This window comes from Peromyscus californicus, unplaced genomic scaffold, assembly GCF_007827085.1.
Source record: "Peromyscus californicus insignis strain IS unplaced genomic scaffold, ASM782708v3 Scaffold_23__1_contigs__length_62951481, whole genome shotgun sequence".
In the NCBI taxonomy this organism is placed as follows: domain Eukaryota; kingdom Metazoa; phylum Chordata; class Mammalia; order Rodentia; family Cricetidae; genus Peromyscus; species Peromyscus californicus.
The window spans coordinates 45,750,656-45,821,666 of record NW_026294534.1 but is presented as its reverse complement, the minus strand read 5'-3'; the positions used below and the strand labels follow the sequence as shown (position 1 = coordinate 45,821,666).

General features: G+C 44.7%; 4 protein-coding genes across 4 annotated transcripts; all 4 read left to right on the top strand.

Annotated features, from left to right (window-relative positions):
* Positions 1–34,614: 34,614 nt before the first annotated feature.
* LOC128119495 (elongin-A3-like) lies at positions 34,615–38,665 on the top strand. Its single transcript, XM_052752873.1, has 3 exons — positions 34,615–34,833; positions 37,047–37,267; positions 37,522–38,665. The coding sequence occupies exons 1-3, from the start codon at positions 34,615–34,617 to the stop codon at positions 38,663–38,665; spliced, it is 1,584 nt and encodes a 527-aa protein (XP_052608833.1).
* A 2,291-nt stretch (positions 38,666–40,956) lies between these two features.
* Positions 40,957–42,564, top strand: LOC128119494 (elongin-A3-like). Its single transcript, XM_052752872.1, has 2 exons — positions 40,957–41,331; positions 41,494–42,564. The coding sequence occupies exons 1-2, from the start codon at positions 40,957–40,959 to the stop codon at positions 42,562–42,564; spliced, it is 1,446 nt and encodes a 481-aa protein (XP_052608832.1).
* A 2,313-nt stretch (positions 42,565–44,877) lies between these two features.
* LOC128119493 (elongin-A3-like) lies at positions 44,878–46,485 on the top strand. The gene is made up of 2 exons (XM_052752871.1): positions 44,878–45,252; positions 45,415–46,485. The coding sequence occupies exons 1-2, from the start codon at positions 44,878–44,880 to the stop codon at positions 46,483–46,485; spliced, it is 1,446 nt and encodes a 481-aa protein (XP_052608831.1).
* Positions 46,486–48,797: 2,312 nt separating this feature from the next.
* Positions 48,798–50,420, top strand: LOC128119492 (elongin-A3-like). Its single transcript, XM_052752870.1, has 2 exons — positions 48,798–49,172; positions 49,350–50,420. Exons 1-2 carry the CDS (start codon positions 48,798–48,800, stop codon positions 50,418–50,420), a joined length of 1,446 nt encoding a protein of 481 aa, XP_052608830.1.
* The last annotated feature ends 20,591 nt before the right edge of the window (positions 50,421–71,011 follow it).

Genomic DNA, 71,011 nt, shown 5'->3' with positions numbered 1-71,011 from the left:
TAATGAGATCTGGCGCCCTCTTCTGGCAGGCAGGCATACTTGCAGGCAAAACACTATAAATAATAAATTTTTAAAAAATCTTTAAAAAAAAAGTTCCTTCAAAAAAAATCTTTATTTTTAAGAAGGAAGAGGAGGAGGAGGAGGAGGAGGAGGAGGAGGAGGAGGAGGAGGAGGAGGAGGAGGAGAAGGAGAAGGAGAAGGAGAAGGAGAAGGAGGAAGAAGAAGAAGGAGAAGGAGAAGGAGGAGAAGAAGAAGAAGGGTGGGCGGTGGCGCATGCCTTTAATCCTAGCACTTGGGAGGCAGAGCCAGGCAGATCTCTGAGTTCGAGGCCAGCCTGGTAGGCAGAGCCAGGCAGATCTCTGAGTTCGAGGCCAGCCTGGTCTACAGAGCGAGATCCAGAACAGGCACCAAAACTACACAGAGAAACCCTGTCTCGAAAAACTGTATATGTGTATTATATATGTGTATGTATATGTATATATATATATATATAAATGTATATATGTGTGTATATATATGTATATATTGCTTGATATTTTAAAGAATGTTAGGCCAGATATAGAGGCAGACAATAAATGGCTATTAAAAGGATTAAAGAAAGCCAGAGGTAATTTTTCCTGAATCTGCAACATGCCAACGCTCCACAATCACAAAGTTCTGTTCAGTCAATCAGGCTTTTGGAGAAGTCATCATAAGTGTGCTTTCAGTTTCTAAAGAATTTAGAATTTATCTTTTCACATGCTACAAAATAAGGATCTAATTCAACTTTTTTGCATGTAGATACCCAATTTTCTCATACTTTATGTTGAAAAATGTATATTATTATGTTTTTGAATGGCTTTATTAAAAACTAATTGGCAGAACCTTATTGGTTTTGTTTCTGAATTCTCTGTTGTGTCTCGCTGGTCTCAGTTTATATTTTCCTGTTCTTTCATAGCAGTTGAAATGGGAAAGATAACAGTTCAGTTTTCTCCTGAATATTGCTTTGACTGAGATTTTTTATGATCTAAAATTATTAAAGAAAAAATTTAAAAACTAACACAAAGTACTTGTTACCTATTATTCTCTAGCCAAATTTAGTTGAAATGATGTGTGAGGATTTTGATTATTTTCAGGAAATTTTAACTTTAGACTGTTAGCATGTCCAATCTCCTTTCAATTGAAATTACCAAGAGTTCTCATTTCCTGACATTCTTTGGTTCGAAAGCCATTCTGACTTTTAATTTTGTCCATATTCTGTAATCTACTGCAAGTATGGGAAGAGATTATACGTGAGAAGTCGTAGGAAGTCAGAGAAGAGGTGAGAGTCAGATTAAAGCGGCTCTGCAATTCTCCTGCAGGACCTCTTTAATGGACTCTGAAGCCCATTTTAAATTACCAAGCAAGCCACTACACCTACATTTGCTACTTCCTAGGAGTTCAGTCAGAGGCAAACTTTTCACTACCACGGGAGCTATAATCTGTCTTCACTCTTTTTTTTTTTTTACATCTCTCTGAGTCTTTAACAATTTTTTTTTCTAGACACAACTAAAAGTAACAAACCAAGCTCATTCTTTCGCAATCTCATGCTACAAAATGCTGGTCTGAACGGTATCCTAGAAAAATTAATGTAAATTCCAGAAGGAAGGAAAGTCACGGTTGGAGAATTCTTTGTAGAACGAATTTAATGACTTTAAAGAGAGATCAAGACAAGAATACATAATTGGAATAAAATAAAGAATGGGTTCAATGTAATAGCCTTCCTATAGCAAGAGTTATGCTATGAATATTCATTCATCAATGGGAAATTTCAATAATTCGTAGAGAAATGGAAAGTGGTTAAGTGTCATGTTACAATTATAAGGTATTGGAAAGAAACAATGAGGTAAAGCAAAAAAAAAAAGGAAAGAAGGGAGGGAGATAGAAGAGGAGAGGAATTCAGGAACAAGAAAAGAAAGAGAACATCAAGTGAAAGGCGCATCTGACAGGATACATGCTTTTTATAAAAGACGAAGTGTTAGGCTAAAGAAAAGGTGTCAACTATGTCAAGCAAAGCATGAATGAAAACCGTCATTGTGCCATACTGTTGTGTGCATGCCTTCAGCTACTGTGGTAAAGCATGAATGAAAACCGTCATTGTGCCATACTGTTGTGAGCATGCCTTCAGCTACTGTGGCAAAGCATGAATGAAAACCGTCATTCTGCCATACTGCTGTGTGCATGCCTTCAGCTACTGTGGAAAAGCATGAATGAAAACCGTCATTGTGCCATACTGCTGTGTGCATGCCTTCAGCTACTGTGGCAAAGCATGAATGAAAACCGTCATTGTGCCATACTGCTGTGTGCATGCCTTCAGCTACTGTGGCAAAGCGTGAATGAAAACCGTCATTGTGTCATACTGTTGTGTGCATGCCTTCAGCTACTGTGGCAAAGCGTGAATGAAAACCGTCATTGTGCCATACTGTTCTGTTGTGTGCATGCCTTCAGCTACTGTGGCAAAGCGTGAATGAAAACCATCATTGTGCCATACTGTTCTGTTGTGTGCATGCCTTCAGCTACTGTGGCAAAGCGTGAATGAAAACCGTCATTGTGCCATACTGTTGTGTGCATGCCTTCAGCTACTGTGGCAAAGCGTGAATGAAAACCGTCATTGTGCCATACTGCTGTGTGCATGCCTTCAGCTACTGTGGCAAAGCATGAATGAAAACCGTCATTGTGCCATACTGCTGTGTGCATGCCTTCAGCTACTGTGGAAAAGCATGAATGAAAACCGTCATTGTGCCATACTGCTGTGTGCATGCCTTCAGCTACTGTGGTAAAGCATGAATGAAAACTGTCATTGTGCCATACTGTTGTGTGCATGCCTTCAGCTACTGTGGCAAAGCATGAATGAAAACAGTCATTGTGCCATACTGTTGTGTGCATGCCTTCAGCTACTGTGGTAAAGCATGAAAATTTTTATTACATGTTGGTGTGTGTGTGTGTGTGTGTGTGTGTGTTTGTGTGTGTGTGTGTATGTGTGTGTGTGTGTGTGTGTGTGTGTGTATGTGTGTGTGTGTGTGTGTGTGTGTGTGTGTGTGTGTGTGTGTGTGTGTGTGTGTTTACAATTTGCAGGACTTGGTTCCCTCCTTCCACCGTCTGTTTCCTGGGAATTGACCTCAGGTTGTGAGGCTTGGCAGCAGGTAAATGTACCCACACAGCCATATTGCTGAAAAGAGATACAAGCAATTTAGAAAAGTACTTAAAACTGTCCACATAAAGTAAGGTGTCAAGACCAGGAAGTCTAAAATGCAAGAGGAGTCACAAGCTATTTACAAACACATCAGCTAACATAAAAAGAAAAAATAAAAGGGAAAAGAAGATGAAGGAAAATGAAAGAAGAGTATGGTGATATTTTACTTGTGCTGAAATGTGATCTTATTTGTATGTTAATAAAATTTGCCTGGAGATCAGAGGTCATAGCGAGCAGGAACAGCAGTCAGGCAGTGGTAGCCCACACCCTTAATCTGATCACATGGCAGGCAGAATCTCTGTGTGGTCAAGGACACAGCCAGTGTAGTGAGATGAGCCTTTAATCCAGTACTAACTATAGAGACCTGGAGGTCTGTATAGACAGGCAGTGACGAGGAAGTCATGTGGTTAGGTTTAGAGCCAATGAGAAGGCAAAATAGAAAGGCAATAAAAGCACAAGTCAGGCAGGAAGAAACTCTCTCTGGGGAAGCGACAGCGGTGACTCTCTGATCTCTTTGGCTATTTACCTCTGTATTTGGCTCTGTGTTTCTTATTTACTAAGACTGTTTAGAATTTCATCTATAGAACAGAGAAGAAATGTGGACTTTCTTCAGCTCTCCACAACACACAGTGTGTACTCAGTCAAAACAATGCTCTTTCCACTACAATTTTTCACTTTTTTCCCTGAATGTAAACAGTCTGACACGTGAAGAAGGGTAGAAGAGTACAGAGATAAGATATATCCATCTGTGCACATTTCTGCGTTTGCATTTGGAGGCATTTGGCTTACACTGAGGACACTGGCTTTCTAAAAAAAATCCTTCCTAGCCACAGATTTTTTTTCCCTTCCACTAGATGTCAGTGTTTGATAATTCTCTGGAAAAGCCTTAGGCTAGCTCTTCCTAAAATTTACTTCTCTTAATTGAATTTGTTTTTTGTTTTGTTTTGTTTTTTGTTATTGTTTTAGCTTTGTGTGTGTGTGTGTGTTATTTTTAAGCTTTTAACAGAAACTTATATTTCTTAATATGTGCATTATAGGAAATAAAACACAAGAAGCCAAGAACAAAGTTACCCAGTCACAAGCAACTCAGTTTTATGTGTCCTTCTAGATACTGCAACTGTACATACATTTAGGGAATTGAGATTATACAGTATGTACCATGCTTTTCCCTCACATTGTGCATATTCATCAACTAAAAACCCCATGCCACATGAATATTTTGATGACCAAGAATACACCATGCCATCTAAATCTGTCAGACAAAATTATAACCTTGTCTTCCTTGGCAACAAAAATTTCATAGAAGACCTAAATGGCAACAGGCCTCTAGATAGAAATACTGGAGAAAATACAATTAAAATTCTGCATTCCCTCAATACTCAGCTTACAAGGAAACACAAAGCAACAGTCCACACTTAGTACAGCATTCCTAAGCTTATCATCAGATCTATATACTAAAATATAAGAAAGAAGAAGGCATGTTCCTGCTCAGTAAATGTATTCTTAAGGAGCAGCTGAAGTTGCATCTACAGCAGGGATTCTCAGAATGTCAATCTCAACACAACACTGCAGATCTCACCCTGTGAGCATCCCTCTGCCTGTCCATACTCAGCCACGCAACATGAATTAACTCACATTGTCTAGACATGGCTTAACAATTCTGTGTTCAAGAGGAACATTTTCTGCTGTGGAATAATCCTCCTGTACACTGTAAAGATTTTTCATTTGAATTGATTTAATAAAATACTGATTGTCCAGTAGCCAAGCAGGAAGTATAGGCAGGGCAACCAAACTAAGAATTCTGGGAAGAGGAAGGACAGAGTCAGGAGACACTATTCATCCACCAAGGAAGCAAGACATCTAGAAATGAGGTAACAAGCCACAAACCACATAGCAAAGCATAGATAAGAAATATGGGTTAGCCGGGCGGTGGTGGCGCACGCCTTTAATCCCAGCACTCGGGAGGCAGAGGCAGGCGGATCTCTGTGAGTTCGAGGCCAGCCTGGTCTACAGAGCAAGATCCAGGAAAAGGCGCAAAGCTACACAGAGAAACCCTGTCTCAAAAAACCAAAAAAAAAAAAAAAAAGAAATATGGGTTAATTTAAATGTAAAAGCTAGCTAATAATAAGCCTGAGCCATTGGACAAGCATTTATAATTAATATAAGCCTCAGAGTGATAATTTGGGAAGTGACTGCAGAATGGAGCAGGACAGAGAAAAGCCTCCATTTACAATTTTCTATCAATTCTACCATATTCACCAGCTATACTTTTAACCATGTGCTCTCCTTTAGGACATTTATAAAGTTTAGATGTTGCAGGATAAACTTTATACACAATAAACACGGGATTTCTTTTTATTTTTACCAGAAATGTACATATGGATTCCTGGGTACAATTGTATACTGTCTCCTAGATATGGTGGTACTAGCAAAGAGTCCTTCCCTCATCCATCCTCTTCTCTGCCTAATTCTAGTTCAGGATGATGCTAGTGAGAGAATTAACCGTCTACACCCAGAAGACAGCCTTTCAAAGACTAGGACATTTATAGTGATTTTTCTGCTACTTCTAACATCCTTTGGGCACTGGGACTTAGCCTCTAATACCTGGCAGCATTAATAGACTTTGTCTCAAAACAGTAAGAAAACGGGCATAACAGACGAGTAGGGTGGATCAGCAGGTCAGCAGATAAAGATGCTTGCCACCAAGTTGGTGGCCTGAGTTTGATCTCCAGGATCCACTTGATAGAAAGAGAAAACTGATTCACAAGTTGTCTTTGAGCCTCCACACAAGTGCAGTGGCACACATGTGCTCACATGCACATACTAATTCATAAATGTAAAAAAAATGCATGATATGGTAAAAATAGAAGGCTCACAACCCCTTTTAAGGCTTGTTTTGTTATTTCATAGGAATGGTGACACTGGGGGGATTGAATTGTTAAACTTGGTCTTTGAGCAGATCCTATTACCAGGGAGTGGAGGTGTAGTAGGGGAAAGAATAGTTCAGAGAATAGGGTACTGTACCTGTTGGTTGGTTCAGCTTGTATAGCCATTGTTTAGGCGTGCGATTAAATTAAAATTGTTCTTATACTGACTATTCCTTCACCCACCGTCTCCCTATCACCATCTCTATCCTCACCATAAATATCTCTCTCTCTCTCTCTCTCTCTCTCTCTCTCTCTCTCTCTCTCTCTCTCTCTCTCTCTCTTCTTTCTCATCTTTTTTGGGTGGCCCACTAATATTTTGGGGTATGTGATCTTGGAACTATCTATTGGAGACTGCTGGGTCTTTTAAACTTCTTTCTATGACTCAGGTTTCATGATGGTTTTGTGTTTTTGTGGGTGTATCTGACTTCCTTGGGTTAGAATTTTCCTTCTAGTGTGTAGATGTAACCAACGGTCTTATAAAATAAGAAACACAGAGCCAATTCAGAGAAGAAAGCCAAGAGGTCAGAGCTAAGAGCCTCACCCTTCCTGATTCAGGGATCCTCTCCAGCCAAGAGAGCTCTCCGAAAAGACCTACTTCCTGTGTGTCTGTCTTTAAAGTCTTCCTGTTCTGCCTTCTCATTGGTTGTAAACCCAAACATGTGACTGCCTTGTCACTGCCTGAATGTACCGCCCTCCAGGTCCTTAAAGGCGTGCGCCACCGCCGCCATGCACTTGCTATGACTCTAATAGCTCTGACCCCCAGACTTTATTTATTAACATACAATTAAAATCACATTTCAGTACAAGTAAAATACCACCACACTAGTGCTTTCTGTAGGGCTGGATTTGTGAATAGATATTATTTAAATCTTGTTTTGTCTTGGAATGTCTTCTTTACTCCATCTATGGTGATTGAAAGTTTTGCTAGGTATATTAGTCTAGGCTGGCATCCATGGTCTCTTAGTGTCTGCATTACATCTGTCCAGGACCTCTGGCTTTCAAAGTCTCCATTGAGAAGTCAGGTGTTATTCTCGTGGGTCTGCCTTTATAAGTCACTTGGCCTTTTTCCTTCCCTGCTCTTAATATTCTTTCTTTATTCTGTATACTTAGTGCTTTAATTATTATATGGCACAGGGACTTTTTGAGGGGGTCTAGTCTGTTTGGTGTTCTGTAGGCTTCTTGTATCTTCATAGGTATTTCCTTCTTTAAGTTGGGAAAGTTTTCTTCTATGATTTTGTTGAATATATTTTCTACGCCTTTGAGTTAGTATTCTTCTCCTTCCATCCCTGTTATTCTTAGGTTTGGCTTTTTCATAGTGTCCCAGATTTCCTGAACATTTTGTGTTATGACTTTTTTGGCTTTGCTATTTTCTTTGACTGATGAATCTATTTCCTCTATTGTATCCTCTACACCAGAGATTCTCTATTCCATCTTTTGTATTCTCTTGGTTATGCTTGCATCTTTGTTTCCTGTTCATTTACTCAGATTTTCCATTTCCAGCATTGCTGTGGATATTGCTCTGTATGCTGTGAATGTGTTGCTCTGATTTTTTTATAAATAAAATGCTGATTGGCCAGTAGCTAGGCAGGAAGTATAGTATAGGCAGGTGAGAGAGATTTGTTCTGACCACCAGCGGGTTGGGACATAGGAAAACCTCAGAAACAAATGGTACCCAACAGCTTGAGTTTCCACCTAATTTCCTACTTCATGTCTCATGTGGGCAGTGAGACACCACAATATGCAGGCTTGAGCTACTCTATGGTGGGTTCATGGCATGTGGGCTAGACCTATGCCACATTACACAAAGGTGTCTCCAAGCTGTGTACTATGCTGCGTGGTAGATATAGTTCTTTCTAGTTTTTTTAAAAAAAGGTTTCTGGGCTACACACTGCTTTGATAGAGGTGTAAACCCACTGCTTCCCAGAGTCTGGTAGTGAGCATGGTTCCTCCGAAGCTGATGGTAAATGTAGTTCTGCCATGTTGAAAAGGTGAATTGGGCAGAGCCAGCAGCCAAGGCTTCAGCTTCACTATTAGCCACTGCAGTTTAAAGCAATAAGACAGATTCAGATAGAATAGTTTACAATATGTGTAAAAATGTATGTAGGCTTGAAAAGAAAGACAAAAAATATGTACAGGTATATAAAGAAATAGATAGCTTTAAAAATAAAGTATTTAAAGAGAAAGAAAAAGTAATATAAAATAAGCCATGTAAAGATAGATATCACACAGAGAATCTTGATTGTGTTGTCTTTGGGATTTTTAACTGCAGAAAGACATTTGATTGTAAAGACTGCTCAGTTAAACCAATATGTATATTTCAAAAGTACCTTCACTTCAAAATTTGGATCTAAGAATGTGTTGCTTTGGAAAGGAGGCTCTGCTTTTGTTTCCACAGAAAGCAAGAGGCTATGGATTTGTTCCAGGTTAAGATGGATCAGATTTGACCAGCCAAGACCCCCTACAAGGTCTCCGATAACACTATGGCCCAGATGATCCAATATCCAGAATGGTTTCAAAGCAACTGGCTCAGACAATACAGCCTCACAGACTACTCCATAATCCTAAAATTTTCTTTGTGTCCCCATAAGAATACAGTGGCCTCATTCAGCAGGAAGTAGTATGAGAAGCTATGCCCAAATTCCCAAATATGCCAAGCTGGCTTTGGAGATGAAATTGGCTCACTCCTTCTCTAAACCCAAGCATACTGCTAATAGAAAAGGTTGAGAGATTCTTCTGTCCCTTATCAAAAGAGCCCTCTGGTGTGGGACAGAGAAAAACCAATACTTTTATCTAAAGCAGGTTGATTATAAATGTGATCTCTTTCTAAAGAGGAAAAGGTAATAGTATAGCTATGATAGGATGAAAGGGTCAATTAATGAACCTGCTTTTAAAGACCAACAACTTGTTTAAAAATGTTTTACATTGCTATGGATTTTAGTTTATTGATACAAGTTTAAACTTAATTTTGTTATTACATATATATATATATATACATACATTTCTACTCTCATTTGAGGTATTATGTTTATGTAACTCATTTAGATTGTAATGGATAATTAAAAATACAGATTAATAATTAGTTTTCTATGATAGTCAAACTTACAGTCATGTTAAGTTTTCTAGGTATACATAGATATATTTCAATTAGGTAGGTAATCTTCAAACACTTCAAAGACCTACAGAATATGGCATTTAAAATGTTTTAAAATTTTAGACTTTTTAGATAGTAAGACATGTCAGCTCCTGGCAGCACTGACTTACTTCAGAGAGGAGGATGGGCATCGAAGACCCTCTATATGGAGTTTATCTTCTTCTTGGCAAAAATAATCATTTGGGCAAGAAACTGTTCTTGCCTGGACTGCTTGATAAAATGATGTATTGACTGGACATGCAGGACCCATAAGAAGGTGACCACTGAACTTTGCTTGGTGAAATGGTCCTTCAGATTCCTGCTTCACAGATGAAACTGCCAGACATTCTACAGGACACAGAGAAAAGTGACTGGGAGACTCTAGGCCTGTGGGCTGATGATGGATGCCCCAACGTTACAGAGGAACTTAGGGTGACTGTCCAGGCAAGCAGCTGTCTCTGTCATTCTAGATTTTTGGAAATTGCCTATAATCCATTTCCTATTTACTTAGGTAATATTATATCTTTCTGAGGTCTTTGATGTAGTTGAAGACCAGTTAGTTATAATTTCCATAGTTATGATAAAAAATAAGTTAGATATGAAACCTTAGACTCACAAATATAGGATAGACAGGATATCTCTTTAATTTTGCCAAACACAAATAGGCTAGATATTATAAATAGACTAGGTATTGTAAGGATTATGTCCTTAATTATGTCACCAGACTGCAATGGCATCCCAGCCTAAAAAGCAGGCGTGCCCTCTCTGTGCTCTCTCTTTCCGCACTCTCTCCTTCTGTATTCTCTCCCCTCTGCATGGTCTCTCTCACCCTCTCTTTCCCTCTCTCTCCTAATAAAGCTCTAGAAAGGTGACCATGGCTCATGATTCTTCCGCTACCGCAACATCCAGCACTCTCCTTTGTCGGCATGACTGCTGCAGGGGCAGCCAGCCACAAGTGCCGCTGCTCAACCAACAGGTATTGTAACTATAATTCTTGCTTGATAATTGTTTTGTTATATGTAATTTTACTATGTTAAAGTTAAAACCTTCCTTTTTGGAAAAAAAAAAGAAAAGGGGAAGTGCTGTGGAAATCGCTCTGTATGCTGTGATTTGGTTGATAAATAAAATGATGATTGGCCAGTAGCCAGGCAGGAAGCACAGTATAAGTGGGTGAGAGAGATTTGTCCAGACCACTGGCAGGCTGGGACACAGGAAAACTTCAGCAACACAACATTTCCTCTGTTTGTGTCTTCTTTATTGTTTCTATTTCGCTTTGCAGGTCTTGAATATTTCCCTCATATGTCTAATTGCTTTTTCATGGTTTTCTTGGCTTTCTTTAAGGGATTTATTGATTTCTTCCAATTTTTTGTTTGTCTTTTCCTCAATTTATTTAACAGAATTTTTCATTTGATCTTTAAAGGACTCTAGCATCATCATGAAGTTATTTTTAAGGTCACTTTCTTCTGCTTCTACATTGTGATATTCAAGTCTTGCTGTTGTAGAAGGGTTAGGTTCAGGTGATGTCATATTGCTCTTAATTTGTATTTTTGCACTGGTGTCTACCCATCTCTTCCTCCAATAGATGCAAGAGATCTGTGTCTGAGCAAGCTGCTATTGGTCCAATCTGTGCTTGCTGTGTCTGTGTTTCAGGAGGCCCCTCTGGGTCCAGTCTTAGCTCTTGGTTTAATTGGAGCTGGCAGATTCTGTATCTCAGGGAGTTGCTTTTGATCCAATCCAAACTAGCTGATTCTGTGGCTCAGGGAGCCACTCTTGGTCTTGTCAGGGCTCTTGGTACAGTCATAGTTGACAAATTCTGTGCCTCAGGAAGGACTCTCTTGGTCCAATGACAGTCCACAGGTTCTGGGTCTCAGAAAGTCACTCTTGGTCCAATGAGATCTGGCAGATTCTGTGTCTCAGGAAGTTACTCTTGGTCCAATAAGAGCTGACAGTTTGGTTTCTGCATCTCAGGAAGTTACTGGGGTCACAGGTGGATGGGTAGTGGGATAGAGCATGGAACTTGTAGATTGCATGGTCCAATGAGGGGTTTTTTTGGGGGGGGGCTTTGCACAGGAGTTTTCCCTGCTAGCCGGCAACTGGGACAGAGTTGGGTAGGAGTTCCCAGGGACTGATTGTGTCACAGGGCATGAATCCTAGAGGCAGGACTCTCTGGGTGTGAGAAGAGTCACTCACCTCTTGGTCCAATGAGAACTGGTCATTAATATCCCTTAATATTAATGGACTTAATTCACCTATAAAAAGACATAGGCTAACAGAATGGATACAAAATCAGGACCCATCCTTCTGCTACACATAAGAAACACACCTCAACTACAAAGACAGATGCTACCTAAGAGTAAAAGGCTGGGAAAAGATATTCCAATCAAATGGACTTAAAAAACAAGCTGGTGTAACTGTCCTAATATCTAACAAAATACACTTCAAACTAAAATCAATCAAAAGAGACTGAGAAGGACATTACATACTCATCACAGCAAAGATATGCCAAGATGAAGTTTAAATTCAGAACATTTGTGCCTCAAAGACAAGGGCACCCACATATGTAAAAGGAACATTACTAAAGCTTAAATCACACATCAAACCCCACCAATAATAGTGGGAGACTTCAACACCCCACTCTCAACAATGGACAGATCTGCCAGCTCAAAACTTAACAGAAAAATAAGGAACCTAACTGATGTTATGACTCAAATGAACTTAATGGATATACACAGAACATTAAACCCTAACAAAAAAGAATATACCTTCTTCTCAGCACCCCATGGAAACTTCTCTAAAATTGACCACATACTCAGTCACAAAGCAAATCTCAACAGATACAAAAAGTTGGAATAACCTCCTATATTCTATCAGACCACCATGGCTTAGAGTTAGATTTCAACAACAACAAAAATTACAGAAAGCCTACAATCTCATAGAAACTGAATAATACTCAAGTGAATCATCAATGGGTCAAGTAAGAAATAAGAAAGAAATTAAAGACCTCCTACAATTTAATGTAAATGAATATAATACATACCCAAACTTATGGGATGCTATGAAAGCAGTGCTAAGAGGAAAATTCATAGCACTAAATGCCGACATAAAGAAGTTGGAGAAATCTCACATTAGTGACTTAATCAGCCTCCCTTGGCCCTGCCTTGTAGGCGTGACAGTTGCCAAAGCCTCAATGGGGGTTGGAACTTCCAGATCAAAGCTGGAATGGCTACCCACTACAGGCTGATCTCTAAAATATATAAAGAACTTAAAGAAATAGACATCAAAATAACAAACAATCCAATTAAAAAATGGGCTATAGAGCTAAACAGAGAATTCTCAAAGGAAGAACTTCAAATGGCCAAAAGACATTTAAGGAATTTCTCAACATCCTTAGTCATCAGGGAGATGAAAATCAAAATGACTCTGAGATACCTTCTTACACCTGTCAGAATGGCTAAGATCAAAAGCACTGCAGACAGCTTATGTGGGAGAGGATGTGGAGCAAGGGGAACACTCCTCCACTGTTGGTGGGAATGCAAACTTGTACAGCCACTTTGGAAGTCAGTGTAGTGGTGTCTCAGAAAACTAGGAATCAATCTTCCTCAATACCCAGCTATACCACTCTTGGGCATATACCCAAGGAATGCTCTATTATACCATAGTGACACATGCTCAACTATGCTCATAGCAGCATTATTTGTAATATCCAAAACCTGCAAACAACCTAGATGCCCCTCAACTGAAAAATGGATTAAGAAAATGTGGTACATATACACAATGGAGTACTACTCAGCAGAAAGAAATGACACCATGAAATTTGCAGGCAAAATAGAAAATATCATCCTGAGTGAAGTAACCCACACTCAGAAGGACAAACATGGTATGTACCCACTCATAAGTGGATACTAGAAGTAAAGCAAAAGATAACCAGACAACAACCCACAAACTGCAGAGAAGCTAGATAACAAGAAAGAACCAAAGAAGGATGCATGGGTCCCACTTGGAAAGGGGAAATAGATGAGATATCCATGAGCAAAATGGGGTTGAAGGGTGGGCAATGGAGGGTAGGGCATGGGCGATGAGAACATAAGGGAATGGTAAGGTTGAGCTGGAACATGGATGGAGTGGGAAAGCAATGAGAAAGATACCATGATGGAGGGAGATATCATGGGGATAGAGAGAAACCCAGTACCAGGGAAAATGCCGGGAATCCCCAAGGCTGACCCCAACTTATACTACTAGAAATAGTGGAGAGGGTGCCAGAACTAAACTGGCTTGCCCCAGTGATCAGATTGATGAATGCCCTCTCATCACAGAGCTTCTCTCCAATGATTGATGGAGGCAGATGAAGAGATCCACAGCCAAACACCAGGCAGAGCTCCAGGAGTCCAGTTGGAGAGAGAAGAGGGATTCTATGAGCAAGTGTATCAGGATCATGATGGGGAAACCTGCAGAGATGACCAAACCCAACTAGTGGAAACTCATGAAAGTTGGATCAATGGCTATGGAGCCTGCATGGGACTGGACTAGGCCCTCTGCATTATGAGGCAATGGTGTAGCTTGATTTGCTTGGGGGCTCCATGGCAGTAGAATCAGAATACATCCCTGGTGCCTTAGGGGGCTTTTTGGAGCCTACTACCTATGATGGGTCACCTCGTACAGCCTTGAGGCATGGGGAAGTGCTTGGACTTGCCTCTATTAGATGTGCCTCCTCCTGAGAGGGCTTGCATTCTTGTGGGAGGGAATGGGGTGTCAGTTGAGAGGGAAGGCTGGAGCAGCTGGAGGAGAGAAGAGGGGATCTCTGGTGTGTAAAATGCAAAAAAATTAATAAAAAATGAAAAAAATTAAAAGAAAAGGAATGATTGACATCTAAAATGTTTTTTGTTGTTTTTCAGTTTGTCTCAATTGTCTTTAATAATTATATACTTGTTTTTTTATTTCCACAGATTTAATTATTACAAATTATATGGAATAATCTTTGCACGATTATGATCAAGAAATAATCTGATAACCAAAACTGGGCTCCTCTTGAAGGCCTCTTTAAAGAACAAAAGTTATTTTAAAAAAATAATGTTCTCCTTGTTCAACTTATAGTTAGGTTGCATGTTATTAAGACTTTATAAACATAGCTTCTAACATTCCCAGGGGACAAACCCTCAGAGAAAACATCCTGTTCCTATCCCCACCCACCCTAGGTCCACCTACAATATTTAGTCTATTTCCCCTTCCCACAGAGATCCATACATCACCACCCCACCCCTTGAGCCCTGCTTGTTATTTAACCTCTCTGGGTTTGTAAATTTCAGCATGATTGTTCATTACTTAACAGCTAATATCCACTTATGAGTACATACCATGTTTGTCTTTCTGGGCATGGGTTATCTTACTCAAGATTATTTTTCTTAGTTCCATTCATTTGTCTGCAAATTTCATGATGTCATTGTTTTTAACATTGTACCAATGTTCCACACATTATTTATCCCGTCTTCAGTTGAGGAACATCTAGGTTGTTTCCAGGTTCTGCCTATCATGAATAAAGATGCTATGAACATAGTTAAGAAAGTGCCCTTGTGGTAGGGTGGAGCATCCTATGGGTATATGCCCAAGAATGGTATGCCTGGATTTTGAGATAGATAAATTCCCAATTTCTTGAGGAACTGAAATATTAATTTCCATAGTGACCGTACAAGTTTACATTTCCACCAACATGGACAAGTGTTCCCCTTGCTACACATCTTCTCCAATTTAAGCTTTCTTCAGTGTTTTTTATCTTAGCCATTCTGACAGCTGTAAAGATGTAATCTCAATGTAGTTTGATTTGCATTTTGCTGATGGCTAAGGATATTAAACATTTCTTTAAGTGTTTTTCAGCAATTTCAGATTCCAATGCTGAGAATTCTCTGTTTAGATCTGTACCCCATTTGCTAATTGGATTATTTTGTTTGCTCATGTCTAATTGCTTGAGTTCTTTCTATATTTTGAGATCAGCCCTCTGTCAGATGTGGGGTTGCTGAAGATCTTTTCCCATTCTGTAGGCTGCCATTTTGTCCTATTGATAGGGGTCTTTGCCTTACAGAAGCTTTTTAGTTTCATGAGATCCAATTTATTAATTGTCAGTCTTAGTGCCTGAATTATCAGTGTTATGTTCAATAAGTTGTCTCCTGTGCCAATACATTCAAGACTTTTCCCTACTTTCTCTTCTATTAGGATCAGTGTATCTGCTTTTATGTTGAGGTGTTTGATCTACTTTTAGTTGGGTTTTGTGCAGGGTGATAGATATGGAACTATTTGAATTCTTCTACCTGCTGACATCCAGTTAGACTAGCACTGTTTGTTGAAGACGTTTTGTTTGTTCTATTTTGTATTTCTGTCTTCTTTATAAAGAGTCAGGTGTCCACAGATATGTGGATTTACATCTGGATATTTGATCTGATTCCTTTCATCAAATTTTCTATTTTATGCCAATATGATGCAGTTTTTCTTACTACAGCTCTGTAGTACAGCATGATATCAGGGATGGTGATACTCTGAGTTCTTTCATTGTACAAGATTGTTTTAGTTATTTTGGGTGTTTTGTTTTTCCATGTGAAGTTGAGTGTTGTTTTTTCAAGATCTGTAAAAAGTTGTATTGGAACTTTAATGGGGACTGTAGTGAATCTGTAGACAACTTTTGGTAAGATGGCCAATTTACTGTGTTAATCCTACTGATCCGTATGCATAGGAGATTATTTCACCTTCTGATGACTTCTTCAATTTCCTTTTTAAAGAGTTGAAGTTTCTGTAATACAAGCCTTTCTCTTGCTTGCTTAGAATGACACCAAGATATTTTATATGATTTGTGGCTATTGGGATGGGTGTTGTTTCCCTGATTGCTTTCTCAGCCCATTTGCCATTTGTATATAAAAAGGCGACTGGTTGGTTTTGTTTGTTTGTGTTTTTTTGAGTATTTCTTTTATCCAGTCACTTGACTAAAGGTGTTTCTCAGTTGTAGTGGATCCCAGGTAGAATTTTGGGGGTAGCTTATTTATACTATCATATCATCTGCAAGGAACAATACTTGAACTTCTTCTTTTTCAATAAGACAATTTCTCCTTCAGTTGTCTGATTGTTCCTGCTAGAACTTCAAATACTATATTGAATAGATACGGATAAAATGGACAGCAACTTTTTGTTTTATTCCTGATTTTAGTGGAATTGTTTTAAGTTTCTCTCCACTTAATTTGGTGTTGGCTATCAGCCTTCTATAATTTCCTTTATTATGTTTAGGTATGTTCCTTGTATACCTCATGTCTCCAATGCTTTTATCATGAAGGGGTGTTGAATTTTCTCAAGGAAATTTTGACCATCTAATGAGATGATAATGTGTTTTTTTTCTTTCAGTTTGTTTATAAGGTGGATTACATTGACAGATTTTTGTATGTTGAGCCATCACTGCATCTCTGGGATGAAGTCTACATCATAATTTTGGATAATCTTTTTTATGTATTCTTAGATTCAGTGTTTGAGCATTTTATTAAGTACTTATGCATCTAGGTTCATGAGCAAAATTGATCTGTAATTATCTTCCTTTGTTGAGTGTTTGTGTGGTTTGGTTTTCAGGGTAACTATGGCAACATAAAATGAATTTGGCAATATTCCTTTTGTTTCTATTTTGGGGAATAAATTGAGGAGGTTTGGGGTTAACTCTGAAAATATGGAAGGATTCTGTGCTAAAACTGTCTGGTCCTGGGCTTCTTCCTGGTTGGGAGAATTTTAATGACAGTTTCTACTTCCTTACAGATATTAGTATATATATATATATATATATATAGTTTATCTGATCTGTATTGAACTTTGATAAGTGATATCTAATGAGAAAATAATCCATTTCTTTTAAATTTTCCAATTTTGTGGAGTAAGGGGTTTTGAAGTGTGATCTAATGATTCTTGGGATTTCCTCATTGTCTGTTGTTATGTCCCCCTTTGTTTCTGATTTTTGTTAATTTGGATATTCTCTCTGTGTCTTTTAGTTAGTTATGATAAGGTTTTGTCTATCTTCATTCTCTTAAAGAACCAGCACTTTGTTTCATTGATTCTTCGTATTGGTCTCTTTGTTTCTGTTTTATTGATTTCAGCCCTCAGGTTGATTATTTCCTGCAGTCTAGTCCTCTTGGCTGAGGTTGCTTCTTTTTGTTCTAGAGCTTTTAGGAGTGCTATTCAGTTGCTGGTATGAGATCTCTCCAATTTTTTTTATGTAGGAACTTAGTACTATGAAATTTCAGTCTGATTGCCCTTTACTTTATATCTAGTATCCACTTATGATTGAGTACATACCATGTTTGTCCTTCTGAGTCTGGGTTACCTCACTCAGGATGATATTTTCTAGTTCTATTTGCCTGTAAATTTCATGATGTCATTGTTTTTCTCTGCTGAGTAGTACTCCATTGTGTATATGTACCACATTTTCTTAATCCAGTTTGCAGTTGAGGGGCATCTAGGTTGTTTCCACATTCTGGCTATTATGAATAATGCTCCTATAAACATAGTTGAGCATGTATCTTTGTGATATGCTTGAACATTCCTTGGGTATATGCCCAAGAGTGGTATGGCTGGTTCTTGACTAGATCAATTCCCAATTATCTGAGAAACCACCATACTGATTTCCACAGTGGTTGTACAATGACTGTGGCTTAAAATAAATTTTGGATTTGCCTAATCACTGGACAAGCTTTAGTGAAACATTTCACTCTTAAGATAAGAATCTGTACGGTATCAAACTGATGGAAGAAAATGCTGGCCATACTTTCAGAAGGGGAGGCTAAAATCATTTTAGATTATGGGAATGCCTATAGAAAAATGTCTGCCATAAACCAAACAGTGAATGGGAAGATGAATAAGAATCTCACTTACACAATTTAAGTAAAACATAGCTCTCTGCATAGATGAAGATAGGTTTCTTCTGTATCCCAGAATCCAGTCAATATTTATATGTATAATTCAGCTATCATTTGGCTTAAAAGAGCTTATTGGTAAATGTTATCATTTTTACTATTTTCTACAGAGAAAATATTTTCCTGTTTAGAATAACCCTGGACTTTTGAATTATAACCTTTTTAAAAAAAAAAAAAAAGAAAAGAAATTTCCCCTTAGCATCACTTTCATTGTGGCCCATAAGTCTGGGTATGTTTTGAATCTATTTTCATTGATTTTTAAAAGGTCTTTCATTTCTTTATTTTTGCCTGGACCCAGTAGTCATTCAGTAGAGAACTGTTCAGTTTCCATGAATTATAAGCGTTCCATTTTTTCTGTTGTTGCTGATATTCAGCTTTAGTCCATTGTGGTCTGATAGGGTGAAGGAGGTTATTTCAGCTTTTTTGTATCTGTTGAGACATGCTTTGAGTCTGACACTGTGGTCAGTTTGGGAGAATGATCAGTGAGGTACAGAAAAGACGATGGATTCTTTTGTGTTTGGGTGAATACATGTTATAGATATATGTTAGGTCCTTTTAGTTCATAATGTCTGTTGACTCCAGTATTTCTCTGATTAGTTTTTTTCTGGATGACCTCTCTGTTGAGAGTGTGATGTCAAAATCTCCCACTATGAATGCATGAGAGTTGCTGTGTGATTTAAGATTTAGTACTGTTTCCTTTACAAACATGAGTGCAGAGATACATTTTAGATAGACAGATGGTCTTCAAACACTTCAGAGACCTAAAGAATATATCATTTAAGGTGTTTTACTAGCATAAGGATTTTTCATGACAGTGAGATATGTTTGCTCCTGACACCACCAATCTACTTCAAAGGAGGATGATGGGCATCAAAGAACCTGCATATGAAGTTTGCTGTCAATGTGAAAAAGCTAGCCATTTTGGAAAGAAATTGCCCTTGCCTCAACTGCTGACTGTATGCTGTCCAAATTGGACAAGCAAATTGCAAAAAGAAGGTAACTGCTGAACTTTGCCAAAACAAGGTAGGACAGTCTGCCAAAATTCCTGCTTCAGACCAACCCCCAGCTCCCATCTGGCCCAGAGCTCCCATCTGGCCCAGAGCTCCCATCCAGGTGAGTGACTGGGTCCATACCCAGGGAGGCCTGCCCCTAGGTCCCATCCCTGGGCCCCAGCTATTCCCAGGAAAGACCTGCCCACCTTGGACCCAGTTGCCAACCAGTGAGCAGGGCTCCCATGGGAAGGTTCCCCTTCTCCAAGTCCCCCAGCTGACCCTACAATCTACATGCCCTGCCCCACACCCATCTGCCCGAGACCCCCACCACTTCCTGAGACTTGGAGAACAACCCCCAGCTCTCATCAAGCCCAGAGCTCCCATCTGGCCCAGAGAGCTCCCATCCAGCCCAGAGAGAGCTCCCATCTGGCCCAGAGAGCTCCCATCTGGCCTAAAGAAAGAGAGAGCTCTCATTGGACAAAGAGCCATCATTGGACCAAGAGTAAACTCAGGAGACAAGGAATCTGCCAGCCCTCATTATACCAACAGTGGCTTTCTGAGAAGCAGAATTTGCCACCTCTCATTGGACCAAGAGAGGCTTCCTGAAATGCAGAATCTGTCAGCTCTGACTGGACCAAGAGCCCTGATAAGACCAAGAATGAATCCGTGAGTCACAGAATCAACTAGCTTGGGTTGACCCAAGAGCAGCTCGCTGAGACACAAAAGCTGCCTGCTCCAATCAGACCAAGAGCTAAGATTAGACCCAGAAGGGCCCCCTGAGACACAGACACAACAAACACAGAGTAGACCAACAGCAACTCGCTCAGATATAGGCACCTCTTATACCTATTAGACGAGGAGATGCGCAGACATCAAGGCAGAAGTACATACAACAACATAAAGAGCAAAACAGCATCACCAGAACCTAGCCCTCCTCCAACAGCAAGACCTGAATATCACAAGGCAGAAGAAGCAGGAGAAAGCAACCTTGAGAATAGCATCATGAAGATGCTGGATGCCTTTCAAGAAAAAATGAAAAATGAAATAGAGGAAAAGATAAACAAAAAAGTGGAGGAAATCAATAAAGAAAATGAGAAAAAGTCAAACAAAAAATGGGAAGAAATCTTTAGAGAACTAGAGGAAAAGACAAAAAAGTGGAAGAAAGCAATAAATCCCATAAAGAAAACCATGAAAAAGCAATGAAACAGGTGAGGGAAACAGATCAAGACCTGAAAAGGGAAATAGAAACAATGAAGAAGACACAAACAGAGGGAATGCTGGAAATAGAAAATCTGAGTAAACAAACAGGAAACACAGATTCAATCATAACCAACAGAATACAAGAGATGGAAGAGAGGATCTCTGGTGCAGAGGATACAGTAGAGGAAATGGATTCATCAGTCAAAGAAAATATCAAAGCCAAAAAAGTCATAACACAAAATGTCCCAGAATCTGGGACACCATGAAAAGACCAAACCTAAGAATAATAGGGATAGAGGAAGGAAAAGAATACTAACTCAAAGGCACAGAAAATATATTCAACAAGATCATAGAAGAAAACTTTCCCAACTTACAAAAGGAAATGCCTATGAAGATACAAGAAGCCTACAGAACACCAAACAGACTAGACCCCAAAAAAGTCCCCTCGCCACATAATAATTAAACAACTAAATGTACAGAATAAAGAAAGAATATTAAGAGCAGGAAAGGAAAAAGACCAAGTGACTTATAAAGGCAGACCCATCAGAATAACTGTAGCTAGAGTTTTCCTGCCTGGCCCACAGTCAGGACAAATCTCTCTCACCTGCCAGTCCCACAGCCACTCAGACCCGATCAAGTAAACACAGAGACTTATATTGGTTACAAACTGTATGGCCGTGGCAGGCTTCTTGCTAACTGTTCTTACAGCTTAAATTAATCCATTTCCATTAGTCTATACCTTGCCACATGGCTCGTGGCTTACCGGCATCTTTACATGCTGTTTCTCATCATGGTGGCTGGCAGTGTCTCTCTGACTCAGCCTTCCACTTCCCAGCTCTATTCTCCTCCTTGTTCCGCCTATACTTCCTGCCTGGCCATGGGCCAATCAGTGATTTATTTATTGACCAATCAGCAACACATTTGACATACAGACCATCCCACAGCACTTCCCTTTTCTTTTCTTAAAAAGGAAGGTTTTAACCTTTACACATCTCCAAAGTCAGCTTGGTATATTTGGGAATTTGGGCGTAGCTTCTCTTACTACTTCCTGCTGGAGGGGGGCGCTGTATCTTATGGGGATACAAAGAAAATTTTAGAATTATGGAATAGTCCATAAGGGTGTATTGTCTGAGCCAGTTGCCTTCAAATCATTCTGGATGTTGGACCATCTGGGCCATGGTGTCATTGGAGACCTTTCAGGGGGTCTTGGCTGGTCAAACCTGATGTATCTTAATCTTGAACAAATCCATAGCCTTTGGCTTTCTGTGGGAACAAAAGCAGAGACTCTTTTCCAAAGCAACATATCCTTATATCCAAATTTTGAAGTCAAGGTACCTTTAAAATATACATTTTGGCATAACTCGACAGCTTTTACATTCAAATGTTTTTCTGCAGTTAAAAATCCCAAAGACAACACAATCCAGATTCTCTGTGTAATATTCATTTTCACGTGGCTTATTTTTATATTAATTTTACTGTCTCTTTAAAGACTTTATTTTTTAAAACTATGTATTTGTTTATATAATTGTATATATCACCTTTTTTGTCTCTTTCAAGCCTACGTATATTTTACACACATTGTAAACTATTACACCTGAATCTGTCTTATTGTGAATCTATTGCTTTAAGCTGCAGCAGCTGTGGCTGCTGGCTCTGCCCACCTCAGCTTCCCAACATGGCAGTGGTTTACTGCCAGCTCTGGGAGCTATAATGGGTCTATGCTTTTAGCCAAGCAGCGTGTAGTCCAGAAACCTCTTTTTTTGTTTTGTACCTGCAAAGGCTAAATCCACCACACAGCTTAATGTGCCACTTGCAGAGGCCTCATTCCCGCCATACTGCAGGTCGAGCATGCACGCACACTAGGATCCCGCCAGTAGCTCAAACCGGCAGCTGCTGCTCATTTGAGAGAGACAATTAGGAAGCTGTTTTTAGCTCCGTTTTAGAATCTTTTTTCTCAGTTTTTAGGTGGAAACTCTTGCCACCACGTTGGACGCCATTTGTAGCTAGAGTTTTCCTGCCTGGCCCACAGTCAGGACAAATCTCTCTCACCTGCCAGTCCCACAGCCACTCAGACCCGATCAAGTAAACACAGAGACTTATATTGGTTACAAACTGTATGGCCGTGGCAGGCTTCTTGCTAACTGTTCTTACAGCTTAAATTAATCCATTTCCATTAATCTATACCTTGCCACATGGCTCGTGGCTTACCGGCATCTTTACATGCTGTTTCTCATCATGGTGGCTGGCAGTGTCTCTCTGACTCAGCCTTCCACTTCCCAGCTCTATTCTCCTCCTTGTTCCGCCTATACTTCCTGCCTGGCCATGGGCCAATCAGTGATTTATTTATTGACCAATCAGCAACACATTTGACATACAGACCATCCCACAGCAAATAACACCTGATTTCTCAATGGAGAATTTGAAAGCCAGAAGATGTAATGCAGATGCTAAGAGACCATGGATGCCAGCCTAGACTAATATACCAAGCAAAACTTTCAGTCAACATAGACGGAGTGAACAAGACATTCCAAGACAAAACCAGATTTAAACAATACTTATCCACAAACCCAGCCCTACAGAAAGCACTAGAAGGAAAATTCCAACCTAAGGAAGTTATATACACCCATGAAAACACAGGCAATAGATAACACCACAGCAATAAACTCCAAAGAAGAGAAGTACACACACCCTACTACCAAAAGATAACAGGAATGAACAATCACTGGTCATTAATATCTCTTAATATCAATGGACTTAATTCACCTATAAAAAGACACAGGCTTATAGAATGGATACTAAAGCAGGACCCATCTTTCTGCTGCATACAAGAAACACACCTCAAATTCAAAGATAGACACTACCTCAGAATAAAAGGCTAGGAAAAGTCTTTCCAATCAAATGGTCTTAAGAAGCAAGCTGGTGTAGCTATTCTAATATCCAGCAAAATAGACTTCAAACTAAAATCAATCAAGAGATCAGGAAGGGCATTACATACTAATCACAGGAAAGATCCACCAAGATGAAGTTTCAATTCTGAACATTTATGCCCCAACACAAGGGTATCCACATATGTAAAAGACACATTACTAAAGCTTAAACCACATATAAAATCACATTAATAGTGGGAGACTTCAACACCCCACACTCACCACTGGACAGATCAGCCAAAATGAAATAAAGAAAGAAATTAAAGACTTCCTAGAGAAAATGAAAATGAATATACCACATACCCAAACTTGTGAGACACTATGAAAGCAGTGCTAAATTCATAGCACTAAATGTCCATATAAAGGAGTTGGAGAAATCTCACACTAGTGACTTAACAGCACAACTGAAAGCTCTAGAACAAGAAGAAGCAAAGTCACCCAGCAGGAATAGATGCCAGGAAATCATCAAATTGAGAGCTGAAATCAATAAAATAGAAACAAAGAGAACAATACAAAAAATTAATGAAACAAAGAGTTGATTCTTTGAGAAAAGCAACAAGATAGACAAGCCCTTATCCAAACTAACCAAAAGACAGAGAGAGAGATCATCCAAATTAGCAAAATCAGAAATGAAAAGGGAGACATAACAACTAACACTGAGGAAATCCAGAGAATCATCAGGTCATACTTCAAAAACCTCTACTCCACAAAACTGGAAAATCTAAAAGAAATGGATAATTTTCTGGATAGGTACCCCATCCTAATTTAAATCAAGACCAGATAAACTATTTAAATATTCCAATAACCCCTTAAAAGTCTCCCAACCAAAAAAAGCCCAGGAACAGATGGTTTCAGCACAGAATTCTACCAGATCTTCAAAAGAGTTAATGCAAGCTGGGCAGTGGTGGCGCACGCCTTTAATCCCAGCACTCGGGAGGCAGAGCCAGGCAGATCTCTGTGAGTTTGAGGCCAGCCTGGGCTACAGAGCGAGATCCAGGAAAGGCACAAAGCTACACAGAGGAAACCCTGTCTCAAAAAACCAAAAAAAAAAGTTAATGCAAATACTCTTTAAATTGTTCCACACAATAGAAACAGAAGGAACATTACCCAACTCCTTCTATGAGGCTACAATTATCCTGATCTCCAAGCCAAACAAAGAAGAATCAAAGAAGGAGAACTCCAGACCAGTCTCCCTCATGAACATTGATGCAAATTAAATGGAGAGAAACTCAAAGTGATTTCACTAAAAACAGGAACAAGGCAGGGCTGTCCACTCTCCCATACTTATTCAATGTAGTACTTGAAGTTCTAGCCAGAGCAATAAGACAACATAGGGAGATCAAGGGGATGCAAATTGGAAGGGAAGAAGTCAAGCTTTTGCTATTTGCAAATGATATGATAGTATACATAAGTGACCCCAAAAATTTGGCCAAGGAACTCAAAGAGCTTATAAACATCTTCAGCAATGTAGCAGGATATAAGTTCAACTCAAAAAAATCAGTAGCCCTCCTATATACACTTGACAAACAGGCTGAGAAGGAAATCAGAGATACATCACCCTTTACAATAACCACAAATTATGCAAAATACCTTGGGGTAACTCTAACTAAGCAAGCGAAGGATCTGTATGACCAGAACTTTGAGTCCCTGAAAAAGGAAGTTGAAGAAGTTGTCGGAAAATGGAAAGATCTCCCACTCTCATGGATAGGCAGGATTAACATAGTAAACACCTAACTGTCGGATAGAACTCTCATCCAATGAGTGATGGAAGCTGATGCAGAGATCCACGGCCAGGGCCCAGGTGGAGCTCCAGGAGTCCAATTGGCAAGACAGAAGAGGGATTATATGAGCAAGAGATATTGAGACGATGATTGGAAAAAGCACAGGGACAAATAACCAAACTAGCGGAAACACATGAACTATGAACCAATAGCTGAGGAACCCCCATGGAACTGGATCAGGCCCTCTGGATAAGTGAGACAGTCCATTAGCTTGAACTATTTAGGAGGCCCCCAGGCAGTGGAACCGGGACCTGTCCTTGGTGCATGAGCCAGCTTTTTGGAACCTGGGTCCTATGCTGGGACACTTTGTTCAGCCTAGGTGAAGGGAGAAGGGGACTGGACCTGCCTCAACTGAATCTACCAGGCTGAGCTGAATCCCCAGGGGAGTCCTTGCCTTGGAAGAGGTGGAAATGGGGGATGGATTGGGGGACGGGCGGGGGTGGGTAGGAGGAGTGAAGACAGGGGAATCCGTGGCTGATACGTAAAATTAAATTAATTATAAAATTCTAAAAAATTTCTGCTTCAAAGAAAAAAATCTGTCTATATTCTAGGCCTGTAGTCCAAAGATGGTTGCCCCAATATTGGAGAAGAACCTTGGTAACTGTCCAGGCAGCCAGCTGTTTCTGTCATTTCTTTTCTTTTTTTTTTTTTTTTTTTTTTTTTTTTTTTGCTTTTTCAAGACAGGGTTTCTCTGTGTAGCTTTGTGCCTTTCCTGGAACTCACTCTGTAGCCCAGGCTGGCCTGGAACTCATAGAAATCCACCTGCCTCTGTCTCCCAAGTGCTGGGATTAAAGGCGTGCGCCACCACTGCCTGGCTGTTTCTGTCATTTCTATAATTTGTAAATTGCTTGCTCTGCATTTACTGTCTTGTCAGGTAATATTATATCCTTCTTGGGTCTTTGATGGGGTTGAAGACTATATACTTGTAGTTATAATTCTTCCCTGTTACCAGAAAAGAAACTTCCTTAAGAGATGTAAAGTTTATATAGGTTGAAAGACATAAAAGCTTAAGTTGTTTATCTAAGAAAATCATTTAAGATGTAAAAGATATTTTTAGGTTGGGAATACAGGTTATGATAAAATAATAGTTTAGGTATAAAACTTTGTATTTTTCAAGATATGATAGATGATAGAGTATTTTCTTCAAATATGCCAAATAGAAATGGAGTGCTCATTGTGAATGTAATTCTTACTTGATAATTGTCCTTCTTGTATATAGTTTTACTGTGTTAGAGCTAAAAACCTTTCCTTTTTATTTAGACAACTAGAGGAAAATGTTATGAAATAATTCTTTTGTACACTATAAAAATGTGCCTGTGCATAACACATTTTCTGACAGGTTAATAAAAATCTCAATGGCCAATAGCTAGGCAGTAGAGGTTAGTTCGGACTTCCAAGCAGAAAGAGGAACTGGGAGGAGGGATAGAGGTGCATTGCGGGGTGTTGGGGGGGTGTGGTTGTCACAGAAGCCTTCTATGTCCATCTTTTCACTGAGTCTACAACCACTGTACCACTCTAAATGTAGCTTCCTTGCCTTTTACCATTAGCAGGAGCATGGATCATGGACTACCATATTGTCTCTGTCATCAGCATGTTCAGACCTCAGCATGGTCTACAATGAAAGTACAGGCTATGGACAACATCACAGCCCTTGGCCCATGAACATCAACATAGCCTCAAGTAGCCCCGAAGGCCACTCACATCAACATGACACCCAATGTCTGCATGGCTCAAAGACATCAACATGGCTTCAGGTAGCTGCAGACCATGTACATACAAATAGCTTTTGGTGGCAAAATGGGACACAGACATCAACTATGCCTGTAGCCACAAGACCATGTTCTCCTACATGACCCACCCTCTGCAGCAGTATAAGCCACTCACATAAACACGGCTTCTGGTGGCAACCAGGACAATGGATACTAATCTGGCCTCCTTCATTAGCACAGACTACAGACCTGGCCTCCACAGTAGCAAGGGACTTGGACATCCACATGAACCTTGGGCTTCAACTGACTGGGGAAGTCAACCATGACTAGCAATGTATCTCTGGGGCACATGGATCACAGAGGTCTTTTAAATAAGTCCAATCTAGAAAATGAACAATTTCATCTTGGTCATCCTGTTATTGCTCAGAACCTGGGTGATCATGTGGCTAGGCAGCATGTTTAGGAGCTAAGTGTACAAGTGTCAGGCTTCTGCACACCACCCTGTCAGTGCGACTCAGCAACAACATGTTTCCCCATCCACTGAAGTCTTCTCTTGTAGCATGAATCTTAAAAGACCTTATTAATAAAAACAATCCAGTGCCAGTTATTGGGGTGAATGCTGGAAGATCAGAGAGACAGAACAGGGCACAGCTAAACTTACCTCCCCAACTTCTGAGTTAATCCGGTTTTCTCAAACTGGAAGCCTCTGAGTCCTCATCCAGAATGAATCTCAGCTGAACTGCTGCTAAAAGCCTAAAAGATTAACCAGGCCTAGTTCCTGGTCCTCATGCCTTATATACCTTTCTGCTTTCTGCTATCATGTCCTGGGATTAAAGGAGCGAGTCACCATGCCTGGCTATTTCCAGTGTGGCTTTGAACTCACAGAGATCCAGATGTATTTGCCTTCAGAATACTAGGATTAAAGGTGTGTGTGCCACCATTTTCTGACCTCTATATCTAGTGGCTGTTCTGTTCTCTGACCCCAGATAATTTTATTAGGGTGCATAATATATTGGGGTACACAATATCACCACATTTTCTCATGCCTATCACCATTGTTGTGTCTCTAGTTCCACCTCTCACACACACTCACTGCTCTGTTCTTCCATCTTTCTCAACTCTCCATCCCATATTCAATTGTCATAGTGGCATTGGAATCTACAGTATGTTTTTTTCCCAGAAGACTTACATGCAAATATTCATTGCAAGAAGTTGTTGATCTGGTTCAAGGTTTCTGATTTCTGAAGCACCATTGACAAGACTCATCTCAAATATCCTGCTATGTCCAGAGTCAGGGTGATGTTGGAGAAAGGCAGGGTATCTGGGGGCAGGTTTTTTAGGAGCTTCTGTATCCTGCACACCTCCTCACCCTCGAAGTTCTCTCCCCCAAAGGCTCCCAGAGCTAGATCTTTATGCTTGTAGCAGCTCCACTGCCCCATGCTATCCATTTCCAAGTAGGGAAAGCAGCCCAGGCTACAGCTGCTGTAGTTCCATGCTTGGGGACAGCTGGCCCTATTCAGTACTGACATGTTTCTATGGGAGCTCTAAATCTCTCAAACTACACTGTCCTTGGTGCCAGCAGCCCCACTGCTCATCAGGCATGGCCTTTGTGCTTGCAGCCTGCAGGCTTAGAGTCTGTGGTGAATTCTCTGCCATACATGGTCTGTTACATTTTGTAACTTCATGAGTCCACTTTTATTAACATCTTTCCATATGATTTGCCTTTTTGTTTTATTTTTATTTTCATTTTTATTATTAATCTACTTATTTTACATCCTAGCCTCAGCATCCCCACATCCGACCCTTGCAGACCCTCCTCCAAACCCACTCCCAATCTCCTCCTAATTAAGCTCCACGCAGGAGAGGGCATGGGTATCAATAAAACATAGCAAAGCGACAGAGCCTGCCAGCACCCAACTGGACTAAGAGGTGAGTCTTTATCCTCATACCCGAACACATCAGCCCCTAGGCTTTGGGCCCAGGGGCACTACCCTGTGCCCATACACCCCTACCCATTGCAGTTCCAGTTTCAGGCCAGTTGGCAGGCAGACCTCCTGCACACAGGACAGACCATCTCCATACCCCATCAGACCCTGTAACCCAAGTACTACCTCCCCCAGTCTCACCAAAGGACAGGTCTGCCAGACAGAAACTTAACAGAGAAAAAAGGAAACTTACAGAAATTATGTCTCAAATAGAGTTAATAAATATCTACAGAATATTCCACACTAACACAAAAGAATATACCTTCTTTTCAGCAACCCCATGGAACCTTCTCCAAAACTGACCACATTCTTGGTCACAAAGCAAATCTCAACAGATACAAAGAAGTTGGAATAACCTCGTGTGTCTTATTAGAAAACCATGGCTTAAAGTTAGACTTCAACGACAACAAAAAATACAGAAAGTCAACAATCTCATGGAAACTGAATAATGCCAAATTGAATCACCAATAGGTCAAGGAAGAAATAAAGAAAGAAATTAAAGATTTCTTAGAATTCAATGAAAACGAATGTACAACATACCCAAACTTATGGGACACAATGAAAGCAGTGCTAAGAGGAAAATTCATAGCTCTAACTGCCCACATAAAGAAGTTGGAGAAATCTCACACTAGTGACTTAACAGCACAACTGAAAGTTCTAGAACAAGAGGAAGCAAACTCACCCAGGAGAAACAGATGCCAGGAAATCATCAAATTGAGAGTTGAAATCAATAACATAGAAACAAAGAGAACAATACAAAGAAGCAATGAAAAAAAGAGTTGGTTCTTTGAGAAAATCAACAAGAAATATAAGCTCTTATCTAAATTAACAAAAAAGCAGAGAGAAAGCATCCAAATTAACAAAATCAGAAGCAAAAGGGGGACCTAACAATAGACAATGAGGAAATCCAGAGAATCATCAGGACATACTTCGAAAAACTGTACTCCGCAAAATTGGAAAATCTGAAAGAAATGAATGGTTTTCTGGATAGCTACCCCATACCTATGTTAAATCAGGACCAGATAAACTATTTAAATAGACCAATAACCCCTAAGGAAATAGAATCAGTCATTAAAAGTCTCTCAACCAAAAAAAAGCCCAGGACCAGAGGGTCTCAGCACAGAATTCTACGAGATTTTCAAAGAAGAGCTAATAACAACACTCTTCAAATTGTTCCACACTATATATAGAAACAGAAGGAACATTACCAAACTCTTTCATGAGGCAATATTTACCCTGACAAAAGCACACAAAGATGCAACAAACAAATAGAACTACAGACCAATATTCCTCAGGGATTACAAGAAGAAGCTCTCTCAGAGGTGACCCGAGGATGCTCCCTGCCCTGGAATTGCTGGCAATCACTCTGGACCAGACCTGATCTCTCCTTTAGCCAGAAAGGGAGCCCGCCAGGCCAACATCCCGCCAACCCGCTGCCGCCCACCTGGTTGGAGAGCCCAGACTTTGCAGAGCCTGCTCCTGGGATCTCTGCTCCTGCTCAAGCACCCAGCCACCCTCACCAGAGGAGATCCTGGGCAGGCTTCCCTACCTGCAGGCAGAGCCTGCAGCCCGAAGGGCGGCCTCCTCCGAAATGAGCAGCCACCAGGAGGCCTCTGCCCACCGCCCGCCAGGGAGGGCTCCCTGCCTTTGGCCGCCACAGGCCAGCAACAAGACCCAGCCTAAGAAGAGACGTGCCCCGCTCATGGCCAAGACCCTCAGGGATTACAAGAAGAAGCTCTCTGGGAGGTGACCCGAGGATGCTCTCTGCCCTGGAATTGCTGGCCATCAATCTGGACCAGACCTGCTCTCTCCTTTGGCCGGAAAGGGCGCCCGCCAGCCCGCCGACCCGCCAGCCCGCCAGCCCGCCAACACGCCCACCCGCTGCCGCCCGCCCGCTTGGAGAGCCCAGACTTTGCAGAGCCTGCTCCTGGGATCTCTGCTCCTGCTCAAGCTCCTGGCCGCCCTCTCCCGAGGAGACCCTGGGCAGGCTTCCCTGCCTGCTCCCCAGACCCACTGGCGGCGCTTTCTGCCCACCTGGGAGCGCCTAGATCGCCACCCTCAGGAAGACCAGGCTTCCCAGAGCAAACACTCCACTTTAGACTTTCCCTCCACCCAACCCCTTCCCAAGAACTCGAGTGCCCAACACCTTCTCGTCAAAGGAAACAAACAAATAAATAAATAAATAAATAAATAAACAAACAAATAAAGAGATAGATAGATACATAGATGGATACATAGATATGTGGATACACACATAAATAGATACATAAATAGATAAATAAACAAACAAACAAGGAAGAAAGAAAAAAGAAAGAAACAAACAAACAAAGAAGAGCACCAAGAACCCAGACCTTTGCCTTCCTCTTCCATTGGAACTCGGTGGTTGCAGAGGGACACACTCAACTTCTTGATTCACCCGTGCAGTCAATTTACAAACAGCTAGGGATGGAAGCTGATTCCAGCCCCCTCCTCATCCCCAGTCGGGACTGCACGTTTCCTTCCATCACCTAACTAATCCGTTAAAAAGATAATTGGGCACACATCCCTACAGATCAACATCTAGAGAAATGGATACCTAGACTTCTAGATTCAAAGATACAGAAAGAGCTGATACATAAATAGATCAGGAAAGTTCGGCATGCAGTCCACAAGCACCAAAAGGTAAAATTGAAACAAGAGAAGCTAAAACTGAGTAAAAAGAAAAGGCAATGAAATTGAACACCAAGACCCTAGAAAGAAAGTATGGAGGTGAAACGACGTGTCTGTTTGGCTGTGTGGGTGTGTGAAAAAAGTGGATAAGGGTGGGTTGTGGTGACACACCCATTTAATCTCAGCCCTCAGGGAGGCAGAGGCAGGTGGATCTCTGTAAGTTCCAGACCAGCCTACAGGTCTACAAAACAAGTTCCAGGACAGCCAGGGCTGTTACACAGAGAAACCCTATGTGCCAAAACCAAAAAAAAAAAAAAAAAGGAAGGATGGAAGGAAGGAAGGAAGGATAAAGAATGAAGGAGAGTTTACGAAAAAAAATGGATGAGGTGAGTGGACTAAGAGATCCCAGACATTCTAACTCACTAGAGAAGAACAAGCATTGTGGAACCTCCCCCCACACACCACCCCCACCACCCAGACAGAAAACCAAACTATGGAAAACAAAAAGCAACCACAAAGACACATACACATCACCTCAGGATTGCACCGTCAAAGGAGGCCCTGATTCAAAGTCACAGTGTTGAATCAGACAGAACCTGGAGTGAAAACCAGAGGTGTGGGTGCCAGCTTAGGAAGAAAAGTTTGAGTGTCCCAGAAAGGAAGTGATGGTGAGAGAAGTGTACCAAATTGGGGAGAGGAGCAGAAAAGGATATTGGTGTGTGTGGGTGTTGTGCACGTGCATGTGCTCGTGTGTCTGTGAGTGAAACAGAGAGAGAGAGAGACAGAGACAGAGAGAGAGAGAGAGAGAGACAGAGACAGAGAGAGAGAGAGAGAGAGAGAGGAGAGAGAGAGAGAGGAGAGAGAGAGGAGAGAGAGAGAGAGACGGAGTGGGAGAGAAACATAGAAAGGAAGAGCAAGTGAAAGAGGGAGGAGACGAGACCAAGAGAGAGACAGAGAGAGTAAGAGAGAGAGACAGGGTGGTGGGTGTGTCGGAATGGATTGCATCTTTTTCTGGCACAAGCAGTGTGACTAGTTGGCATCTAGGGGATGCACCCTAGGCTGGCATGAGCCCCTTGTGAGCGCACTGTGCCCAAAGCAGACAGAAGTTCCTACTTAGGGTCCCAAGTCGCAGGGGTCACCTGTAAGGGAGACAGTGGCCTGGAAGCCATCATCAGGGTCTCTGTGCTTGTTTTCTCCCCCCCTCCCCCGCGGTCCCCACCCCCTAGGAGATGAAGATCAGGCCAGAGATTTGGTCTGTGGGTGTGGCTTAGAGACCTGGAAGTCGGAAAGGGCATGCCCAGCAGATGCAAGCCTAGGTGTTTGATTGGGCGGTGGTGAGGGAGCTCGGCCCCACCCACACGCCCTTCAAAGCATAGGGTGGGGTCGGGCAGAGCAGCAGTGAGGCAGAGAGTGCCAGCTGACTCGCAGGCCAGCCCAGTGTCCTCTGCTCCTGAGAGCCAGTTCGCGTCCCCAGGCAGAGGGCTTGTCCAGTCAACCCTGCTTCTTCCGGGGTGCCCCCTCGGGTCTTCATCAGTGGACATGGAAGCCGCCTCCAGCGCAGAAGCCCTGCTGGAGCTGCAGCGGCACCTGTGGCACGGAGACAGAGCCAAGCAAGCTCTACCAGACCCTCCAGAAACTCTCTTCCCTGCCCAAGCTCCGTGACCCCCTGGCAGAGATGAACTTCGAGCAGACCATGAAGCTCTTGAGGAAAGAGCAGCTCCTGGTCCCCTTTGCCAAGGACTTAGCGGCCATTTGGTCAGAGAGGTCCCAGTTGGAGCCCCATCGTGAGCCGGACCGGGAGGACTTTGCCTTCGCGTTGAGCCTGATGACATTGCGGCCCAGAAACTGTCCAGAAGACAAGCCCCGTGAGTCTGCGCCAAGGGAACACACACAAGATGGGACAGAGGTCTTCCACGTTGAGCAGCAGCAGCAGGAGCAGCAGCAGCAGCAGCAGCAGCAGCAGCAGCAGCAGCAAGCAGCAGCCAGCAGCAGCAGAATCAAACACTCAAGTCCTGGCCCGAGCCCGAGCCCGAGCCCGAGCCCGGGACTTGGAGCGAGCCTGAGCCCCACACACAAGGCTCCAGCGAAAGGTGACTAGCAGCCCAAGGCTGGAGCCAAGAGCGAAGCAAGAGGCCAAGAGTGTCCTTAGGGGAGCCACAGCTAGCTGCACAGAACCGGGGGTGCCTGTGGCAAAGCCCCGAGCGAGTAGGAGAGGAGCCCTGGCGGCTCCCAGCGCCCAAGGCCATCTCCAGCGAGTCAGGTGCTGGGGGAAAAGACTCCAGGCCACAGGATGGAGGAAGGGCCCCCAGCTGATCCTTTGGAGGCCTGCCTCAACTCTGACAGCTCTCCTCCTTCCTCTGCTCTGCAGCTGCAGCTGACTGGGTGCAAGAGGAGGGCAAAAAGCACCTGGAAAGCTGAGGAGGCCCCTTAGCCCTGGAGCCAAGGTGCCCCGGGGCGAGTCCCCAAGATCCCAAGATGCCAAGGACACTGACACTGGCGTCCCTCGCTGGGCATCCCCTTGCACAAGAGGCTTCCAGTCTCCAGGCTGGCTTCCCGCTGGGTGGCCCGGAGCACACTGACCAAGACTCCCCGCCTTGGGCGCGCAGGACCCACTTGAAGACGCCAGTCTATTCGGGTCCTGCACCTGCCAGGCTCCTGCAGAACTGGCAGCGAGGGGCGCCTTGCTGAGCCCCTTGACCGCCCCCTGGAAAACTCCGCTGCCAAGACACAGCGCAAGAAAGTGAGCCCCTGGCTGCAAGGGGAGGAGTCCCGTCACCAGACACCCACGGGCAAGCCAACTCATACCAAAGACTGCCAGCGCCACAATCCTCCAGCTGCAGGAGTCTCCTGAGCTGAGGCTGCAAGCCCTGAGAGCCCGCCTCCAAGGCGCGCAAGCCAAGAAGCCTCCAGGCCGCCAAACCAAGATGATGGCCTTCCAGGCTCAAGGCTCAAGACTCTGCCCAGGCCAGCAGGCAGAGCCTGCAGCCCGAGGGGCGGCCTCCTCCGAAATGAGCAGCCGCCAGGAGGCCTCTGCCCACCGCCCGCCAGGGAGGGCTCCCTGCCTTTGGGCCGCCACAGGCCAGCAACAAGACCCAGCCTAAGAAGAGATGTGCCCCGCTCATGGCCAAGACCCTCAGGGATTTACAAGAAGAAGCTCTCTGGGAGGTGACCCGAGGATGCTCTCTGCCCTGGAATTGCTGGCCATCAATCTGGACCAGACCTGCTCTCTCCTTTGGCCGGAAAGGGCGCCCGCCAGCCCGCCGACCCCGCCAGCCCGCCAGCCCGCCAACACGCCCACCCCGCTGCCGCCCCGCCCGCTTGGAGAGCCCAGACTTTGCAGAGCCTGCTCCTGGGATCTCTGCTCCTGTCTCAAGCTCCTGGCCGCCCTCTCCCGAGTGAGACCCTGGGCAGGCTTCCCTGGCCTGCTCCCCAGACCCACCTGGCGGCGCTTTCTGCCCCACCTGGGAGCGCCGTAGATCGCCACCCTCAGGAAGACCAGGCTTCCCAGAGCAAACACTCCACTTTAGACTTTCCCTCCACCCAACCCCTTCCCAAGAACTCGAGTGCCCAACACCTTCTCGTCAAAGGAAACAAACAAATAAATAAATAAATAAATAAATAAACAAACAAATAAAGAGATAGATAGATACATAGATGGATACATAGATATGTGGATACACACATAAATAGATACATAAATAGATAAATAAACAAACAAACAAGGAAGAAAGAAAAAAGAAAGAAACAAAACAAACAAAGAAGTAGCACCAAGAACCCAGACCTTTGCCTTCCTCTTCCATTGGAACTCGGTGGTTGCAGAGGGACACACTCAACTTCTTGATTCACCCGTGCAGTCAATTTACAAACAGCTAGGGATGGAAGCTGATTCCAGCCCCTCCTCAATCCCCAGTCGGGACTGCAACGTTTCCTTCCATCACCTAACTAATCCGTTAAAAAGATAATTGGGCACACATCCCTACAGATCAACATCTAGAGAAATGGATACCTAGACTTCTAGATTCAAAGATACAGAAAGAGCTGATACATAAATAGATCAGGAAAGTTCGGCATGCAGTCCACAAGACACCAAAAGGTAAAATTGAAACAAGAGAAGCTAAAACTGAGTAAAAAGAAAAGGCAATGAAATTGAACACCAAGACCCTAGAAAGAAAGTATGGAGGTGAAACGACGTGTCTGTTTGGCTGTGTGGGTGTGTGAAAAAAGTGGATAAGGGTGGGTTGTGGTGACACACCCATTTAATCTCAGCCCTCAGGGAGGCAGAGGCAGGTGGATCTCTGTAAGTTCCAGACCAGCCTACAGGTCTACAAAACAAGTTCCAGGACAGCCAGGGCTGTTACACAGAGAAACCCTATGTGCCAAAACCAAAAAAAAAAAAAAAGGAAGGATGGAAGGAAGGAAGGAAGGATAAAGAATGAAGGAGAGTTTACGAAAAAAAAATGGATGAGGTGAGTGGACTAAGAGATCCCAGACATTCTAACTCACTAGAGAAGAACAAGCATTGTGGAACCTCCCCCCACACACCACCACCCCCACCAACCCAGACAGAAAACCAAACTATGGAAAACAAAAAGCAACCACAAAGACACATACACATCACCTCAGGATTGCACCGTCAAAGGGAGGCCCTGATTCAAAGTCACAGTGTTGAATCAGACAGAACCTGGAGTGAAAACCAGAGGTGTGGGTGCCAGCTTAGGAAGAAAAGTTTGAGTGTCCCAGGAAAGGAAGTGATGGTGAGAGAAGTGATACCAAATTGGGGAGAGGAGCAGAAAAGGATATTGGTGTGTGTGGGTGTGTGCACGTGCATGTGCTCGTGTGTCTGTGAGTGAAACAGAGAGAGAGAGAGACAGAGAGAGAGAGAGAGAGAGAGAGAGAGGACAGAGAGAGAGAGAGAGAGAGAGAGAGAGAGAGAGATGAGAGAGAGAGAGAGAGAGAGAGAGACGGAGTGGGGAGAGAAACATAGAAAGGAAGAGCAAGTGAAAAGAGGGAGCGAGACCAAGAGAGAGACAGAGAGAGTAAGAGAGAGAGACAGGGTGGTGGGTGTGGTCGGAATGGATTGCATCTTTTTCTGGCACAAGCAGTGTGACTAGTTGGCATCTAGGGGATGCACCCTAGGCTGGCATGAGCCCCTTGTGAGCGCACTGTGCCCAAAGCAGACAGAAGTTCCTACTTAGGGTCCCAAGTCGCAGGGGTCACCTGTAAGGGGAGACAGTGGCCTGGAAGCCATCATCAGGTCTCTGTGCTTGTTTTCCTCCCCCTCCCCCGCGGTCCCCACCCCCTAGGAGATGAAGATCAGGCCAGAGATTTGGTCTGTGGGTGTGGCTTAGAGACCTGGAAGTCGGAAAGGGGCATGCCCAGCAGATGCAGCCTAGGTGTTTGATTGGGCGGTGGTGAGGGAGCTCGGCCCACCCACCGCCTTCAAAGCATAGGGTTGGGGTCGGGCAGAGCAGCAGTGAGGCAGAGAGTGCCAGCTGACTCGCAGGCCAGCCCAGTGTCCTCTGCTCCTGAGAGCCAGTCGCGTCCCCAGGCAGAGGGCTTGTCCAGTCAACCCTGCTTCTTCCGGGGTGCCCCCTCGGGTCTTCATCAGTGGACATGGAAGCCGCCTCCAGCGCAGAGAGCCCTGCTGGAGCTGCAGCGGCACCTGTGCACGGAGACAGAGCCAAGCAAGCTCTACCAGACCCTCCAGAAACTCTCTTCCCTGCCCAAGCTCCGTGACCCCCTGGCAGAGATGAACTTCGAGCAGACCATGAAGCTCTTGAGGAAAGAGCAGCTCCTGGTCCCCTTTGCCAAGGACTTAGCGGCCATTTGGTCAGAGAGGGTCCCAGTTGGAGCCCCATCGTGAGCCGGACCGGGAGGACTTTGCCTTCGCGTTGAGCCTGATGACATTGCGGCCCAGAAACTGTCCAGAAGACAAGCCCCGTGAGTCTGCGCCAAGGGAACACACACAAGATGGGGACAGAGGTCTTCCACGTGAGCAGCAGCAGCAGGAGCAGCAGCAAGCAGCAGCAAGCAGCAGCAGCAGCAGCAGCAGCAGCAGCAGCAGCAGAATCAAAACACTCAAGTCCTGGCCCGAGCCCGAGCCCGAGCCCGAGCCCGGGACTTGGAGCGAGCCTGAGCCCACACACAAGGCTCCAGCGAAAGGTGACTAGCAGCCCAAGGCTGGAGCCAAGAGGAAGCAAGAGGCCAAGAGTGTCCTTAGGGGAGCCACAGCTAGCTGCACAGAACCGGGTGCCTGTGGCAAAGCCCCGAGCGAGTAGAGAGGAGCCCTGGCGGCTCCCAGCGCCCAAGGCCATCTCCAGCGAGTCAGGTGCTGGGGGAAAGACTCCAGGCCACAGGATGGAGGAAGGGGCCCCAGCTGATCCTTTGGAGGCCTGCCTCAACTCTGACAGCTCTCCTCCTTCCTCTGCTCTGCAGCTGCAGCTGACTGGGTGCAAGAGGAGGGCAAAAAGCACCTGGAAAGCTGAGGAGGCCCTTAGCCCTGGAGCCAAGGTGCCCCGGGGCGAGTCCCCAAGATCCCAAGATCCCAAGGACACTGACACTGGCGTCCTTGCTGGGCATCCCCTTGCACAAGAGGCTTCCAGTCTCCAAGCTGGCTTCCCGCTGGGTGGCCCGGAGCACACTGACCAAGACTCCCCGCCTTGGGCGCGCAGGACCCACTTGAAGACGCCAGTCTATTCGGGTCCTGCACCTGCCAGGCTCCTGCAGAACTCGCAGGGAGGGCGCCTTGCTGAGCCCCTTGACCGCCCCTGGAAAACTCGCTGCCAAGACACAGCGCAAGAAAGTGAGCCCTGGTTGCAAGGGGAGGAGTCCCGTCACCAGACACACACGGGCAAGCCAAGTCACACCAAGACTCCCAGCGCCACAATCCTCCAGCTGCAGGAGTCACCTGAGCTGAGGCTGCAAGCCCTGAGAGCCCGCCTCCAAGGCGCGCAAGCCAAGAAGCCTCCAGGCCGCCAAACCAAGATGATGGCCTTCCAGGCTCAAGGCTCAAGACTCTGCCCAGGCCAGCAGGCAGAGCCTGCAGCCCGAGGGGCGGCCTCCTCCGAAATGAGCAGCCGCCAGGAGGCCTCTGCCCACCGCCCGCCAGGGAGGGCTCCCTGCCTTTGGCCGCCACAGGCCAGCAACAAGACCCAGCCTAAGAAGAGACGTGCCCCGCTCATGGCCAAGACCCTCAGGGATTACAAGAAGAAGCTCTCTGGGAGGTGACCTGAGGATGCTCTCTGCCCTTGGAATTGCTGGCCATCAATCTGGACCAGACCTGCTCTCTCCTTTGGCCGGAAAGGGCGCCCGCCAGTCCGCTAGCCCGCCAGCCCGCCCACCCGCTGCCGCCCGCCCGCTTGGAGAGCCCAGACTTTGCAGAGCCTGCTCCTGGGATCTCTGCTCCTGCTCAAGCTCCTGGCCGCCCTCTCCCGAGGAGACCCTGGGCAGGCTTCCCTGCCTGCTCCCAAGACCCACAGGCGGCGCTTTCTGCCCACCTGGGAGCGCCTAGATCGCCACCCTCAGGAAGACCAGGCCTCCCAGAGCAAACACTCCACTTTAGACTTTCCCTCCACCCAACCTCTTCCCAAGAACTCGAGTGCCCAACACCTTCGCGTCAAAGGAAATAAATAAATAAATAAATAAATAAACAAACAAATAAAGAGATAGATAGATACATACATAGATACATAGATGGATACATAGATATATGGATACATACATAGATAGATACATAAATAGATAAATAAACAAACAAATAAGGAAGAAGAAAAAGAAAGAAACAAACAAACAAAGAAGAGCACCAAGAACCCAGACCTTTGCCTTCCTCTTCCATTGGAAACTCAGTGGTTGCAGAGGGACACACTCAACTTCTTGATTCACCAGTGCAGTCAATTTACAAACAGCTATGGATTGAAGCTGATTCCAGCCCCTCCTCATCCCCAGTCGGGACTGCACGTTTCCTTCCATCACCTAACTAATCCGTTACAAAGATAATTGGGCACACATCCCTACAGATCAACATATAGAGAAATGGATACCTAGACTTCTAGATTCAAAGATACAGAAAGAGCTGATACATAAATAGATCAGGAAAGTTCCGCATGCAGTCCACAAGCAACAAAAGGTAAAATTGAAACAAGAGAAGCTAAAACTGAGTAAAAAGAAAAGGCAATGGAATTGAACACCAAGACCCTAGAAAGAAAGTATGTAGGTGAAACGACGTGTCTGTTTGGCTGTGTGGGTGTGTCAAAAAAGTGGATAAGGGTGGGTTGTGGTGACACACCCATTTAATCTCAGCCCTCAGGGAGGCAGAGGCAGGTGGATCTCTGTAAGTTCCAGACCAGCCTACAGGTCTACAAAACAAGTTCCAGGACAGCCAGGGCTGTTACACAGAGAAACCCTATGTGCCAAAACCAAAAAAAAAAAAAAAAAAAGGAAGGATGGAAGGAAGGATAAAGAACGAAGGACAGTTTACGAAAAAAAAAAATGGATGAGGTGAGTGGACTAAGAGATCCCAGACATTCTAACTCACTAGAGAAGAACAAGCATTGTGGAACCTCCCCCCACACACCACCCCCACCACCCAGACAGAAAACCAAACTATGGAAAACAAAAAGCAACCAAAAAGACACATACACATCACCTCAGGATTGCACCGTCAAAGGAGGCCCTGATTCAAAGTCACAGTGTTGAATCAGACAGAACCTGGAGTGAAAACCAGAGGTGTGGGTGCCAGCTTAGGAAGAAAAGTTTGAGTGTCCCAGAAAGGAAGTGATGGTGAGAGAAGTGTACCAAATTGGGGAGAGGAGCAGAAAAGGATATTGGTGTGTGTGGGTGTGTGCACGTGCATGTGCTCGTGTGTCTGTGAGTGAAACAGAGAGAGAGAGACGGAGTGGGAGAGAAACATAGAAAGGAAGAGCAAGTGAAAGAGGGAGCGAGACCAAGAGAGAGACAGAGAGAGTAAGAGAGAGAGACAGGGTGGTGGGTGTGTCGGAATGGATTGCATCTTTTTCTGGCACAAGCAGTGTGACTAGTTGGCATCTAGGGGATGCACACTAGGCTGGCATGAGCCGCTTGGGAGCGCACTGTGCCCAAAGCAGACAGAAGTTCCTACTTAGGGTCCCAAGTCGCAGGGGTCACCTGTAAGGGAGACAGTGGCCTGGAAGCCATCAGGTCTCTGTGCTTGTTTTCTCCCCCTCCCCGCGGTGCCCACCCCCTAGGAGATGAAGATCAGGCCAGAGATTTGGTCTGTGGGTGTGGCTTAGAGACCTGTAAGTCGGAAAGGGGCGTGCCCAGCAGATGCAGCCTAGGTGTTTGATTGGGCGGTGGTGAGGGAGCTCGGCCCACCCACCGCCTTCAAAGCAAAGGGTGGGGTCGGGCAGAGCAGCAGTGAGGCAGAGAGTGCCAGCTGACTTGCAGGCCAGCCCAGTGTCCTCTGCTCCTGAGAGCCAGGCAGAGGGCTTGTCCAGTCAACCCTGCGGCTTCCGGGGTGCCCCCTCGGGTCTTCATCAGTGGACATGGAAGCCGCCTCCAGCGCAGAAGCCCTGCTGGAGCTGCAGCGGCACCTGTGCACGGAGACAGAGCCAAGCAAGCTCTACCAGACCCTCCAGAAACTCTCTTCCCTGCCCAAGCTCCGTGACACCCTGGCAGAGATGAACTTCGAGCAGACCCTGAAGCTCTTGAGGAAAGAGCAGCTCCTGGTCCCCTTTGCCAAGGACTTAGCGGCCATTTGGTCAGAGAGGTCCCAGTTGGAGCCCCATCCTGAGCCGGACCGGGAGGACTTTGCCTTCGCCTTGAGCCTGATGACATTGCGGCCCAGAAACTGTCCAGAAGACAAGCCCCGTGAGTCTGCGCCAAGGGAACAGACACAAGATGGGACAGAGGTCTTCCACGTGAGCAGCAGCAGCAGGAGCAGCAGCAGCAGCAGCAGCAGCAGCAGCAGCAGCAGCAGCAGAATCAAACACTCAAGTCCTGGCCGGAGCCCGAGCCCGAGCCCGAGCCCGAGCCCGAGCCCGGGACTTGGAGCGAGCCTGAGCCCACACACAAGGCTCCAGCGAAAGGTGACTAGCAGCCCAAGGCTGGAGCCAAGAGGAAGCAAGAGGCCAAGAGTGTCCTTAGGGGAGCCACAGCTAGCTGCACAGAACCGGGTGCCTGTGGCAAAGCCCCGAGCCAGTAGAGAGGAGCCCTGGCGGCTCCCAGCGCCCAAGGCCATCTCCAGCGAGTCAGGTGCTGGGGGAAAGACTCCAGGCCACAGGATGGAGGAAGGGCCCCCAGCTGATCCTTTGGAGGCCTGCCTCAACTCTGACAGCTCTCCTCCTTCCTCTGCTCTGCAGCTGCAGCTGACTGGGTGCAAGAGGAGGGCAAAAAGCACCTGGAAAGCTGAGGAGGCCCTTAGCCCTGGAGCCAAGGTGCCCCGGGGCGAGTCCCCAAGATCCCAAGATCCCAAGGACACTGACACTGGCGTCCTTGCTGGGCATCCCCTTGCACAAGAGGCTTCCAGTCTCCAAGCTGGCTTCCCGCTGGGTGGCCCGGAGCACACTGACCAAGACTCCCCGCCTTGGGCGCGCAGGACCCACTTGAAGACGCCAGTCTATTCGGGTCCTGCACCTGCCAGGCTCCTGCAGAACTCGCAGGGAGGGCGCCTTGCTGAGCCCCTTGACCGCCCCTGGAAAACTCGCTGCCAAGACACAGCGCAAGAAAGTGAGCCCTGGTTGCAAGGGGAGGAGTCCCGTCACCAGACACACACGGGCAAGCCAAGTCACACCAAGACTCCCAGCGCCACAATCCTCCAGCTGCAGGAGTCACCTGAGCTGAGGCTGCAAGCCCTGAGAGCCCGCCTCCAAGGCGCGCAAGCCAAGAAGCCTCCAGGCCGCCAAACCAAGATGATGGCCTTCCAGGCTCAAGGCTCAAGACTCTGCCCAGGCCAGCAGGCAGAGCCTGCAGCCCGAGGGGCGGCCTCCTCCGAAATGAGCAGCCGCCAGGAGGCCTCTGCCCACCGCCCGCCAGGGAGGGCTCCCTGCCTTTGGCCGCCACAGGCCAGCAACAAGACCCAGCCTAAGAAGAGACGTGCCCCGCTCATGGCCAAGACCCTCAGGGATTACAAGAAGAAGCTCTCTGGGAGGTGACCCGAGGATGCTCTCTGCCCTTGGAATTGCTGGCCATCAATCTGGACCAGACCTGCTCTCTCCTTTGGCCGGAAAGGGCGCCCGCCAGTCCGCTAGCCCGCCAGCCCGCCCACCCGCTGCCGCCCGCCCGCTTGGAGAGCCCAGACTTTGCAGAGCCTGCTCCTGGGATCTCTGCTCCTGCTCAAGCTCCTGGCCGCCCTCTCCCGAGGAGACCCTGGGCAGGCTTCCCTGCCTGCTCCCAAGACCCACAGGCGGCGCTTTCTGCCCACCTGGGAGCGCCTAGATCGCCACCCTCAGGAAGACCAGGCCTCCCAGAGCAAACACTCCACTTTAGACTTTCCCTCCACCCAACCTCTTCCCAAGAACTCGAGCGCCCAACACCTTCGCGTCAAAGGAAATAAATAAATAAATAAATAAATAAATAAATAAATAAATAAATAAATAAACAAACAAATAAAGAGATAGATAGATACATACATAGATACATAGATGGATACATAGATATATGGATACATACATAGATAGATACATAAATAGATAAATAAACAAACAAGGAAGAAAGAAAAAAGAAAGAAACAAACAAACAAAGAAGAGCACCAAGAACCCAGACCTTTGCCTTCCTCTTCCATTGGAACTCAGTGGTTGCAGAGGGACACACTCAACTTCTTGATTCACCAGTGCAGTCAATTTACAAACAGCTATGGATTGAAGCTGATTCCAGCCCCTCCTCATCCCCAGTCGGGACTGCACGTTTCCTTCCATCACCTAACTAATCCGTTACAAAGATAATTGGGCACACATCCCTACAGATCAACATATAGAGAAATGGATACCTAGACTTCTAGATTCAAAGATACAGAAAGAGCTGATACATAAATAGATCAGGAAAGTTCCGCATGCAGTCCACAAGCAACAAAAGGTAAAATTGAAACAAGAGAAGCTAAAACTGAGTAAAAAGAAAAGGCAATGGAATTGAACACCAAGACCCTAGAAAGAAAGTATGTAGGTGAAACGACGTGTCTGTTTGGCTGTGTGGGTGTGTCAAAAAAGTGGATAAGGGTGGGTTGTGGTGACACACCCATTTAATCTCAGCCCTCAGGGAGGCAGAGGCAGGTGGATCTCTGTAAGTTCCAGACCAGCCTACAGGTCTACAAAACAAGTTCCAGGACAGCCAGGGCTGTTACACAGAGAAACCCTATGTGCCAAAACCAAAAAAAAAAAAAAAAAAAAAGGAAGGATGGAAGGAAGGATAAAGAACGAAGGACAGTTTACGAAAAAAAAAAATGGATGAGGTGAGTGGACTAAGAGATCCCAGACATTCTAACTCACTAGAGAAGAACAAGCATTGTGGAACCTCCCCCCACACACCACCCCCACCACCCAGACAGAAAACCAAACTATGGAAAACAAAAAGCAACCAAAAAGACACATACACATCACCTCAGGATTGCACCGTCAAAGGAGGCCCTGATTCAAAGTCACAGTGTTGAATCAGACAGAACCTGGAGTGAAAACCAGAGGTGTGGGTGCCAGCTTAGGAAGAAAAGTTTGAGTGTCCCAGAAAGGAAGTGATGGTGAGAGAAGTGTACCAAATTGGGGAGAGGAGCAGAAAAGGATATTGGTGTGTGTGGGTGTGTGCACGTGCATGTGCTCGTGTGTCTGTGAGTGAAACAGAGAGAGAGAGACGGAGTGGGAGAGAAACATAGAAAGGAAGAGCAAGTGAAAGAGGGAGCGAGACCAAGAGAGAGACAGAGAGAGTAAGAGAGAGAGACAGGGTGGTGGGTGTGTCGGAATGGATTGCATCTTTTTCTGGCACAAGCAGTGTGACTAGTTGGCATCTAGGGGATGCACACTAGGCTGGCATGAGCCGCTTGGGAGCGCACTGTGCCCAAAGCAGACAGAAGTTCCTACTTAGGGTCCCAAGTCGCAGGGGTCACCTGTAAGGGAGACAGTGGCCTGGAAGCCATCAGGTCTCTGTGCTTGTTTTCTCCCCCTCCCCGCGGTGCCCACCCCCTAGGAGATGAAGATCAGGCCAGAGATTTGGTCTGTGGGTGTGGCTTAGAGACCTGTAAGTCGGAAAGGGCGTGCCCAGCAGATGCAGCCTAGGTGTTTGATTGGGCGGTGGTGAGGGAGCTCGGCCCACCCACCGCCTTCAAAGCAAAGGGTGGGGTCGGGCAGAGCAGCAGTGAGGCAGAGAGTGCCAGCTGACTTGCAGGCCAGCCCAGTGTCCTCTGCTCCTGAGAGCCAGGCAGAGGGCTTGTCCAGTCAACCCTGCGGCTTCCGGGGTGCCCCCTCGGGTCTTCATCAGTGGACATGGAAGCCGCCTCCAGCGCAGAAGCCCTGCTGGAGCTGCAGCGGCACCTGTGCACGGAGACAGAGCCAAGCAAGCTCTACCAGACCCTCCAGAAACTCTCTTCCCTGCCCAAGCTCCGTGACACCCTGGCAGAGATGAACTTCGAGCAGACCCTGAAGCTCTTGAGGAAAGAGCAGCTCCTGGTCCCCTTTGCCAAGGACTTAGCGGCCATTTGGTCAGAGAGGTCCCAGTTGGAGCCCCATCCTGAGCCGGACCGGGAGGACTTTGCCTTCGCCTTGAGCCTGATGACATTGCGGCCCAGAAACTGTCCAGAAGACAAGCCCCGTGAGTCTGCGCCAAGGGAACAGACACAAGATGGGACAGAGGTCTTCCACGTGAGCAGCAGCAGCAGGAGCAGCAGCAGCAGCAGCAGCAGCAGCAGCAGCAGCAGCAGCAGAATCAAACACTCAAGTCCTGGCCGGAGCCCGAGCCCGAGCCCGAGCCCGAGCCCGAGCCCGGGACTTGGAGCGAGCCTGAGCCCACACACAAGGCTCCAGCGAAAGGTGACTAGCAGCCCAAGGCTGGAGCCAAGAGGAAGCAAGAGGCCAAGAGTGTCCTTAGGGGAGCCACAGCTAGCTGCACAGAACCGGGTGCCTGTGGCAAAGCCCCGAGCCAGTAGAGAGGAGCCCTGGCGGCTCCCAGCGCCCAAGGCCATCTCCAGCGAGTCAGGTGCTGGGGGAAAGACTCCAGGCCACAGGATGGAGGAAGGGCCCCCAGCTGATCCTTTGGAGGCCTGCCTCAACTCTGACAGCTCTCCTCCTTCCTCTGCTCTGCAGCTGCAGCTGACTGGGTGCAAGAGGAGGGCAAAAAGCACCTGGAAAGCTGAGGAGGCCCTTAGCCCTGGAGCCAAGGTGCCCCGGGGCGAGTCCCCAAGATCCCAAGATCCCAAGGACACTGACACTGGCGTCCTTGCTGGGCATCCCCTTGCACAAGAGGCTTCCAGTCTCCAAGCTGGCTTCCCGCTGGGTGGCCCGGAGCACACTGACCAAGACTCCCCGCCTTGGGCGCGCAGGACCCACTTGAAGACGCCAGTCTATTCGGGTCCTGCACCTGCCAGGCTCCTGCAGAACTCGCAGGGAGGGCGCCTTGCTGAGCCCCTTGACCGCCCCTGGAAAACTCGCTGCCAAGACACAGCGCAAGAAAGTGAGCCCTGGTTGCAAGGGGAGGAGTCCCGTCACCAGACACACACGGGCAAGCCAAGTCACACCAAGACTCCCAGCGCCACAATCCTCCAGCTGCAGGAGTCACCTGAGCTGAGGCTGCAAGCCCTGAGAGCCCGCCTCCAAGGCGCGCAAGCCAAGAAGCCTCCAGGCCGCCAAACCAAGATGATGGCCTTCCAGGCTCAAGGCTCAAGACTCTGCCCAGGCCAGCAGGCAGAGCCTGCAGCCCGAGGGGCGGCCTCCTCCGAAATGAGCAGCCGCCAGGAGGCCTCTGCCCACCGCCCGCCAGGGAGGGCTCCCTGCCTTTGGCCGCCACAGGCCAGCAACAAGACCCAGCCTAAGAAGAGACGTGCCCCGCTCATGGCCAAGACCCTCAGGGATTACAAGAAGAAGCTCTCTGGGAGGTGACCCGAGGATGCTCTCTGCCCTTGGAATTGCTGGCCATCAATCTGGACCAGACCTGCTCTCTCCTTTGGCCGGAAAGGGCGCCCGCCAGTCCGCTAGCCCGCCAGCCCGCCCACCCGCTGCCGCCCGCCCGCTTGGAGAGCCCAGACTTTGCAGAGCCTGCTCCTGGGATCTCTGCTCCTGCTCAAGCTCCTGGCCGCCCTCTCCCGAGGAGACCCTGGGCAGGCTTCCCTGCCTGCTCCCAAGACCCACAGGCGGCGCTTTCTGCCCACCTGGGAGCGCCTAGATCGCCACCCTCAGGAAGACCAGGCCTCCCAGAGCAAACACTCCACTTTAGACTTTCCCTCCACCCAACCTCTTCCCAAGAACTCGAGCGCCCAACACCTTCGCGTCAAAGGAAATAAATAAATAAATAAATAAATAAATAAATAAATAAATAAATAAATAAACAAACAAATAAAGAGATAGATAGATACATACATAGATACATAGATGGATACATAGATATATGGATACATACATAGATAGATACATAAATAGATAAATAAACAAACAAGGAAGAAAGAAAAAAGAAAGAAACAAACAAACAAAGAAGAGCACCAAGAACCCAGACCTTTGCCTTCCTCTTCCATTGGAACTCAGTGGTTGCAGAGGGACACACTCAACTTCTTGATTCACCAGTGCAGTCAATTTACAAACAGCTATGGATTGAAGCTGATTCCAGCCCCTCCTCATCCCCAGTCGGGACTGCACGTTTCCTTCCATCACCTAACTAATCCGTTACAAAGATAATTGGGCACACATCCCTACAGATCAACATATAGAGAAATGGATACCTAGACTTCTAGATTCAAAGATACAGAAAGAGCTGATACATAAATAGATCAGGAAAGTTCCGCATGCAGTCCACAAGCAACAAAAGGTAAAATTGAAACAAGAGAAGCTAAAACTGAGTAAAAAGAAAAGGCAATGGAATTGAACACCAAGACCCTAGAAAGAAAGTATGTAGGTGAAACGACGTGTCTGTTTGGCTGTGTGGGTGTGTCAAAAAAGTGGATAAGGGTGGGTTGTGGTGACACACCCATTTAATCTCAGCCCTCAGGGAGGCAGAGGCAGGTGGATCTCTGTAAGTTCCAGACCAGCCTACAGGTCTACAAAACAAGTTCCAGGACAGCCAGGGCTGTTACACAGAGAAACCCTATGTGCCAAAACCAAAAAAAAAAAAAAAAAAAAGGAAGGATGGAAGGAAGGATAAAGAACGAAGGACAGTTTACGAAAAAAAAAAATGGATGAGGTGAGTGGACTAAGAGATCCCAGACATTCTAACTCACTAGAGAAGAACAAGCATTGTGGAACCTCCCCCCACACACCACCCCCACCACCCAGACAGAAAACCAAACTATGGAAAACAAAAAGCAACCAAAAAGACACATACACATCACCTCAGGATTGCACCGTCAAAGGAGGCCCTGATTCAAAGTCACAGTGTTGAATCAGACAGAACCTGGAGTGAAAACCAGAGGTGTGGGTGCCAGCTTAGGAAGAAAAGTTTGAGTGTCCCAGAAAGGAAGTGATGGTGAGAGAAGTGTACCAAATTGGGGAGAGGAGCAGAAAAGGATATTGGTGTGTGTGGGTGTGTGCACGTGCATGTGCTCGTGTGTCTGTGAGTGAAACAGAGAGAGAGAGACGGAGTGGGAGAGAAACATAGAAAGGAAGAGCAAGTGAAAGAGGGAGCGAGACCAAGAGAGAGACAGAGAGAGTAAGAGAGAGAGACAGGGTGGTGGGTGTGTCGGAATGGATTGCATCTTTTTCTGGCACAAGCAGTGTGACTAGTTGGCATCTAGGGGATGCACACTAGGCTGGCATGAGCCGCTTGGGAGCGCACTGTGCCCAAAGCAGACAGAAGTTCCTACTTAGGGTCCCAAGTCGCAGGGGTCACCTGTAAGGGAGACAGTGGCCTGGAAGCCATCAGGTCTCTGTGCTTGTTTTCTCCCCCTCCCCGCGGTGCCCACCCCCTAGGAGATGAAGATCAGGCCAGAGATTTGGTCTGTGGGTGTGGCTTAGAGACCTGTAAGTCGGAAAGGGCGTGCCCAGCAGATGCAGCCTAGGTGTTTGATTGGGCGGTGGTGAGGGAGCTCGGCCCACCCACCGCCTTCAAAGCAAAGGGTGGGGTCGGGCAGAGCAGCAGTGAGGCAGAGAGTGCCAGCTGACTTGCAGGCCAGCCCAGTGTCCTCTGCTCCTGAGAGCCAGGCAGAGGGCTTGTCCAGTCAACCCTGCGGCTTCCGGGGTGCCCCCTCGGGTCTTCATCAGTGGACATGGAAGCCGCCTCCAGCGCAGAAGCCCTGCTGGAGCTGCAGCGGCACCTGTGCACGGAGACAGAGCCAAGCAAGCTCTACCAGACCCTCCAGAAACTCTCTTCCCTGCCCAAGCTCCGTGACACCCTGGCAGAGATGAACTTCGAGCAGACCCTGAAGCTCTTGAGGAAAGAGCAGCTCCTGGTCCCCTTTGCCAAGGACTTAGCGGCCATTTGGTCAGAGAGGTCCCAGTTGGAGCCCCATCCTGAGCCGGACCGGGAGGACTTTGCCTTCGCCTTGAGCCTGATGACATTGCGGCCCAGAAACTGTCCAGAAGACAAGCCCCGTGAGTCTGCGCCAAGGGAACAGACACAAGATGGGACAGAGGTCTTCCACGTGAGCAGCAGCAGCAGGAGCAGCAGCAGCAGCAGCAGCAGCAGCAGCAGCAGCAGCAGCAGCAGAATCAAACACTCAAGTCCTGGCCGGAGCCCGAGCCCGAGCCCGAGCCCGAGCCCGAGCCCGAGCCCGAGCCCGGGACTTGGAGCGAGCCTGAGCCCACACACAAGGCTCCAGCGAAAGGTGACTAGCAGCCCAAGGCTGGAGCCAAGAGGAAGCAAGAGGCCAAGAGTGTCCTTAGGGGAGCCACAGCTAGCTGCACAGAACCGGGTGCCTGTGGCAAAGCCCCGAGCCAGTAGAGAGGAGCCCTGGCGGCTCCCAGCGCCCAAGGCCATCTCCAGCGAGTCAGGTGCTGGGGGAAAGACTCCAGGCCACAGGATGGAGGAAGGGCCCCCAGCTGATCCTTTGGAGGCCTGCCTCAACTCTGACAGCTCTCCTCCTTCCTCTGCTCTGCAGCTGCAGCTGACTGGGTGCAAGAGGAGGGCAAAAAGCACCTGGAAAGCTGAGGAGGCCCTTAGCCCTGGAGCCAAGGTGCCCCGGGGCGAGTCCCCAAGATCCCAAGATCCCAAGGACACTGACACTGGCGTCCTTGCTGGGCATCCCCTTGCACAAGAGGCTTCCAGTCTCCAAGCTGGCTTCCCGCTGGGTGGCCCGGAGCACACTGACCAAGACTCCCCGCCTTGGGCGCGCAGGACCCACTTGAAGACGCCAGTCTATTCGGGTCCTGCACCTGCCAGGCTCCTGCAGAACTCGCAGGGAGGGCGCCTTGCTGAGCCCCTTGACCGCCCCTGGAAAACTCGCTGCCAAGACACAGCGCAAGAAAGTGAGCCCTGGTTGCAAGGGGAGGAGTCCCGTCACCAGACACACACGGGCAAGCCAAGTCACACCAAGACTCCCAGCGCCACAATCCTCCAGCTGCAGGAGTCACCTGAGCTGAGGCTGCAAGCCCTGAGAGCCCGCCTCCAAGGCGCGCAAGCCAAGAAGCCTCCAGGCCGCCAAACCAAGATGATGGCCTTCCAGGCTCAAGGCTCAAGACTCTGCCCAGGCCAGCAGGCAGAGCCTGCAGCCCGAGGGGCGGCCTCCTCCGAAATGAGCAGCCGCCAGGAGGCCTCTGCCCACCGCCCGCCAGGGAGGGCTCCCTGCCTTTGGCCGCCACAGGCCAGCAACAAGACCCAGCCTAAGAAGAGACGTGCCCCGCTCATGGCCAAGACCCTCAGGGATTACAAGAAGAAGCTCTCTGGGAGGTGACCTGAGGATGCTCTCTGCCCTTGGAATTGCTGGCCATCAATCTGGACCAGACCTGCTCTCTCCTTTGGCCGGAAAGGGCGCCCGCCAGTCCACTAGCCCGCCAGCCCGCCCACCCGCTGCCGCCCGCCCGCTTGGAGAGCCCAGACTTTGCAGAGCCTGCTCCTGGGATCTCTGCTCCTGCTCAAGCTCCTGGCCGCCCTCTCCCGAGGAGACCCTGGGCAGGCTTCCCTGCCTGCTCCCAAGACCCACAGGCGGCGCTTTCTGCCCACCTGGGAGCGCCTAGATCGCCACCCTCAGGAAGACCAGGCCTCCCAGAGCAAACACTCCACTTTAGACTTTCCCTCCACCCAACCTCTTCCCAAGAACTCGAGTGCCCAACACCTTCGCGTCAAAGGAAATAAATAAATAAATAAATAAATAAACAAACAAATAAAGAGATAGATAGATACATACATAGATACATAGATGGATACATAGATATATGGATACATACATAGATAGATACATAAATAGATAAATAAACAAACAAATAAGGAAGAAAGAAAAAAGAAAGAAACAAACAAACAAAGAAGAGCACCAAGAACCCAGACCTTTGCCTTCCTCTTCCATTGGAACTCAGTGGTTGCAGAGGGACACACTCAACTTCTTGATTCACCAGTGCAGTCAATTTACAAACAGCTATGGATTGAAGCTGATTCCAGCCCCTCCTCATCCCCAGTCGGGACTGCACGTTTCCTTCCATCACCTAACTAATCCGTTAAAAAGATAATTGGGCACACATAGAAAGGAAGAGCAAGTGAAAGAGGGAGTGAGACCAAGAGAGAGACAGAGAGAGTAAGAGAGAGAGACAGGGTGGTGGGTGTGTCGGAATGGATTGCATCTTTTTCTGGCACAAGCAGGTGTATTTATTTATTTATTTATTTATTTGCTTGACCACCGTGACCTTGATTGAATCAGGGCTCCTTTGATTATGCAATCCTTTTGGTGATAACCATGATCTTCAATGAGGTCCTTTTTTGATTATGCAATCCTTTTGGTGAGATATATCTATCATTCTCAAAATTTAGCCACTGGGCAACAAAATGCCCTCAAATTAACTGCTGACAGTACACTATCCAAAATGGACAGACCAGCCACAAAACAGAGGACTACTGATCTTTTCCCAAAGAAGTGTGGTTGTGGCTTTAGCAACAGGCATCCTCTGAGGTCAGGACAATATGGCACCATCACGGAAGTGGCTTTACAATCCAGAAAAAGTCCAATTCCCTTTTCTTCAGAGACAGCTGGACCTACAGCTTCTGCTGTGCAGTGGAACAGCAGCTGAAACAGTTACTTTTAAAGGCTAACAGAATCTCACCTCTCAATGGTAGACTGGCATTTAAAAGACATGACCCAACCCACAAGTCAAGAAGAATGGGATGCATAGAAGAGTGGGATGCCAAGATGAAACCACCCACAAGCCAAGAAGAATGGGCAGCTGCCTTTGAAAACATCAGCAATTTCCAGAATTTAAAATCCTGAATCATGACAGGACACTGGTGGAATTCAGGTTTATCTGATACATGGACTATTCACATCGAATGTGAGGTTGAACTGTATGTCTTGGGTACATTCTACTTCACAAATAAGTCTGTCAGATACCGTAAGCCAATAGGCTGAAAATGATGCCCCAATATTACAGAGAAACCTCAGTGGACTGTCCAAGCAGCTGGCTGTTTCTGTCAACTCACATTTTTTGGAAGTTACTTGCTTGCACTTCCTGTTTTATTAGGCAATATTATTTTCTTCTTGGGTCTCTGAGGAAGTTGAAGATTTGATAGTTATAATTATAGTTAGTTGAAGATTACATAGTTGTAGTTACAGTTTTCCTTGTTAAGAAATTTCAGAAAAGAAAGTCACTGAGGGGGTGTAAAATGTAAAAGCCTGAAAGACATCCTGGGATAGTTTTCTGTTGATAATATAAGTTAGGATAGAAAGTGAATTAGATACATTTTGGACTTACCAAAATAGAATAGGTAATGGAATATTTTCTCTAGGTTTGTGAAATGCAAAGGAACTCGACATTGTTGATGTATTTTTTGTGTGTATATATTGTATATTCCTACTGGACTTATAACTCATGTAAGTAAGAAGACATACAACAACATTTTATTATTTTTTATTTTGTTTAGACAGAAAGGGGAAATGTGGTGATATTTTATTTGTATGTTAATAAATAAAGTTTGCCTGGAGATCAGAGGTCATAGCTAGCCATAAACAGAAGTCAGGCGATGGGGACACACGCCTTTAATCCAATCACAAGGCAGGCAGAGACTCTGTGTGTTCCAGGACACAGCCAAGCATGGTGACACACGCCTTTAATCCCAGTTCTAAACATAGAGACCTGGAGGTCTGTATAGACAGGCAGTGAGGAGGAAGTGAGGTGGCCATGGCGACTTGGTGAGCTAAGGTTTGCTGGTGGCTATCACTCAGGTTTCTATGGCTTTCACCCCTGTATTTGGCTCTGTTTCTTATTTAATAAGACTTTTTAGAAATTCATCTACATTGGCTTTCTCGCCTTTTTTTTTTTTTTTTTTTTTAGTATATATTGGTTTCTTCCAATTGATTGTCTCTATATTCCACAAATTCTTTAAGGAAAATTTTAATTCCCTCTTTAAAAGCCTCTATCATTTTCATAAAGTTATTTTGAAGGTCGTTTTCTTCTACTTATTCTACACTGTGATGTTCAGGTCTTGCTGAGGTAGAACAGCCCAGATGCAATATCCTATGCCCAAGAGAGACAGTCATGTCCCCAGGCAAGGGGCTTGACAGTCAACCCTGCTGCACTTGGGCTGCCCCTTCAGGTAGTCAATAGTGGACATGGAGGCAGCCTCGAACTTAGAAGCCCAGTAGAACCTACAGGAACACCTGTGCATTGAGATAGAGCCACACAAGCTCTTCAAATCATGTGACACCTTGGCAGAGAATGGTTTCAGGCAGACCATCAAGAACTTGAGGATAAAGCAGCACCTGGTCCCAAAGAAAGCAAGTCAGAGGCTGGGCCAGAAAAGCAGTGCCTGTCTCCCCTGCTGGGAATGACACCAGGCCACTGGATCCAGGAAGGTAGCCAGCTGGTCCTTTGAAGGCTTACCTCAACTCTTAGAACTCTCTTCCTTCCTCTGCAGACAGGGTGAAAGAGGAGGGTTAAAAGCAATTGGAAAGCCCAGGAATTTAGCCCTGAAGCAAAAGGATCTCTGGGAAAGTAAGAAACCTGCAAGAATCAGAATTGCAATGGAATCACTGAGGGTCCCCTTCCTGGGGATACTTGAAGGACAAAAACACAAAAGAAAAAAAAGGGAAAAGAGATCCAAGACATACTACCTTACTAGAGAAACAGAACAGACATTGTGGAAACAGGCTTAGACAGAGAATCAAACAATCAAAAACAAAAAGACAAACAAAGAAATGGATAGATACACCACACCAAAAGGATTGCATGATCAAAAGGACCTCATTGAAGGTCATGGATATCAACAAAAGATTGCATAATCAAAGAAGCCCTGATTTAATCAAGTTTACCTGGTCAAGCAAAACAAACACACAAACAAGCAAACAAACAAAAACCTAGAGAAAACGTCACAGGTTGGGGAGCTCCCTTATAAAACAGTGGATTTCATTTTTATCTGTCTTATGCTGAATGAGTAGGTACCATATATGGAATACACTCTAGGCTGGCATAAGTCACTTGAGTACACTATGCCAAAAATGACAAAAATTCGTATTTAGGGTGTCAAGTCACAGGGGTCACCTGTAAGAGAGATTGTGGCCTAGCACCCATCAGCTCTCAGGGCTTGGCTTTTTGTTTGTTGTCTGTTTGTTTGGTTTTATTAAGGAGATTAAGTAAAGGCAAGAGTGTTTGGATGTGGGTGTGGCTTAGAGACCTGTAAATCAGAAAGGGCTTACCCAACAGTTGCAACCCAGGTGTTTGATTGGGTAGTGTTGAGGGGGCATGGCCCACACAACCCCTTAAAAGCAAATGAAGGCAGAGCAGCAGTGACACAAAGAGCTGAGACACTCTCCAGCCCAGAAGCAGTGTCCTCTGCTCCTGAGAGTGAGTCGCATCCCCAGACAGAGGGCTTGTCCAGTCAACACAGCTGCTCTCAGGGTGCCCCTTGGGGTCTTCATCAGTGGACATGGAGGCTGCCTCCAGCCCAGGAGCCCTGCAGAAGTTGCTGCAGCGACTGCGCACTGAGACAGAGCCACGCAAGCTCTACCAAACCCTCAAGAATCTCTCTTCCCTGCCCAAGCTCTGCGACACCCTGGCAGAGATTAACTTCCAGCAGACCATCAAGCTCCTGAGGAACCAGCAGCTCCTGGTCCCCTTTGCCAAGGACTTAGCTGCCCGCTTGTCAGAGAGGCCCCATTTTGGGCCCCAGCCAGAGCCAGACCTGCAGAACTTTGCCTGTCAGTTGAACCTGATGACACAGCCACCCAGAAATTGTCCACAAGACAAGCCCCGTGAGTCCGCATCAAAAGAACACAGACAAGATGGAACAGAGGTCTTCAAAGTGAGCAGGTGCAGAAAACACTCAAGTCCGGGCCCCAGCCAGTGCCTGAGCCCGAGCCACACCCGGGTCCCAAGACCCTGCCTGAACCCCAGCCCGGAACGGCGACCCAGACCTAGACTAAGACAGAGACAAAGCCCAAGCGCTAGCCCCAGCCCAAACCGGAGCCAGAGCCAGAGCCAGAGACTGAGACCAAGCCCCAGACCGAGATCAACACCTAGACCATGTCGAAGCCCAAGCACACAAACAAGCCCAGAACGAAGGGTGAATCCCAACACAGGGCTGGAGCCAAGAGGAAGAAAGAGGCCAAGAGTGTCCTTAGGGGAACCACAGCTACCTGCACAGAACCAGGGGCAGGTTTCAAAGACCCCAGGAAGTACAGAGGAGCCCTGGCCCCTCCAAGCAGCCAAGCAGGTCACCAGCAAGTCAGATGCTGGGGGAAAGACTCCAGGCCACTGCATTCAGGAAGAGCACCAGGATGGTTCTTTGGAGACTTGCCTCAACTCGGACAGCTCTCCTCCTTCCTCTGCTCTGAGGCTGCAGCTGACTTGCTGCAAGAGTGGGGGGAAAAGCACCTGGAAAGCTGAGGCCTTTAGGCCTGGAACAAAGGTGCCCCGGGGTAAGTCACATATTTGCCAAGATCAAAATGGCCATGGAGTCGATGGGCGTCCCATTGCAGAAGATGCTTCCAGTCTCCAAGCAGGCGTCCCACTGAGTGGCCAGGAGCAGACTTCAAATGACACTGAAGAAGAAGACCCGCCTTGGGCATGCAGGACCCACTTCAAAACACCAGTCTATTCGGGTCCTGCACCTGCCAGGCTCCTGCAGAAATCCCAGAAAGGGTGCCTTCCTAAGCCCCTTGACTGCCCCTTGCCAACTGGATGCCAAGGCACAGCTGAAGAAACTGAGCCCTGGTAGCAGGAGAAGTCCAGTCCCAAGACACACATTGGCAAGCCAACTCACACCCAGACTGAGAGTGCCACAATCCTCCAGCTGCAGGAGTCCTCTGAGCTGAGGCTGCAAGCCCTGAGAGCCCGCCTCCAAGGCAAGCAAGCCATGAAGCCTCAAGGCCGCCAAACCAAGATGATTGCCTTCCAGGCTCAAGCCACAAGTCCAGGCCAGCAGGCAGAGTCTGGACCGGGAGGTGAGGCCTCCCCCAAAATGAGCAGACTCCAGGAGGCTCTGCCCACGGCTTGCCACAGAGTGCAACCTGCCCACAGTCCAGGGTCAGTAACAAGCCTAAGAAACCTGCCCCGCTCATGGCCAAGGCCATCAGGCTTTACAAGAAGAGGCTTGCTCATAGGTGACCCTAGGATGCTCTCTGCTCTGGAATTGCTGGCAATCCTCTGAACCAGACCTCCTCTTCTCTCTTCCTGGAGAGACCAGACATTGCAGCACCTGCCTGCTCCTGCTATCCTTCCCCCTGCTCCAGCTCCTGGCCGTCCTCTGCTGAGACCCTGGGCAGAGTTCCTTGCCTGCTTCCTAGGCCCACCTAGGCTTTTGGTCCACCTGGGAGCACCTAGGCCGCCACATGCAAGAAGACCTGTGTTTCAGAGGAAACACTCCACTTTGGATTTTCCCTCTACTCAACCCCTTCCCACGGACTCAAGTGCAGAACACCTTGGCATCAAATGAAATAAATAAATAAATAAATAAATAAATAAATAAACAAACAAAGAAATAAAACATAAAGATCCTATAATCAAACTCTGTGGGTGAAACTATGTGTCTTTTGGCTTTCTGTCTGTTTCTCTCTCTCTCTCTCTCTCTCTCTCTCTCTCTCTCTCTCTCTCTCTCTCTCTCTTACTGTGTGTGTGTGTGTGTGTGTGTGTGTGTGTGTGTGTGTGAGTGACAGAGAGAGAAATACAGAGAGAGAGAACATATGCTTGGGAGATAGAATGTCTGGGATCTCTTAGTGCACCAACACCCCTCCTTCATTCTTCATATTTTTTCCTTTATTTATTTTTCTTACTTTATTCTTTCTTTTCTATAATTTTGGGGGGGTTGGCGATGGGTTTTGCTATGTAATGGCCCTAGCTGTCCTGGAACTTGCTTTGTAGACCACGTTGGTCTGAATTTACATGGCTCCACCTGCCTCTGCCTCCAGATCGCTGGATTTAAATGGGTGTGTCACCACAACCCACTTTTATCCACTTTTTTACACACCCTGGACAGGGAATCACCAGGCTTCTCTCTGGACAGTTCCTGGGCCGCAATTTCATCAGGCTCAACACAAAGGCAAAGTCCCCTGGGTCTGGCTCAGGATAGGGCTCAAACTGGGACCTCTCTGATATAATGGCAGCTAAGTCCTTGGCAAAGGGGACCAGGAGCAGCTCTTTCCTCATGAGCTTCATGGTCTGCTCCAAGTCCATCATCACCAGGGTGTTGCAGAGCTTGGGCAGGGAAGTGAGTTTCTGGAGAGTTTGGTAGAGCTTGCTTGGCTCTATCTCTGTGCACAGGTGCTGCCGATGCTCCTGCAGAGCTTCTGGACCAGACGCTGCCTCAGTGTCCACTGATGAAGACCAGAGGGAGCACCCTGGGAGCAGACAGGTTGACTGGACAAGCCCTCTGACTGGGGACGTGACTAGCTCTCCAGAGCAGCAGAATTCTACCAGTTTTTCAAAGGAGATTTAAAACCAATACTCGTCTAATTGTTCCACACAATGGAAAGAGAAGGAACATTGCCAAACTCTTTCTGTGAGGCTACAGACACCCTGAAACCCAAACCACACAAAGATGCAACAAAGAAAGAGAATTACAGACCAATCTCCTTCATGAACATTAATGCAAAAATACTCAATAAAATACTGGCTAACTGAATCTAGGAACACATCAAAAAAATTATCCTCCATGGCCTAGTATGCTTCATCCCAGGGATGCAAGAATAGTTCAGCATACAAAAATGTGTCAATGTAATACATCATATAAACAAATTAAAAAAACAGCACATGATCATCTCATTAGATGCTGAAAAAGCCTTTGACAAAATCCAACACCCCTTCATGATATAGGTTCTACCGAAATCAGGAATATAAGGAACATACCTAAACATAATAAAGGCAATTTACAGCAAGCTGACAGCCAACACCAATTTAACTGGAGAGAAACTCAAAGTGATTCCACTAAAATCAGGAACAAGACAAGGTTGTCCACTCTTCCCATACTTATTCAACATAGCACTTGAAGTTCTAGCTAGAGTGATAAGGAGATCAACAAGAGGAGATCAAGGGGATACAAATTGGAAAGGGAAAAGTCAAACTTACACTAATTGCAGATGATACGGTATTATACATAAGTGACCTCCTACAATTAATAAACCCCTCAGTAATGATGTAGGATAGAAGATTAACTCAAAAAAATCAGTATCCTTCTGGTATACAAATGGTAAATGGGCTGAGAAAGAAATCAGAAACATCTCCCTTTACAATAGCCCCAAATAATGTAAATACCTTGGGGTGACTCTAATTATGCAAATGAAAGACCTGTATGATAAGTACTTTGAGTCTCTGAAGAAAGAAATCAAAGAAGATATCAGAAAATGGAAAGATCTCCCATGCTCATGGATAGGTAGAATTAACATAGAAAAAACAGCAATCTTACCAAAAACAATCTACAGATTCAATGTAATCCCCATCAAAATTCCAACACAATTCTTCACAGACTTGGAAAGAACAATACTTAACTTTATATGGAAAAACAAAACACCTAGGATAGCTAAAAGAATCCTGTATAATAAAGCAACCTCTGGAGGCATCATGATTCCTGACCTAAAGTTCTACTATAGAGCTATAGTAATAAAAGCAGCTGGTTACTGGCATAAAGCTGTCACGTGTACAAATGGATTTGAATTGAAAACGCTGACATTAATCCACTTACTTATGAACGAATGATTTTCAACAAAGAAGCTTAAAGAGTACCATAGGGAAAAGGTAGCATCTTCAACAAATGGTGCTGGCATAACTGGATATCAACACGCAGAAGATTGCAAATAGATTGATATCTGTCACCATGCACAAAACTCAAGTCCAAGTGGATTGAAGACCTCAGCACAAATCCAGTTACACTGAACTTGATAGAAGACAAATTAGGTAGTAGTCTTGAACACATCGGCACAGGAGACCACTTCTTAAATATAACACCAGTAGCACAGACACTGAGAGCAACATTTAATAAACAGGACCTGCTCAAGGGTGCCTGGTTCATGCAGAGGAGCTCAGAGCCATGGCTGACAGCCATCATCCTTGCCACCTGGAGCTCTCTGACCCTGAGCTCAGGCCACTCAACCCCACACACTGGCCTTTTTACTGAACGAAGGGCACTGAGGGCCAGGCAGGTCAAGAAAGCCAAGCTGGGCCCTGAAATTGCTGGGAGTCACAGGAAGATCTGCCTATGCTGCCTCGCAAACTCGGGACACCCTGCTGTTGCCTGCAGCCAGCCAAAGCCTTCAGTGGGACCTGTTTTAGCGTGACACCTGCTAGTCAAAAAATGCTATTACTCCCCCCCCCAAAAAAAAAATGTAAACCATGGTAAGACAACCAAGCCAATGTTTTATTTCAGATAAGAGTATTTGATAATTTTACACCTTGAAACTGACTAACAGATTTTGAGTACTTCTTATACTATGGCCAAAAACATTACTTCACAAGAATTTAAAAACTTTTTTGCCTGTATGATGAATGACATTTTCCTGGAGATATATGACCTCCCTAAGGCATATCTGGCATGTACCCTTTTGGCATTTAGGGTAATAATTCACACAGCATTCAAATGCTGTTTTAATAATAATAACAAAGATGAGTCATTATTGGGACTGATACAGGTTTTATGAGATACCAATGGAGGCTTACATAAAAAGATAATTTTTCTGGAATCTGCTAACCAGGATTTACAAGATAGTAAAAGAGATTTAGAAAACAAGCTTCTTAGTTTGGAATCTGCTAACTTAATACAAGAACTTTATTCCATTACTAATAAATGTATAACCAAAGTTGATTTTATTGATAGTAAATATGAATAATTAATGGATAGAATAATAACTCTCCAGGGCGAAGTTTTCACTACTCAGACACTTTATAAGGAAGAAAGATTACCATTAACTGATAAAATAAGGTCTATGAAATCATGTGTTTCAGAAGAACCTAAAAAGTTGCATGATTCCATGAGAAATCTGGAATCCCTTGCAAGAGAAGAGGTTCTTTCCCTAGAACAGAACCTAGGTGCTGATTTGCAAGTCCTGGAAGAAATGCTCAGTAAACATGACAAGGGACTTTAAAAGCAGAACAGCAAGACAATACAGGTTATAACATCTCCTGATCGCTCTCACACAATGGCTTATCCTGTCATCATCCATGACAGGCCAACAGATGATAGACACCCTGAGCCATTTGTGGAACATAAATTACAACTAATTGTGATGAGGAAATTTAAAAATATGAAGGAAGCCATAGTATGCCACACAATCCCACAGGCCAAGCAGTCATAGAAAGATCCAATTGAACTTTTAATGATATCCTAAATAAACAGCAACAGGTAACAATGTCTCCTAGAAATAGATTGCATAATGTTTTATTAACTTTAAATTTTCTCAACGTTTATGAGAAAGGACCAAGAGCTGTGGAGAGACATTGGTCGGGCTGGAGAGATGTCTCAGAGGTGAAGAGCACTGGCTGTTCTTCCAGAGGTCCTGAGTTCAATTCCCAGCAACCACATGGAAAATTCTTGAGCTAAATCAACCAGTTTATTTCAAAGATGTGTTGACCTCAGAATGGAAACCAGGTTATATTCTACATTGGGGAAGGGGTTTTTCTCTTGTTTCTGCAGGAGAAGAAAAGCTATGAATACCAACAAAGTTAATAAAATTTCTATTCGAACAAGAGAAATCACTTGATGAGTGTAGCAGGAATCTTAACAGTTTTTATTAATAAAATCAAACCTGAGGCCAGTTATTGGGGTCAATGCTGGTAGATCAGAGAGACAGAACAAGCCACAGCTATCTCACCTTGCCAGTTCCTCAGCTGGTCCTGTTTCCTCAGACTGGAAGCCTCTGAGTCCTCATCCAGAATGAATCTCAGCTGAACTATGTTACTCCAAAGCCTGAAAGCTTAACCAGTAAAATGCTTCTAGTTTCTGGTCCTCATGCTTTATATATCTTTCTGCTTTCGGCCTCACTCCCTGGGATTAAAGGCTCGCTTTCTGGGATTAAAAGTGTGTGTCACCATGCCTGGCTGTTTCCAATGTGGCTTTGAACTCACAGAGATCCAGAGGGATTTCTACCTCTGAAATGCTAGGATTAAAGGTGTGAGTGCCACCATTTTCTAGCCTTTGTATCTAGTGGCTGTTCTGTCTCTGACTGCAGATAAGTTTATTAGGGTGCACAATATTTGGGGAACACAATACCACCACAGATGAGAAGTAAAAGCTCATCCAACAATGTGACATCAGTACAAGTACTCAGAAAAATTTAACAAACAAGGGTTGAGGTAGATTTCTGGTTTTTTCTTTACAGGATAATTGAAATACCCATCTTCCAGAAGTCATATGGCCTTGGATATCCAAATATTTACAACAGAAAGGAAGACTCTATTGGTAAAATGTACACAGGATAACATCTCACTACCTACCATCTATATCTCTTTAATTCTAGAAAATTGGTGGTTCCGAATCAGTTATATAAAAAGCCAAGCTGTTTTTTTAACTTTTTATATAACTGATTCAGTTATATAAAAAGCTGGCTTTGGAGTTGGAATTGGTTCACTCCATCTCTAAACCCAAGCATGTTGCTAAAAGAAAAGGTTGAGAAATTCCATCTCATATCAGAAGAGCTGTCTGCTGTTGGACTGAAGAAAACCAATAAAAATGGACCGTTGTGTTCAAGATTCTCATTCTCTCCATGCTTATTCTTGATTTCTCAGAATCCTCGCATATATTTCATGTCATCTTTAAATCCAAACTTTCCATTTTGATATTAATAATGTTCAAGTTTTCCACAGTAAAAAATAAGCCTTTTGCAATAGCAACTTCTGAAGTCTTAAGAAAGAAGATGGGGCCCCACATCAACTCTACCCATTTGAGAATGATGCCATGGTATTCACAAACATTACTCAATGGTCAACCTTGGACTGAAAACTCTCCCAGACAACTTCATTATAAGATGGCTCCAAAAAAAAAAAAAATAAGATGGCTCATCATACTACACATCTAGCCAGAATCTCAGCCCACATTACCCATTTCTCTGAGTCTGGCAGCAGAATCTATAGTTAGTCTAACTGAGATTGAACTATCTGAGCTTTCTTACAGAACCCCATAGAGATACTTTTGTCCCCTGAAGAGCAGGAAGCAATTCTAAGAAAACAACACCCCTTTTCCCAAAGGTTTCACTTTTCTGAGGGTCATGGATAATGGTTATAGGGTTGGGGGTGGAAGAAAACATTAGAATCTGTATTTCCCTTAAGAAAATTGAAAAAAGGAGAATGCATAGGTATAGGATATTAAGGTAAATGATTGCATATATGAGTAAAACAATTTAGTAAAATATCAGCCTTAGATAAAATGTACTGCTATGGATTCTTATATATTGATACAAATATAAACTAATTTTTAATCTTACTCCAGATAATTTTTATATTGATACAAATATTGAATCATATTTATTGTAATGTACATATATGTCCACTCTTACAGGAAATGTTTTGTATGTTGATACAAATGTAAAATTTTATTTGTCATACTGTATGAATGCTCTACCTCTGTTTAGGATATTTGGTATATTGATACTTATTTAGGATATTGTCACATTAATATGGTACTATACATTTCTGACTCAACTTTAGCTGTTTTGTGAATTGTCACTATTTTGAAGTCATTGTCCTTTTACTATACTTTTGTTACACTGTTTACCCTGTGTACATGAAGCCTTAGTCCTCAGATTGTCTAGGTAGATAAGACTTACAGATTTGAAGTCTCCTATGCTTGTCATCTCTATAGTTATGTTAGTTAGGTTCTCCAGGCTTACAGAAACTTATGTCAGATGGATAGATAATCTTCAAATATTTCACCAGACTGGAGAATATGGCATTTAAATGTTTTGATTACTTGGAATTCTGTTAATGTGAGACAAGATTGCTCCTGGTATTACTGATCTGACTCCGAGAGAATGTTGTACTTCTGAGACATTTTTGTTTTTAAGTTTGTCTTCACCTTGGCACAAAATATCCTACTGGGCAAAGAACTGCCCTTGCCTTGACTGCTGACAGTAAAATGGTCTGACACTCTTGTTGATGTAACCAACCGTCTTATTAAATAAGAAATACAGAGCTGATTCCAAGAAGAAAGCCAAGAGGTCAGAGCTAAGAGCCTTACCCTTCCTGCTTCAGTGATTCTCTTCAGCCAAGAGAGCTTGCCAAAAAGGGAGCTACTTCCTGTCTGTTCATCTTTATATAGACTGTCTGTTCTGCCTTCTTATTGGTTGTAAAACCAAACACTTGACTGCCTCGTCACTGCCTGTATGTACAGCCTTCCAGGTCCTCTATGGTATTGAGATTAAAGGCATGTGTCTCCAATGTTGGCTGTGTCCTTGAACACACAGATCTACCTAGCTCTGCTTACCAAGTGCTGGGATTAAAGGTGTGCACCACCACCACCATGCTCTTGCTATGGCGCTAATAGCTCTGACCCCTGGGCAACTTTATTAACATACAATTAAAATCACATTTCAGTACAAATAAAATAACACCATATTTCCCCTTTTCTATTTTAATAAAAAGAAAATAAGAAAAAGGTTATAACTAACAAAAGAAAAACTATATACAAAAGTACAATAACAATCTACAATATATAGAAGTAATAAATACCTAAACAATGTCTAGTCCATTTGTATTTGACAAATTCAGAGAAAATAATTTCATTATCTATCCTATTTTGGTAAGTCCAAAATGTATCTAATTCACTTTCTATCCTAATTAATCTTCAACTATAACTAACTAACCTTCAACTATAACTAACTAATCTTCAACTCTGTTAGAGACAAATGAGTGATTACAGAATCAGCTTTTTCACAACTCAAAGCAGTTTCCCATTGAAATCCTGAATAAGTATCGATAGTGTGGTGTACATATTTCAATTTTCCAAATTCCGCAAAGTGAAACACGTCCATCTGTCAGATTTCATTCCTTTGAGTATCTTTGGATTACATCCTGCTGGTAATGGTGTTTGATTGTAGAAGGAACAAGAAGGACATTTCTTTACTATTTCTTTGACTTGTTGCCAGGTTATGGAAAATATTTTTTAAAACCTTTACTATTTACATGATGTTTTTTATGAAATTCTGAAGCCTGCAGCACATTTCCTATCAATAATTTATCAATCTCATCATTGCCTTGTGCTAGAGGGCCTGGCAGACCAATATGGGATCAAATGTGAGTTATATATAAAGGATGACTCCTTTTCCTGATTGTATCTTGTAACTGAATAAATAGTGAAGTTAATTCTGAAGCATCAGGGATAAATTCTGCAGTCTCAATATGTAATACTACTCTTTCAGCATACTGAGAGTCAGTTACTATGTTGAGAGGTTCTGAAAAAACCATTAACATCAACAGAATAGCATACAATTCTGATTTTTTTAAAGATTTATTTATTTATTATGTATACAGTGTTCTGTCTGCACGTATCTCTGCAGGCCAGAAGAGGGCACCAGATCTCATTACAGATGGTTGTGAGCCACCATGTGGTTGCTGGGAATTGAACTCAGGACCTCTGGAAGAGCAGTCAGTGCTCTTAACCTCTGAGCCATCTCTCCAGCCCCAATTCTGATTTTTGAACTGAATCATAAGGACTTTGAACCACTTTACTTAAATTTTCTGATTTGTAACCTGTCTTTCCTTGTTTGTTGGCATCTGTATAAAATGTACGAACTCCAGATATGGGTATTTGGCACAATTCGAGGCAAGATCCAATCAGCTCTCTTTATAAGATCAATTCTATCGCTTTTGGGATATTTGCTGTTAATTTCTCCGAAAAAATTACTGCAAGCACTTTGCCAAGGTTCATTTTCTGTCCATAATTTTTCAAAGTCCTCTTTAGTTAAGGGTACAACAATTTCTGCTGGGTCTATTCCTGGTAATTGACAAAGTCTCAATTTTCCTTTCCAAATCAAGTCAGAGATTTTTTCCACATAAGTTTTTAATTTTTTATTTGGTTTATTTGGTAAAAATATCCCTTCCAATATAATATCTTCCCTCTGCATTAATATTCCTGTTGGAGAATGCCTAGAAGGTAAAATAACCAAAATGCAATCCAGCTTTGGATCAATACGATCCACGGGCCCTTCATGTACATTCTTTTCTACCAAGGCCAATTCTTTCTCAGCTTCAGGTGATAATTCTCTTGGACTATTTAAGTCCTTGTCACCTTCTAAGGTTTTGAACAAATTATGCAGTTCATCATTTATTACCCAAACAATAGTTCTTAGATGAGAAATATCTCCAAATAATCTTTGAAAGTCATTAGGAGTCTGTAGTCTATCTCTGCTAATATGCACCTTTTGGGGTCTAATTTTTTGTAGCTCTATTTTATATCCTAAATAGTCAATAGAATCTCTTTGTATCTTTTCAGGAGCAATTTGTAATCCCCAGCAAGGCAAAATTTTCTTGACTTCTTCAAACATTCTTTCTAAAGTATCTGCATTTGAGAAAGCTAGTAAATTATCATCCATATAATGATAAATTATAGATTTAGGAAATTTTTTACATATCACTTCCAATGGCTGTTGTACAAAATATTGGCACAGAGTTGGGCTATTCAACATTCCCTGTGGGAGGACCCTCCATTGAAATCTTTTAACTGGTTGAGAATTATTATAAGTAGGCACTGTGAAAGCAAAACTTTCTCTGACTTTTTCTTGTAAGGGTATTGAAAAGAAACAGTCTTTTAAATCAATAACTATGAGAGGCCATCCTTTTGGTAACAGAGTAGGCAAAGGAATTCCAGATTGTAGAGAGCCCATTGGCTGAATTACTTTGTTAATTGCTCTAAGGTCTGTTACCATTCTCCATTTACCGATTTCTTTTTAATAACAAATACAGGAGAATTCCAAGGGCTGGTTGATTCTTCAATATGCTGAGCATTTAACTGTTCTGCTACCAGCTCTTCTAAAGCCTGTATTTTCTCTGCTGTTAAAGGCCATTGCTGGACACATACAGGCTTGTTTGTTAACCATTTTAAAGGTAGAGCTGGTGGTGTCTTTGGAAGATCATCAGTTGTTGTGCCCTGTTCTTGTATAATATGGATGGCTCGTGACCACTCAGAATAATGCCTTCTAATATTTCTCTCAGAAACATGTGCTAGTTTATGATTTGTTTCTGAGATTGGAGGGATGTTAATCTGAGTATTCCATTGTTGCAACAAGTCTTGACTCCACAGGTTCATAGCTATGTTAGCCACATATGGTTTTAATTTTCCTCTCTGTCCTTCTGGACCTATACATTCGAGCCATCTTGCACTCTGTTTCACCTGAGATAATATCCCAATTCCTAATAGTTGAACGTTTACCTCCTGAAGAGGCCAAGTTGGATGCCAAAATTCTGGTGCAATTATGGTAACATCCGCACCTGTGTCTACCAGACCAGACAACAAAACACCATTTATTTTTATCGATAATGTTGGTCTTTTTTCATTAATAGAAGTTTGCCAAAAAATTTTCTTTATGTTTTTTCCTGAATTTTCTATTCTCTGTTTCATCATCCTGACCAGCATGATTTATTCCAATAGGCATTTGATTATTTAATTGCTCTGAACAGGGGGTTCCTCTATGACTTCAGGAAAGGTTTGAACTGGATTTGCTATGATGGCTTGAATGAGGCCCCTCTGGGAGTTTCCAGGAGACTGAGGCAAAGGATTACCCTGTTTGTCCCTTGTTGATCTACATTCGTTGGTCCAGTGTTTTCCCTTACCACACCTTCTGCATACTCCAGATGGAAGGGGCATTCTGTTGCCATTGTTCCTTGAAGAAACATTATTTCTAGGAATGACCTGTTTACAGTCCCTTTTCAAATGTCCTTGCTTTCCACATCCAAAACATCTAACATTTCTCAAACCTTTTGAAATTGCTTCTCCTACCCACATATCATGCTCATGAGCTTCAACATTAACTGTGTCTCTAATCCAATCTTCCAAAGGTGCAGATTTTCTTGCCTTTAATGGCCTGATTATTCATTTGCATGGTGAATTCACATTCTCAAAGGCCAAAGATTCAATTATTATCTGACTAGCTTCTGAATCCAGGACCATTCTCTTTACTGCTGAAGCCAGTCTTTGTAAGAAATCTGTGAAAGATTCTTTTGGGCCTTGTACAACCTTTGTAAATGACTCAGTTTTTTTCCTGGTTCCTTAACTCTGTCCAATGCATTCAAGGCTGCTGTTTGACATAAAATTAGGGTTTGGACATCATATAAACATTGTGTTTGTGCTGTAGCATATTGACCTTCTCCAATAAGCTGATCCTGGCAGACTTGTATTCCTTGATCCCTCCATTATTTGTCTATGTTTTTAGCTTCATCCTTGAACCAAGTTAGCCACTGAAGCCTTTGACTGGGTTCAAGAACAGCTTGTGCCAGCTCCCGCCAGTCCTGTGGTACAATCCTATTATATGTTGACCAAGAGTTTAGCATTTGCTTTACATATGGGGATTGCATGCCATAAGATACTATTGCCTCCTTAAACCTTCATAAATCTAACTTTTCAATTGGAGCCCAAATATTTTGTGTAGTCATTTGATCAGGCAACTGCTGTACGGTTACTGGACAAATTAAGGGTGACTGTGTAAAAACAGGCTTTCTTTCTCTAACCTTATGATCCAATCTTGAAGCAACTTCACTGTTAATTTCTTCTGTCTGAGTTTTTACAGGTTTAACAAGTTTTTCTAAAGCTGTCATACTGGCACTTAAATTGACTATCTTTTTAAATAGTAAAATGAGGATAAGCATAGTAATAACCTGCATAATTCGATCAACATTAATCTTCTCATATAGTTGTTCCATTGTCAGACTGCCTAAAATTGCAAACAAAGCCCAATTTTTCTTCCAATGTACAAAGAAAACCCTTTTTTTAATGTGGAAAAAATTTCTCTTTTAAATAGTTTTCTTTAAAATATCTGATATGTTAAGTGACTTAGCAAGTCTGCGTAGAAAGTAGAAATCCGAGAGAATTTCAAAACAGCCACCTATTGCCCGAGGTGTGAATCCAGAGAGAGAGAAAGAGAGAGTGAGAGAGAGAGCAAGCACAGCCACAAGTTCTGCCTAAGAGCTAGAATTCAGCCACGTGTTCCCACTTGATCCCAGTCATGGCTTGACTCTGGCTTCCTTATGCTCCAACCACGTGTGTTGGCTTTACAGGCAGGGGCCCTGTTCGGCAGGGCAGGCCTGAGTTGTTTGTAGCACCAGCTTTAAGGTAACCGCTTGGGGCTATGATCAGTCTGGCCTGAGGCCAAACTGACCTGGGTCTGGGCTAGGGAGCTGGCCGCCCAGGCTACGGAGCCGGCTGCCCGGGCGGGAAACCAGACCTGTTGCCAAGCCAAGTTAAGTGGTTTTTAATGGATTCTTGTCATATTGGGCGCCAAATGTTAATGTAACCAACCATCTTATTAAATAAGAAACACAGACCCAATTCAAAGAAGAAAGCCAAGAGGTCAGAGCTAAGAGCCTTACCCTTCCTGCTTCAGCGATTCTCTTCAGCCAAAAGAGCTTGCCGAAAAGGGAGCTACTTCCTGTCTGTTCATCTTTATATAGACTGTTCTGCCTTCTTATTGGTTGTAAACCCAAACACATCACTGCCTCGTCACTGCCTGTATGTACAGCCCTCCAGGTCATCTATGGTATTGAGATTAAAGGCATGTGTCTCCAATGTTGGCTGTATGCTTGAACACAGTGAGATCTACCTAGCTCTGCCTACCAAGTGCTGGGATTAAAGGTGTGCACCACCACCGCCACGCTCTTGCTATGGCGCTAATAGCTCTGACCCCTGGGTAACTTTATTTATTATCATACAATTAAAATCACATTTCAGTACAAATAAAATACCACCACACACTCTAGGACTGTAGACAATTGGAATGTACCAGTGATGCTGAGAAACTTTAGGTGACTGTCCAGGCAGTCAGCTGTCTCTCTGTCTACTTTCACAAGGCTCCCAAAAATTTCTTGCATCCTTCTCACATTTCTCAAGTATTATAATATTCCTTCTCAGGTCTTTGATGGGATTGAAGACTAACAGTTATAGTTATAATCTTCTTGTATATTAGAGTATATTATGTATTAGAATATATTATGTATTATGTTCTTTAGGACAGGACAGCTTTTGGAATTATCTCTGTAAATTGCTGTTGACCTATGCTCCAGACTTCTCTGGATTTTAGTATTTTAGTATGTTTAATATTATTCATGTTGTCTGTAATTCATCTTGTCTAGGTCATTATCCCTTATTCCTCCTGTACTATATTTGATAATCATTTCTATTGTATATAATTATGTATTAGGTTAGAACTTTCTTATTTAGACAAAAGGGGGAGATGGAGAGGGTAGCTGTTCCAGCTTGAAGTGGAAGTACTACCCCTAGTAGGGCTTCTGGTATCTATTGCACCTACCTATGATATACCTCTGGGGCAGGGCCTAGAGAGGAGTCCTTAAGACCCACGATCCAGATGTGCTAGCTCTCTTAGTTCCTCATGATCCTGGATGCTGTATGGTAGGTCGAGCAGATTTCTCCATAGAACACCACTTGAGTGCATTTCACCTCTCCCAGATCCTATAGCCAACCCCTTTACTGACTGTTAGTTACCCCAAAATAAACCACCCTTTCAACTGTGTGGAGTTGCCTTTATAAATTCCCCCTATATCAATGTATATGCATACACATTTAATAAGACAAAGATAAAATACTAGTCCCTGAGCACCAAAATTAAATATGTAAAAAAGAGCAAGCCATAAATTTTAAGATAAGTAAATATCAAGTTCACTACTTAGAAGAAATAACCAGGAGTAGAGTTTGTGACACTACCCAATTCTCCCGTGTGGTTCAAAATTTCTTAAGACAATTGAAAGAATACTTACAGGAACAAACAATCATGCCTATTTGTGTATATAATATTATATGTAACCTTAAAAATATATAAAAGAAAAGGAGTGAATGACATCTAAAATGTTTTTTTCTTGTTTTGGTGTTTCAATTTTCCTTAATAATTATATAATTATTTTTTATATCTCCACAAATTTAATTATTATAAATTACATGAAATAATCTTTGCATGTTTATGATCAAGAAATAATCTGATAACCAAAACTGGGCTCCTCTTGAAGGCTTTTTTAAAGAACAAAAGGTCTTTTTAAAAAATTAATGTTGTTCTCCTTGTTCATCTCATGGATAGGGTGTCATATTATTAGGACTTTATAAACACAGCTTCTGACATTGCTAGGGAAACAACATCATATAAAACATCTTGTTCCTATCACTACCCAGCCTTGATGCACCTAAAAGATCCTGTCTATTTCCTTTTCCCAGGAAGATCCATGCATCATCTCCCTGCCCATTGAACCCTGCTTGTTATTTAACCTCTCTGGGTCTGTGATTTGTAGCATGATTATTCATTACTTAAGAGCTAATATCCACTATGAGTACATACAACGTTTGTCTTTCTGGGCATGGGTTATCTTACTCATGATGGTTTTTCTTAGTTCAAACCAACTGTCTTCAAATTTCATGATGTCATTGTTTTTAACAGCTGAGTAATGGACCATTGTACTAATATTCCACACATATTTTATCCAGTCTAGGTTGTTTTCAGATTCTGATTATTAGGAATAACACTGTGATTAACACAGTTAAGCAAGTGCCTTTGTGGTAGGGTGGAGCATCCTTTGGGTATATGCCCAAGAACGGTATGCCTGTGTCTTGAGATACTAATTTCCAAATTCGAGAGGAACTGAAATATTAATTTCCATAATGGCTGTACAATTTTATATTCCAACCAACATGGAGGAGTGTTCCCCTTGCTCCACA

Coding starts and splice junctions, on each gene's coding strand:
- LOC128119495 (XM_052752873.1), top strand. CDS start 34,615: ATGCTCTCTGCCCTGGAATTGCTGGCCATCAATCTGGACCAGACCTGC. Junction 34,834..37,046: donor TCCTGGCCGCCCTCTCCCGA/GTGAGACCCTGG, acceptor GGTCTTCATCAG/TGGACATGGAAGCCGCCTCC. Junction 37,268..37,521: donor AAGGACTTAGCGGCCATTTG/GTCAGAGAGGGT, acceptor AAAACACTCAAG/TCCTGGCCCGAGCCCGAGCC.
- LOC128119492 (XM_052752870.1), top strand. CDS start 48,798: ATGGAAGCCGCCTCCAGCGCAGAAGCCCTGCTGGAGCTGCAGCGGCAC. Junction 49,173..49,349: donor ATGGGACAGAGGTCTTCCAC/GTGAGCAGCAGC, acceptor ACAAGGCTCCAG/CGAAAGGTGACTAGCAGCCC.
- LOC128119494 (XM_052752872.1), top strand. CDS start 40,957: ATGGAAGCCGCCTCCAGCGCAGAAGCCCTGCTGGAGCTGCAGCGGCAC. Junction 41,332..41,493: donor ATGGGACAGAGGTCTTCCAC/GTGAGCAGCAGC, acceptor ACAAGGCTCCAG/CGAAAGGTGACTAGCAGCCC.
- LOC128119493 (XM_052752871.1), top strand. CDS start 44,878: ATGGAAGCCGCCTCCAGCGCAGAAGCCCTGCTGGAGCTGCAGCGGCAC. Junction 45,253..45,414: donor ATGGGACAGAGGTCTTCCAC/GTGAGCAGCAGC, acceptor ACAAGGCTCCAG/CGAAAGGTGACTAGCAGCCC.